We start from the raw sequence: 72089 nt of genomic DNA, 5'->3' as shown, positions 1-72089 counted from the left end.
ACATTGTATATGTGACTCACACCGCTATGAAATCCCAAGCCTTAGCAGATCATCTTGCTGAGAATCCTATTGATGAAGAGTATGAGCCATTAAAGACATATTTTACTGATGATTGGAAGACGTGAGATTTAAAGCTAATACCGTATCGGCAATTCTTAAAAGATCTATGTCAATGGTTTGTGTCTGTGAAGTTTAAACATATTCTAAGAATTCGCAATGAGATAGCTGATGCTTTGGTCACTTTGTCTTCAATGCTCCAACATCCTGATAAGGCCAACATTGATCCAGTGCATAACAGAGTCGTGATCAACACGCTTATTGTAATGTAGTTGAAGAAGAGATCGATGGCGAATCTTGGTTCTTTGATATCAAGCAGTACATCCAAATAAGAAAATACCCAAAACATGCCACCAATGATAAAAAAAAGACTATTTGGCATTTGGCTAGTGGATTTTTCTTAAACTGGGGAGTCTTATACAAGAGAACCTCGAATCTGGGATTTTTGAGATGTGTAGATGCAAAAAAAGCTTCAGCAATCATGATTGAAGTTCACTGCGTAGTATACGGGCCTCATATGAACGGTTATGTCTTGTCAAAGAAGAATCTCAGAGTAGGTTATTACTGGCTTACTATGGAGAGGGATTCTATTCTATTTGTTCAAAAGTGTCATCAATGTTAGGGACACGATGATCTGTTACATTCTCCTCCTGCTGAGTTGCATGCAACAGCTGCTCCATGGCCTTTCGTAGCCTGGGGAATGAACGTGATTGGACCGATTGAGCCAAAAACATCAAATGGGCATAGATTCATTCTGGTGGCCATTGATTACTTTACAAAGTTGGTAGAAGCAGTAACTTTCAAGTCAGTAACAAAGAAAGCGGTGGTAGATTTTGTTCATGCCAACATCATTTGTACGTTTGGAATTCCAAAGATGATCATTACAGACAATGCTACCAATCTTAATAGTCATTTGATGCAAGAAGTGTGTCAACAGTTTAAGATCACACATCAAAATTCAATTCCATATCAGCCAAAAGCTAATGGCACCGTGGAAGCCTCTAATAAGAATATCAAGAAGATACTTCGGAAAACGGTACAAGGGTCCAGACAATGGCATGAGAAGTTGCCGTTTGCATTGTTAGGTTATCGTACTACCGTTCACACATTAACAAAAGTAACTCCATATTTTTTAGTATACGGGACAGACGCAGTCATTCCAGCAAAATTTGAAATTTCCTCTCTTCAAGTTATTGTGGAAGCAGAGATTGATGATGATGAGTGGGTCAAAACCCGATTGGAACAGTTGAGCTTGATTGATGAAAAAAGACAGACGTCGGTATATCATGGCCAATTGTATCAGAAGAGAATGGCTAGAGCGTATAATAAAAAGGTACGCCCCAGGCATTTTAAAGTTGGTCAGTAAGTATTGAAGCGTATCCTTCCTCATCAGGTTGAAGCTAAAGGCAAGTTTTCCCCAAATTGGCAAGGTCCTTTTATTGTGAATATAGTGTTCCCCAATGGAGCCTTATATTTGACAAATATTGAAGGCAAAATAGTAGAAATGGCTATCAATGCTGATGTGGTCAAAAGATATTATGTAAGATATTTTATCTTTTGTTGGTTCTATTGCACGTTTAGTACTTGCATTTTTAAGATTGATATGATGAAGGCATTTCATTCTGTTATCCAAACATTGTGTCATCCTTTGTTTACCCCATTTGTTCTTAGTTCTATTTTCTTTCATATCCCTCTTTTGAAATCAAAATGGAGTAAAATAATAATAATAATAATAAAATGTCAAGAAAAGAAGAATAAAAGAAAAAAACATGAAAAAAAAGAAAAAAAAGAAAATTAGATCAAAACAAAGAACAAGCTGATGGAACTACGTGTGACCTGATTCTCCTCTCTTGGGAGTGAGATACATGGGTTGCCCTATTCAGGGCTCGATCCAACCAAATAAAGATTTTAGAGTCACCCAGTAAAAAAAAATTGGGGCATGAGTTAATGTTTTGTTTGAGTCGATTCCAAAAGTTGTAAGTCCCACCCCCACTTCAATTGTCGTTTGAGCCTCTTGCCATCCTTTTCTAACCTTATCCAAAAGCCAAGTTACAACCAAAGAAAGTCCTTCAAATCAATCTTTGATAATGTTATGGCTAAGCATGCAATGGATATGATGATACATTGTGGGGTACTACTTGTTTTCCTCAACATAAGAAATCAGGATAGAAATAAAAATGAGAGAGTCTTATTGGTGAAAACCCTTGTGGGCACAATAAGGCCATGGTGAGTCAAGAGAAATAAAAATGAGAGAGTCTTATTGGTGCAAACTCTTATGGGCACCGTAAGGCGATGGAGAGTTCGAGAGAAAAGTTAAAAGAAAAGATATTTATCGGCGAAAGTCTTTTAAGATGTCGTCAATTGAATGAGATATATGAGTTCAATGGATTTGAAGAAGCGGCTCAGCGGCAAAGGCACAAACTCAACAACAAATAGGAAGTTTGGATAGGAAGATCAGGCAGCTTAATCCAAAATGCATGTCATAGTCATTGGAGTTGGTTGTCGTATTCAGATAAGTATCTTTTTTTGAATAAGGGACATTGCCCTTTTCTTTCGTTTACATGTTCATATTTTTGAATTTTTATGTCATTTATCAAAATAAAAGTCACCATCATTTCTTTACACTTTAAGTCAAGTCTGTGTCAAAACAAGCGAGAAAAGATTTCAAAACTTGCTACAAGTCTTTCCAATTATATGAGAAAAAGCCAAGGACCAGCACATAAAGGAAATATGATCGTAATTTAACACAAACCAAAGGAATTCTATCAACCGACAAGCTACTGGATTCGTAAGAGTATTCAGATTTGGAAAAGGTGCATCTCAGAGGCATGAAAATAGAAATTCACTGTTTGAGTAAGAACTCATTTCCCTCAATCTGAATTCGGATCAATGACGTAAAAAGACAGGGCAAATGTCAACAATCTGAAACAAAGATGAAAGGAACACGTGTTGCAGCAGATGTCTGGAAAGCCAAAGTGCTGCAAAGCACCACTAAGTTTTTAACTGACAAAATTTTCTTTGATGAAACAGGGGAAAATTTCTTTTCAGCAAGTTCAGCTACCGTTGGGAAGGCATATCTGGGATTTTACTTTCTGTTCAGGTCTTATCTTGAAAAATGGGACTTCACTTTCTGTTCAAGACCCTCCTAAAAAATGGGACTTTACTTTCTGTTCGGTATCTTCCTAAAAAATGGGACTTTACTTTATGTTCAGGACCCTCCTGAAGAATGGGATTTTACTTTATGTTCAGGACCCTCCTGAAAAATGGGACTTTACTTTCTGTTCAGGACCCTCCTGAAAAATGGGACTTTACTTTCTGTTCAGGACCCTCCTGGAAAAATGAGATTTTACTTTATGTTCCGGACCCTCCTGAAAAATGGGATTTTACTTACTGTTTAGGACCCTCCTGAAAAATGGGACTTACTTTATGTTCAGGACCTTCCTGAAGAATGGGATTTTACTTTATGTTCAGGACCCTCCTGAAAAATAGGACTTTACTTTCTGTTCAGGACCCTCCTGAAAAATGAGACTTTACTTTATGTTCAGGACCCTCCTAATGAATGAGATTTTACTTTATGTTGACCCTCCTGAAAAATAGGACTTTACTTTCGGTTCAGGACCCTCTTGAAAAATGGCACTTTACTTTATGTTTAGGACCCTCCTGAAGAATAGGATTTTACTTTATGTCCAGGACCGTCCTGAAGAATTGGACTTTTCTTTCTGTTCAGGAACCTCCCAAAAAATGGGAATTAACTTTCTATTTAGGACCCTCTGAGAAAATGGGACATTACTTTCAATAAATGATGAAATCCTTTTTTATTATAATCTTTGTTTGGGATAATTGTCGTTCTAGTTTTGATTCTGGTTTTAGGAGCCCGCCTGAAGAACAGGGTGAGAAAATTGTAAGTCAGGAGTCCACCTGAAAACAGGATGACGAAATGAGAAATTGAAGAAATTGCAAGCCAGGAACCTGCGTGAAGAATAGGGTGATGAAATTCAAAGACAAAAATGGCAAGTCAGAAGCCCGCCTGAAGAGCAGGGTGATGAAATTGAAAGACAAAAATGGAAAGTCAGAAGCCCGCCTGAAGAGTAGGGCGAATAAATGAAAATCGAGCAACAAAGCGAAGCAATTGAAAGCCAAGCAACAAGGCGAAAGAAATTGCAAGTCAGGAGCCCGCCTAAAGAGTAGGGTGATAAAACTTGAGCCAAGAGTCAAGGAACGCTGCATATATAGGATTTTCTAATTTCATTTATATGTTAACTTATAATTTTCATTTTGATGTAATGAAAGAGCCGCGGACCGGAACCTCGATGGAACCTCACTCGACTCTCCAACTCGGTATAGTCCATCTCTTTTCAATCCTTTGAGATACCTGTCACTTGACTCCCTCATAAATTGGTTAGGTAGGGTGTCCTAAGTCAAGACTAGGTTGCCTTCTTTCTTCTATTGCTTTCTTCGAATAATGATCGGGACAACATTCTATCTCGTTGTCTACTTCTTTGTATGAAAACACTTGGTGTTTACATTCAAAGGGGGCATGATGTAGACACATAATTTTGTCCCGTCAAAAATATTTCTTATTCCGATATCATACATATTAACCCCATTTTATAATTTTTCCCAAGAAAATAAATATCCACCTCATCTTTTACTTATTTATGTATTTATTTTTGTTTTGTGTTATCAGAATAACAAGTCATAACAAACTTTGTCTCATTCTAATATTCCAACAACCCACCCAAGAAAAAATGGACACCTAACCTCTACCCCTCCAATTAAAAGACAACACCTCACCACCCAATCCCCTCCTACCTCACCCCACTCATGTGACTCCCCCTCCTCACATTTCTTGCCCACAAAGGAAAAAAGGGATATACATACACTTAGAAAAAAATAAAAATAAAAACAAAAAAAGAAGCACAAGGGAACTTTCCTGGAAATTTTGATATAATATACCCACATCCCCTTTGACCTCTACCCCACAGGTCCCCTTGGATTTTCTTTTTCATTTCTTTGGGAAATATATACACTCACATATCACACTCTCCCCAAAAAAAACATCACTCTCAAATACCTGCACACACATATATTCCATTGGAAAATACCATCAGAAGTTATCTTCTTCACATCTCTCGACTTCTCACATACACCACACAATCGGGGAGAGAGAGGAAGCCAAACGAAAAGAGAGAATTGAGCGAGAGAGATGACAGAAAGAAATATTGTGAGTGAAGGGAGAGATATCGTGAGGGAGAGAAGAGAAACAGAGTGAGAGATCGTGGATCGGCGAGTCCTCACCTGGAGGTCGCCGGAAAAAGGCTCATCGCCTTCGAAAACACGTCAAAACCTACCCTCATCTTTCAAACCCATCGGGAAACATTAGTTCCTTGCCGGACATAGTAAACCAGTGATCGAATCCACAAATTTTGAGCCGTTTCAGTTATTCTAGCCGACATTCAGCAAAAAACGTTAAAAATTAAAATGGGTCTGTTGGATCATTTGGGTTAGTTCAGATTTTGGGGATTTGGTCAAGTTTGCGGGTTCATACCGAGGCTAGTCCGAGATGCGGCTCCGTCGATTTGAGATTCGATTTTGAGGTTTGATTTTTGGATTTTGGTCGTGGTTCTAGTCGGAAAAGTGACTTCAATTGAAAAACAACATTAAGGTCCAATTTTCATCTCGTTCTCTATTAATTCCTAATTGTTTGATATTTTTGCTTGTTAAATTCATTAAGTGTGGATTTTGTTTTGTCATGGTGATATATCTTGGATCACCGTGAATGATTGTTGATATTGATTTGTTGATTCTTCATCAAAATTGGTTAATCATGTGGTTGAAAATGAATTTGGGTGTTGAGAGTTGAAAAATTGATAAAAGAAGAAATAAAGTTCATCTTTGGTTTATCGTTGTTTAAATCGGAATAAGCATGAATGTGATAGATTTATGATATGTTGAAATGGATAGGAAATATAGGTTCGGGTAGGCAAAATTTAGGCGTGATGTGTTGATTGAATGCATTGAATATCTAAATGTGTGTTTTGAACGTTTTTCTAGTTATCTTATTTAATTCAAATGTATTCATTTGACCGGGGAATCCCCCGAGGTATTTGTATTTATTTGCCGAGGAATGCCCCGTAGTATTTTATACCCAGAGGACGTTCGTGACCAAGACCCGAGGCTTCGGGTAAAGTTTAGTTCAGGAGTAGTTTAGGGATAGTTTAGAATAGAATAGGTTTACATTTTCGCATTTTTCATTATTCGGGACTGTATAATTGAACTGTACACTATATGTTTGACTTGTTTTGTTTTGTTTGTTTGTTTGATTGTTTTATGTATTTTTGGGTGGTTGGTGCATTTGTAGTGTCAAATTAGCCGATACGCCCTACTAAGCGACCGTGGTCAAACCACGGGATCGATGGGTGCCTAACACTTTTCCCTCGGTCAACAAAATTCCTTAGTCGGAATCTCTGTTCGCAAACCAGTCTTAAATAGTCAAATCGTTTTGAAAAGAATTTTTCAAAGGTGACTTGGCACACCGGATTTTGCCAAGTGGAGACTCTGAATAAAAAATGTAAATAATCTTTTTTCGAAACAAATTTTCATTTTGTAACTTTGATAATAAAAACTCTTTCGAACTTAAAATCAAAATCTGATCTTTTGGAGTTAAAAAAGGGGTGTGACACTAGGACTCAGTAATCATCCTACTAACAAATTAGTCAGTAAATAAATTAATTATGTGGGCCATAGAAATTTACATTCTCCCACTTGGACACACAATGCTAATTTAGTGGTTTAATATTTATGTCAATCATGTGCATAATTAACGTTAAATCCAACATCATTTGTCATCGTTAAATAAATCAACTAAAATGAGTTATGGTGGTTGTACATCACTTTATTGACCTAGTTCCTTCCATGTACTACAATATTAATCTGTTAGCTAACATAAACTTTCAAATACATAATGGGTCCAACGATAATACTTAGAATACCTTATCTAAGTCAGAACCAGTCATCATTAGTCACATATTATGTATACAAGAGAAAACAGGTAACAACAGAAATATATATAATTTGAGCTCAAAGTGTCAATTACATAAATATAATAAAATCTTTACATAAAATCATTCATTGCTATCAATAATGCACATCCTTCAAACATGTTCAACAAATGTTTTTGGCGGTAATCTTTTTGTCAAAGGATCAACAATCATAAGCTTAGTGCTAATATGTTCAATTGACACTTTATGTTTCAGGACTTCTTCTTTAACCGAAAAGTATTTCAATTCCATATGCTTAGAACCTTTTGAATACTTATCATTTTTAGAGAAGAAAACTGCGACGGTATTATCACAATAAATTTTCAGTGGCCTGGCTATATTGTCGACTAGTCCAAGTCCTGAAATAAAATTTTGCAGCCAATTAGCCTGGAATGTGGCCTCAAAGCATGCCACAAACTCGGCTTCCATAGTGAATGCAGCTATAACAGACTGCTTTGCACTCTTCCATGATTTTGCTCCTCCACCTAACAGAAACAAATATCCAAATGTGGATTTTTTTGTACCCACACAACCAGCATAATCTAAATCTAAATATCCAACCACATCTAGATGATAAGATCTTTTATAAGTGAGCATATGATCTTTCGTTCCTTGTAGTATCGCAACACTTTCTTTGCAGCCTTCTCGCAACACTTTCTTTGCAGCCTTTCAGTGATCTATTCCTGGATTACTTTGATATCGGCCTAGCATTCCAACAGCAAAACTGATGTCTGGTCTTGTACTTGTTTGGGAATAAATAAGACTCCCAACTATTGATGAATAAGGAATATCTTTCATTTGTTTTTGTTCCAAGTCATTCTTTCGACATTGATTGAGACTAAACTTATATCCTTTCTGAATTGGAACGGGACTTGATGAGCATTTTTCCATTCTAAATCTCTCTAATACTTTATTAATATAGGTTTTCTGAGACAATCCCAACAATCCTTGTGATCTATATCGAAATATTTCTATTCCAATCACATAGGATACCTTACCCATATCTTTTATTTAAAAGTTATTACAGAGATATTTCTTGGTATCATGCAACAAACCAAGATTATTAGTAGCAAGCAAGATGTCATCAACATACAAGACTAATATAATAAACTTACTCCCACTGACCTTTAGATATATACACCGATAATAGTGTTATCCTTAAATCCAAAGGTAAAATTATTTCATTAAACTGAAGATACCATTGTCGGGAAGCTTGTTTAAATCCGTATATTGATTTTTTAAGTTTACAAACTATGTGTTCCTTTTCTTTAATAGAAAACCCCTCAGGTTGATTCATATAAACTTCTTTCTCTAAATTTCCATTCAGAAAGGCTATTTTCACATCCATTTGATGTAGCTCTAAGTCATAATGAGCTACCAAGGCCATTATAACTCTGAATGAATCTTTTCTAAAGACTGGTGAAAACGTCTCTTTATAGTCAATGCCATTCTTTTAAGTGAAACTTTTAGTAATAAGTCTAACCTTGTGACGTTCGATGTTGCCAGTTTAGTCGCGTTTGGTCTTAAAGACCCATTTACATCCAACTCCTTTACAACCTTTGGGTAATTCAAAAAGGTCCCAAACTTCATTCTGTTCCATAGATTTTAACTCATCTTTCATAACACATCCATTTATAAGAATTGTTGCTTTTAATGGCATATGAAAATGAGACTGGATCATCATCAATTCCCAAGTCAGTTTTTGACTCATGTAGATATACCAAATAATCATCAGAAATAGCATATCTTCTTTGTCTTTGAGATCTTCTTGATGCTACTTATTATGGTTCATCTACTACAGGTTCATCAATTATGGCTTCATTAGTAGGAGCATTAATTTGTTGTTCTTGTTGATTATTTTGTTGTGCAACAGCTTTAGGAATAATAAATTCAAAAAATGTACAGGATAGAGGAATTCGTACCCTAACTTCTTTAATTTCCACATTACGTGGTTCTTCACGCCCACTAACTTTGTCATTTTTAATGAATCTAGCGTTTCTAGTTTCAACTATTCTCGTACTATGATTAGGACAGTAAAATCTATACCCCTTTGATTTTTCTGGATAACCAATGAAGAAACCACTGATTGTTCTTGAATCTAGTTTCTTTTCTTGTGGATTGTATACTCTAACTTCCGCCGGGCAACCCCAAACATACAGGTGCCTCAAACTAGGTTTCCTACCAGTCCACAATTCAAAAGGTGTATTTGAGACTGCTTTACTAAGAACCCTATTTAGCAAGTAAACGATAGTCCTTAAAGCATACATCCATAACGAAGGAGGTAAAGGTGAATTACTTAACATACTCCTAAACATATGCATTAATGTATGATTATGCCTTTCTACCACACCATTTTGTTGTGGTGTGCCAGGCATTGTGTATTGAGCACATATGCCATGCTTTTCGAGGAATTTAGCAAATGGAACTGGGTGTTGTCCACTTTCATCATATCTTCCATAATATTCACCACCTCTATCAGACCTGATTAATTTCACCTTTCTATCTAATTGTCTTTTAACCTCAGTAATAAATACCTCTAAGGCATTAATCGCTTGAGATTTTTCATTCAACAAATAAATATATCCATAACGTGAAAATTCATCAATAAAAGTGATAAAATATTTTTCTTTATTGAAAGATGTGATATCAAAAGGAACACATATATCAGTGTGTATAATTTCAAGAAGTTGTGTGCTTTTTGTGGCTCCTTTTTTTGTGTGTTTTGTTTGTTTTCCTTTAATACAATCTACACAAATGTTAAGATCAGTAAAATCTAAATCTAGAAGAATTTTATTCTTAACTAATCTTTCCAGCCTTTCTTTAGATATATGACTTAAATGTTTATGCCACAAGTAAGCAGATTGTTCATTCACCAAACTTCATTTGGTTCCAACATTATGATGCAGAGTTAAGAGTGTTTCGACAAATAGATTATCAAGATTCAGTTTGTATAAAGAATCCCAGTACCAATGAGATAATTATGTTTAAATAAACTAAAACATCCATTACCAAAATTAAAGGAATATCCAGTCTTATCTAACTTAGACAAAGAAACTAAATTTCTCAAAAGAGAAGGAACACAATAAGTTTCAACTAAATCTAAGTGACGCCCAGTATCGAGAATAAGACGATGAGTCCCGACAGCTTCAACTGGAGCCTTTACTCTATTCCCCATGTAAACAAATCTTTCATTCTTGTTTATGATTTGGATTGCAAGGAATCCCTACATAGTATTAGAAATATGAACAGTACAACCAGAGTCAATCCACCAAGAATTATAAGGAACTTCAGTTAAATTTAATTCGAGACAAGTAAAAGCACAAGGCTTACCTTTCTTCTCAAACCATGCCTTACGTTTCAGAAAATCTTTTTGAAAGTGTCCAGATTTTTCACAGAAATAACACTTTCCATTCTTGTTTCCTTTCATACGTACTTGAGATAAGGACTCATTAACATTAAGTTGCTTCTGTTGTCCCTTACCATGCTTCTTTCCTTTATTTTCAGCTCCTTGATGATCTACATAATTAATGGAGTGGGTTCCTTGATTCTTTAGCCTTGCTTCATCTTGAACCAACATACCATGCAATTCATACACGTTCCATTTGTCTTTCATGGTGTTGTAGTTTATTTGAAAATGACCATACTCAGACGGTAATAAGTTGATGATGAACTGCACAAGAAAATTTTGTTCCACTTCCATTCCCAAAGACTTAAGCCTTGTTGCTATGTTTGTCATTTCAATGACATGCTCATGCATAGTATGCGAACCATCAAACTTTACGGTGGTCAAAGTACTCATTAGTGTCCCAACAAGAGACTTATCAGCAGTTTGGGAAGACTCTTCCATAAATTTCAAAAGTTCTTTTGCACTTTCAATTTTGGGAAGGGTAGTCTTAATATTGCCCGTAATATTCATTCGCATGAACATTAGGCCTAATCTGTTAGACCAATCCCAATGCTTATAATAGGACTTTTCTTCATCACTGCTAGCTTCAGTAATAGCAGTTGGCTTCTCATAGTAAAGTGCAATATCAAGATCTAAAACCCCAAGATGGAATTTGATCTGTTCGCACCAATCTAAAAAGTTGAGTCAATTAAAAGTCATAACAGAGGCAGAGTACGAATAAAGGGCAAGTGCTACAAGTAGAACATGCTCATTTGTTAATACTTTGAGTTATGAGTTAAACACATTATCAAATTCAGAGATAATTTACTTAAATGTATATTGATGTTCTCCTTTGAGCGAAATATCAATATACACTTTAAACATAATGATGCTTAAAAATGTATTTAACATAAATCGATAATATTTAATGCATCAATTAATAATATTTATTGTCTTTGAATAAATAAATAAAATTCACGATACATCAAAATTATCTCCTTAATATTTATTGGTTATACGAACAAACAATCAACCTTTGGGTGATCCACAAATGTCTTATAACCAAAAATTTTAATTTACCCATAATTGTTAGATCAGTTATAAGCATCAAGATTAGTGGATAATTAATTTAAACTTAACCTTTATTTTTGAAATTAATTTTATAAAGATTCGACCATTTTGATGATTAAAGAATCTTAAATATATAATTTCAAGTCACATTAAGAAATAAATTTTAGACGTGCATATCATGAAGGGTAATGATGCAACACATGGATTGATGAATTCTCTCGACATGCACCCCTCTGAATTCTCCAATTTCATTTATTCTCACAATTAGTCATGCTAAGTCAACAAGATGAACTACAAGGGACAAATTGCAAGCCTCACTTACTGAATTCTTTGAAAAGACACCAATTCAATATGATTTATATATATATATATATATATATATATATATATATAAACATAGCAGGAAAACAAAGGCAAAAATTGGACACAGCTTCTTCGAATCAAATTTCTCCAAAACTGGCCCCTTTCTATTTATTCAAAACCCTTTTAAAATTCTTAGGTTTTCCATTATCACATGTTTATATTATCCTTTCAAATTTATTGAATAAAAAATTCTCGTCATGCATATGATGACATTAGTACGGAAACATACACAGACTCTTTCAATTCTTAATATGCAAAAGGCTATTAAACTATATTGTTCTAAATAGAATCAATTATAATAATACCAATATTTCAAATTTCGTTATTCAATAATTGTGAAATTTCTAACAAATATAATTAAAAATTCACAAATATGGAGAAACATTAATTTTAATGAAAAATCACTAGTTTCGAAAACTTGACTCTAATACCACATATAAGGATTTAATAGATTATATAACTTAAATAATTTTATATATAAAATCCTATCAATTATTTAGGAACGTACAACTTAATGATTTTCATATCCCATTCTATAACAAGTTTAAGGACCAGTCAAGAAACATACCAGAATCTATAGCTTTTCTTGACCGAGATTTAGCGGAAGCACAGAACAGAAATATTGTTTCTCTCTCTTTGCGTTACTTTATTGAATAAAATATGATGGAACTTATTCTTCTTTTGGCAGAGAGAGGACCCCTTTTATAATAGGGAATAGTTAGTTATGCTTTCACGTTCTATCAACGTGAATAGTGGATACAATAATTATCCACTAACAGTCAGTAATTATTCTACCAGGACTCAGTAATTATCCTACTAACAGATTAGTTAGTAGTTTAATCTTACGTAACTTTTACATACAGATTTAGAATTTAACTTATTCAATTATTATTAAATCAGTAAATAAATTAATTATGTGGGTCATAGAAATTTACAGCCCAAGGCTATAGCTCAATGCCTCCCCCATGCTTTAGCTCAGTGCATCCATCTTTTATACGTACACATGACACACATTCAGCTTATCTCGCTGCTATGGATCGACGTCCACCTTCAGACACTACATTGTCAAAGTCCATTCAACCAGTTAGTCCACAACTTTCTAGGTCAAATATTGGAGCGAGCAATTCTAAGATGTGCAATTCTGAAGCATCTCCTAATCCTTCTTCGACTCCGTTTTCTGTTCACGGTCCAGATCTTCCACCACCTGGAGAGTTAGATCAACTACGGAGGGTGCGCATTATAGCTGATGGGGAAGGGTAAGCTTATTTTTTATTATATTCTAATTTCTATATTATTTTGTACTTATTAAATTAACTATTTTAAAAAAATTAATTGTTAATTCAGGTTTTATCCTTCCAGACTGGCTGCAAATGCAATTTCAGCAGGAATTCGGAAGCTTTATGACGGTTTTTATCCTTCTTAGGGTAAAGTTTCCGATCGTACAAAACAAGGAGTCTTCAATGAGTTTATGGCATGTATACTTCGGAACGATATTTTCAATATTTTTCATATTACCATGTGCTGCTTCAGTTTTGCTAATTGAATTATATCTTAACGTTTTGGATTCTAAACTCACTTGCAAAGTTGCTGATCTAGTAGTACATCTACAGGGTTGTTTGTTTTAACATAATTTATCTGAGTTTGTTTAACTATCCAAACTGATGCATATTAAAAGATGGTGCAAAGCAGATTGCAGGAAGGTTTAAGTAGCAGCAGAATTCAAATTGAAGTCCTTCTTGGTTAATTTCTTATTGGTTGTTGTTAGCGAGTCTTAGTTGTTTTCTGTTCTGGTTTGTGTTATATTTTTCAATTTCCATGTTGTGGTTGTCTAGTTTTACATAACATTCCAAAAAAAGCTTTGGCAGAATGTGTTGTAGCTGCCAGACGGATGGTACTTCTGTTGGAAGGTCCTGTAATAATATCCAGGTGGCTGAAGTAACTCAATACCCATTTCAATTTTCATCATAAATGTGCCAAGTGCCAACCCCCCAACCCCAACCTCTTAGTTATGTTTCAATTCCGCTACCCTTTCTCTTCCTGTTCTTATACTCTGTGTCTTTCTATTTCTCGTCTTCTCTTGTCACTCATAAAATATTTCTGCTGTAGTTACTGGTCTTACCACTGTTTTTTTTTTTTAAATGCTCTCAAGCCATAATTATTTTGCCGGGGGTCTTTCGAAAATGACTTTTCTACTTCTCCAGAGGTAGTGGTATGGACTGCGGACATTTTACCATTCCCAGGCCCCACTATATGAGAATACACTGGGTTTGTTGTTGTTTTGTTACGTGTAAGCCTTTTAGTTTGTATATAAGTTCAGAGATGGTTTGGGGTAAAGCTAGGATTTCAGATTAAGGCAGTCCGATGAAGTGATTTTTCTTTGTCTTAAATCTTTATGTTAACCTGGAGAGTTGTGAAGGCGTGACTAAAACCATTATGTGTTTAAGACTAGGAACAATATATATCACCCCTTGCAACCTTCTATTGCATGCTTATCTCTGTTTCTTCCCTTTTTCTTTTTCTAAAAGTTACATTGAGCTATAAAGTTCTATTATCAGTGTAGTAAAAGGATACACGACCGTCATCTTTAATGTTTTTCTTGAAAATGTCTATTTTATGGTGTGATTTCATTTAAGTTACTTGTTTCAGTAAGTAAATTGCGCGTACTATCCATGTTTGGTCTTTAACCACTTCTTTGTAATTTATCTATATGAATACGTTTTCTTCCCCTCCCTCCTTAAAGTTCTAACTGTTTTGATTTAATGTATTATTAGTTTTTCAAATACCCTTTCTTGAGACTTGTGTGAATTAATATGCCTCATGATTTGCACTAATTAATACTGTTCGCTGAATTATCGTTAGTACCTAGTTAAGACGAGGTTGGTGATGTATTAAAGCTACTGTTGTGATGCTTATTTACTTAATTAATATGCAATGTCCTCTTTTTGTTGTAATGTAATGCAGATTTTATGATAATTAACTTTTCGGGATCATGTGATATTATTGCTTGAGGCAGCTAATACATCCTATGCTTGGTAACATCATGAAATTATTGGAATATAATATATATTGCACTAAAAAAACATCCTGATTAATTTAGTACTTATGATGGATTCTCCAAGAAAAGTTTAGTTTTTTTTTGTTGTTTCAAAGTGACCCACTGGAGGAGATTTCGAAAAGCAAATCTAGAATTTTACTTGAGTTTTTGTTTTGTGACATATGATGCTGAAAGTAACATAAGTATGTTTAATGTAACATATGGTGTAGTTTAATTTAGAGTCAAATGATGATAAATACATATGGTTAGATATGTACTTATCAAATGTACTACCAGAAACATATAAAGAATGAACTATTTGCAGACCTCCAGCAGGTTGACCTTACCTCACACACAATGACTTACTTTGAGGAATTTGTACATTAATTATGGTGCCCTATTATCAGTTGAGTTTCTACAAAAACAAAACACCCCTTACCCTCAAGAGAATCCTGAAAAAGAAAAGGAAGTCAACAAACATTTATTTTGTCATTAGCAAGCTTTGTTTGGTGAGGTAATCAAACTATAGTTGTTATTATCTTTTGGTTGTACCAGAGTGCTGACCTCAATTATTATGTTAGTAACTCAGTTACCAGAAACTACATTTATATAGTTACTATCTGTAAAGTACAACTGTTTGTACTGAATTTCAAAGTGCTCCAAGTGTTAAATCACATTGAGTAATGAATATACTTTTTGACATGCATATTGAATTACTCATACTCTCAAAGCTATATATTTTATTTGCAGAAAAGCTGTACATGGAGCCTTTCCGAGGATCGAATTATTCAAAGTAATTTTAAGAAGCAGGCATTTCTTTATTGTCATGCATGCTTTCTAAAGCTCGAAGTAACGGACAGCGGCTTGGATGGCTTGGGTTGGATTATTGAGATAAACTTATTGTATACTGGCAATCCTCGGAATTTCAAAAGAAGATCAACTAGACAAAGGCAGCTCGAAAGTCCAAGAGGGATGGCTCATTGCACACGTGTGTTTCGGTGTCCATGGGGACAGCTAAGAGGAAATTGGTAATTATTTATAGATTTAGATGGTAGTAAATTATTTAATACACATATGGTTCACTGTGTTTATTTCATCTGCAGGAAGCATCTCTTGGTAGATCAGCCACTCGTAAAGAGTTATGGAAGAAGACCCATATGAAAATTAGAGATGGAAAAGAAGTATGGATCGAGACACAGGCAGAGGAGACATATGTAAGTTCAAATCTTACTTTTTTTTTACATTCAATATTACTAAAATACCATAATGTCTTAACTCAAGAGACAATGTAGTAGATATTTTCTGAGATTACAATATGTTTTCATTTGAATATATGGTTGTGTAGCAGCCAAATATACTCCACCTAGAGGTGTATTCCATAATAAGATGTTTAGGCCTAGCAGAAATAAAATAATAAATTGTTGCAACCACCTGCACATCTCCAGCTGCAAATACACCTTCGACAGATGTACTTGTTGTGCCCTCCTTGACCAGTATGTAGCCTGAGCTATCAAGTTCGACTTGACATTCCAACAGTTGGCTATTTTTTCTTTCTAGGATATTAAGATCATCTTTTTCCTTTTACTTTTAGGTTCATTCTTGATTGAGAATTGTTGCAAATAGATTAATGGCTATCAAGTCCCCAACCATGAACTACTGGAACACAAGAAACAAGAAACATACCATAGCCAAAAATACATAAAATTTGGATAACTCCATTTTTATTGTTCTTTCAAACTCAAAAGTAGTTTAAATCTTATTTATAATTTGTTTTATACCATTTATTATATACTAATCTTACTTTTAATGTAGAATCGATACGTTCAAGCAATTAAAGAGCTCAAAAAGAATCGATCGATAGATGATCAAGGCAATCCAATCATGCTAACAGAGGAGGAAACTCTCTCCTGCTGGCTGGATGTAGTTGGCGGCGTGTATAAGGGAAGGGCATACGGTCTTTGCTCCGAGGAGAACTTTCATCGCCTCCAGTGTGGATTGCAAGGTATAGAGGGGTCTACCACCATGCCAGATGAGCAGCTTGAGGAGATGCAACAGGAAGTTCGGGAGCTTGCTAGGAAGTACGAGGAGGAACGAAAAAGAAGGATGGATGAGGAGCGACGTAGGACGATACTTGAGTCAGACGTCCAAGAACTCAAAGCTCAAGTAAATACATTAATCAAGCTTCCTCGTTCTCTGCCCCCTAGCTCTAATGATGATGGCGAAGAGGATGAGGATGATGGAGAGGATAAAATGGATTATTAGGTGGTGTTTTAGTTTTGGATTTATTTAATTTGGAGAGTTTGAAAGAATGTGTTTTTGCTACTTGGCTACATACTTTTTTATACTTGTTTGGATATTATTTAAGTTGGATGAATATGTACGAAGTTTGGTTATTTAATTTAATGTTTGAATTGTTTCGGAAGCATTTTCTTATTGTTTTGCTGGTTGTTATTGGTTGTACGTTGATTTTCTATTGAAATATTTAATTTTGGTGCAGTGAAATGCTAAAAATAATATCAAATTAGCAAGGAATTTAGGGAGGGATATCTCTCAAAATATTAAAATATCAAATTATTTTTTAATTTAACTTAGCAAGGGATATCCCTCAATATATATAAATTTATAATTTTTAATTAATTTTTACATACCAAGGGTAGTCCCTCACTAAATAATAAATTAATATTATATATATTTTTAATATAGCAAGGACGTCTCTCACTAAATAATAAATTAATATTATATATTTTTAATATAGCAAGGAATGTCCCTCACTACATAATAAATTAATATTCTATATATTTTAAATATAGCAAGGGACTTCCCTCACTAAATATTAGACTTCCCTCACTAAATATTAAATTAATATTATATATATTTTCAATATAGCAAGGGTCGTTACTCACTAAATTATAAATTAATATAATATATATTTTTAATATAGCAAGGGACTTCTCTCACTACATTATATTTTTTTTAAAAATTGTAAGATCAAAATAGCGATGGATGAGTGTTGAAGTCTGACAGTACTTTGTGAGGGTCTCCCTCACTAATAATTAGCGAGGCTCAAACTAGCAAGACACCTAATAGTGATGGCTGCCCTCACTAAATCTTAATTAGTGAGGACGTCCCTCACTAAACCGCATGGCTAAAACAAAACTTTTTAATAGTGATATATATGTATATTGAAAATTTTTAATGAGATAAGTTCGCATGAAATAATATGTGCCAATGCACATCATATACCAACCTAATTTGAAGTGAAGCAGTTTTCGCAATAGCTATATTCTCAATCTCTAATTCACTTGTATCTCCTTTTATTGAATTTATTGAAATAAGTCCAAAGGAGCTGGGACTCGGGGATGGGGCTTGACTAAACTCAGGAAGAGCCACTAAAAAAGAGAAGGACTTTATATCCTCGCAAAAACCTAATTGAAAATTTTCATTAGGTTTTTGTGTACAATAAAGGCGTCAGAAAAATTAATTACTCTATTTGTAGCCTTGGGAAGTAATGATTTCTATGTATTATGTACACCATAACCATAAGAATGCCAACTTTGAATAACGAACAAAAGAAACAGTATGATTGTAATACAACATTCTATGTTTTTTGTCATAAAGTATATGAGTAGTATGAATTGTTTCAACCATGTGGTGCATTAAAGGTCTCAGGTTCGTGTTTTGGGTATGAAAAAATCAGGAGCGCTTCCCCCGAATAGGGCACTACGCAGCGCGAATCCGGATTAGTCAAACACCAGATGAGAACAAAAAAAAAGTATGAATTGTTTCATATACTGCTACGTAAAAGTAAATTTAGGAAACCAGCATTTGTAATCTCAAATGGACACTTGATGCATCAATCCCTAATCTCGTAATTTTCACCTGCAAACATTAGATAACAAGAAAAGCAATATTGTTAATTTAGTTGTCAAAATTAACTAGCTAATGTACTTATTTTCCATCATCTTTCATACTACTAGAACTTACATTCCATCTATTTTATTTCGTGTAGATAAATAGTCTAATCAATGAAAAATAGAAAGTTTAGCAGTTACTAAAAAATAGAATGATGTCATTTCTCTGTGTCCTATCAAACAAAGTTTCACATAAATTGGGATTTGGGACAGAGGAAGTATAAATCACCTGAGCATGGATCGTATAATAAATTGTATCTCCAATTGTTGAATAATCAGCGGTCACAACTTGAGCTCCTTCTTCCTCTATGATTTTTATAACCTCTTGCACTGTGAAGTTCTTTTGCAAACCACAAGTTAAAATCACCTCTAGAGTTGAACCCAACTCTCTAACTTCAACCATAGGTGTTTTTACAGAAGTATAAGCTGTTGTAGGCATGAATTTCTTTGATTGATCACCTGTGCCTTGCGCTAGCTCTTCCTTCCTTCTCTTTAATACCTCTACTATTTCTTTTAATTCCTCAATGTAAGTAATTGCTTGATCAACTTGGTCTTGTTGTGTCAGCACCTCCTGAAATTGTTTCACTATAGCAAGTCAGGAAAAGTGACAACCTTTATTTGAATTAAACAACATGCATGATTTACAAAATAATGTTAATAAATTCTATATGGATTCAGTTAGCTAGGCCAAATATAAAATCTCATCGCAAAACACATGTTTTCGGTACATGTATTTACTAAAACTTTTTTTCTCTTTATTCTTCATGGTACTGGTATTCCCAGCAAGTCGTCCAAATTCTTTAAATAAAAAACTAAGGGCTCGCTTAAAATTCAAGTACTAAATGAATAGCACGTTAAAAAAAAAAAATTAAAATTGAAGGAGAATAGGACCATGGTACATCCTATATATATATATATATATATATGCGAGGAGTTTAAGTTATATATACTGTTTGTGTAAGGATCTTTTTACACTTTCAGATAAGCGTCCTTAGTTTGTATTTTGCAGTTCCTCCTTTAATTTGTTAGTTTGTTTACTACCCTAAAAGCTTTTAGACGCTGACAAATTAGGAACTTCTTTTGCTAGGGGTAATTAATAATGATGCATGTCGTCCAAGAATTAATGTCTATGGAAATCATGCAGGTTTTATTTGCACTTGTTTGGGGTGGAGGATAAAGTTCAAGTGAATTTTATAGTATGTGGCAGCAACAATTGCAAATTGAATTTGAAGAGTTGGCTCACATACTAGCTAGGGCAGAGAACCTTTTAAGGTCATTTAAAATACGAAAAATCTAAAAAGGTTCTTATATAAACTTACACAGTTTCACTTAAATACTATGAAAGATCATGAAGTTGGACGTGTGTGTGTGCGTGCGAGCGTGAGAGAGAGGGTGAGGGGTAAGGGGTAAGGGTTTATACCTTAGTAGACTGATGGTGGTGGGGAGGACTTAGGAGAGAAAAAAGCTTAGAACAAAGAAGCTTCATTTTGATTCTTCTGTTCTTTTCCAGTGTTTTCCGATCTAGCTTTTCTGCACTAGTGCTAACAACATAGCTGCTTCCCATTTCAGTTGTTGTATTTACTTTTGGAGATCGATAGTATATTATATATGATATGATAGAAGTACAAGCTAAGTGATGGATCGATCGATCGATCGATCGATCTTGTAAAAATAGAAACGTACGTGTTCATTTATATAAAGAAGATGCCTTATTAAAGGAAAGAGCGAGGAATTTGCAGGGCTCAACCAAAAAGAAAAAAGATAAAATGTCTAGGTTGACCTAATGACCTCTCCTGCGTCCCTTCGTTGGAATAATTATGCGCCGCATCCGACCGTTTTTGACATATAAACAGTTCCTACTATATATATATTTCAGCCAAATCAACACCTGCTTTCATTTTCAACGAGCCTACTAAAATATGCCATAAAATTTAAAAAGTCACCAAAATAAAAATAGATTTGGCCTTCTCTTTTTGTCCATCATATCATATTTTCCCTAACCAACAGAGTTAAAAGTGAAAGGTGCACTTTTTTTGTGCACCATTCATATTTTTATATATACTGTACTTTTTTTGTGCATTATGTGAAAAAAAAAAAAATATATGGTGCATTTTTTTTTGCACTATATGAAAAAAATATATGGTGCACAAAAAAAGTGCACCATTCATTCTAATAAAAATATATGATTCACTATTTTTGTGCACTATTCATTTATTTTTATATGATGCACATTTTTTGGGCACTATCTATTTTTTTTCAATTATGTGCACTATATGAAAAAAATATATAGTGCACTATTTTTGTGTATCATTCATTTATTTTTCACATTATGCATAAAGTTATTGCACCATATATCTTTATTTCATATATGAACATAATTAGTGTACTATCTATTATATATATATATATATATATATTGCAAAAAAATGGTGCACTATTAATTATTTTTGATATAGTGCACTTATTTTGTGCATTATCCATTCTATTTTATTTATTTATTTCATATATTGCATTATTTAAATAATTTTTTTTTAATATATAGTGATTTGAGTGTACTTTTTCTATTTTCTTTATTTATTTTATCTAACACTATTTATTGCACTTTTTCTTATTTAGTACTTATTTAATTTATTTTATGCAGTGCACTGTTTTTTTTGGTCATATATTATTCTAAAATTTAAATTTTTTTTTTTTAGTTTTGTCATATATTGCACTATTTTAGTGTACTGTCTATTATTTTCATTTAGTGCACTATCTAACATTTTGATGTTGTATGAAAAATGTAAATGCTACATCAAAATGCTAGACAATGCACTATTCGATGCACTAAATGAAAAATATTAGATAGTACATTAAAATAGTGCAATATGTGACAAAATTAAAAAAATAAATTCAAATTTTAAAACAATATATGACCAAAAAAAATAGTGCACTATATGAAATAATTAAATAAGTACTAAATAAAAAAAGTGCAATAAATAGTGTTAAATAAAATAATAAAGAAAACAGAAAAAGTACACTTAAATCACTATATATTAAAAAAAAAAGTACTTTTAAATAATGCAATATATGAAATAAATAAATAAAATAGAATGGATAATGCACAAAATAAGTGCACTATATAAAAAATAATTAATAGTGCACTATCTTTCTTGCAATATATATATTAAAAAAATAGATAGTACACTAATTATGTTCATATATGAAAAAAAGATATATGGTGCAATAATTTTATGCATAATGTGAAAAATAAATGAATGGTGCACAAAAATAGTGCATTATATTTTTTTTTTTTCATATAGTGCACATAATTGAAAAATAATAGATGATGCACAAAAAATGTGCATCATATAGAAATAAATGAATGATGAACAAAAATAGTACACCATATATCAGAATGGATGGTGCACCTTTTTTGTGCACCGTATATTTTTTCATATAGTGTACAAAAAAAGTGCACCATATAAAAAAAATGAATGATGCACAAAAAAAAGTGCACCATATATTTTTTTTCATATGATGCACAAAAAAAGTGCACCATATATATTTTTTTCATATGGTGCACAAAAAAAAGTGCACCATATATAAAAAAAATGGATGGTGCACAAAAAAAATACACCATTCACTTTTAACTCTGTTAGTTGCAGACAATGGAAAAATATGATATGGTGAACAAAAAAAGTGCACCAAACCTATTTTGGTTACTTTCTACTTTGATGGCATATTTTTGTCACTTTTTAAAATTTGTGGCATATTTTGGTCGCCTGCTCTTCATTTTTATGCATCATCTACGAAACTGAGATATGAACTCATGATCCATGTATGCTCTGTTGAAGTCACTTTTTGTAGGAAAACTATTTAGTTATTTTAAAATAATTTATATTTGAAGTGTATTGAAAAAAAAATTCATGTCTTTAAATGTATTTTAGAAGTCATTTAAAGGCTTACTTTGAAATCTATTAAGAGATATACTTGAGAAGACTTGCTTTGAAAACCATTAAGAGATATATTTGAAAAGATTTACCTTGAAATCCATTAAGAGATATACTTGAGAAGGCTTACTTTGGAACTCCCTCAATCCTTACTACAATTTTTGACTTTTAAAAACATTAAAGATTACCTCTGTAGTTTTTCTCTTTCTTATAATCCTGCTTAATGATTGGTTATTATAGTTTAACTTGCTGGTATTTGTATTAATAATTTTGTTGATTCCTGTATCCTCTAATTAATTATGAAAGTGTTTGTTTAATTCTGAGAAAACATTTCACACTGCTGAAATAGTTTCTTAGGACAGTATCTAGTATGACTCAAGTATAATTACTATATCAATTAAAATAATATCATAGTAATATTCATTAAATATTCAGTATTATTAACTGTTAAGTATTGTTCCCCAACAATGTAAGAAACTATATGGCAAATAATTCTACTTCTGGTACTTCTGCTAACGAAGTAACTCCTAATACTTCTATTTTGGTTGTTCTACCATATGCTAAGCGATTTCCTGATGTTTCAAACATTGAAATATTTGCTAATGAAAACATTAAAAAATGGCAAGAATGAATTTTTTCACTACTTGATGTTCATGGTGTTGCATATGCTTTGTCAAAAACACAACCTGGTGCTGACGTTGATAGCCAAATTTTGGAGTCATGGCAATACGCCAATAAGGTATGTTGTCATATTATTTTACAAACAATTTCTAATGAACTCTTTGATGTGTAATGCAGTTGCAAAGAAGCAAAAGTCATTTGGGAAGATTTAATCAAGAAATTTACGGTTGAAGATGCAACCAAACAAAAAATTGTGATTGAAAAATTTTACAATTGACAAATGAGTGATGTGAAAGAAATAGAAATTCCAATAAATGAATATCAAAAATTGTTAGAAGATTTGAAGGCTAAGGATATCGCTTGATCAGAAAAATTTATTGTTGGAGTGCTGATTGAAAAATTGTCCAAATCATGAAATGGCTAAAAAAATAACTTGAAACATAAGCAAACAAATTTTACTATTGAGAAAATAATAGCTTATATTCTAATTAAAGATACTAACAGAAAGGTATCATTCAAAGCTAAGCAGGCTGCGCTCAAAGAAAATTTAGTACCAGGTCAACATAACAACAACAGAAGGTATGGCAATAAGTCTCAAGGTTACAAGCCTAATAATTTCAATTTTAAGAAAAGAAAAGGCACTTGTTTTACTTGTGAAAAAACAGGTCATTATGCCACTCAATGTAGGTACAGAATAAAAGATAACAAGAAAATGAGAAATCCTCCCAGGGCTAATTAAGCTGAAAGAGATGAAATAATTTTAGCTGTTATTTCTCAAGTGAATATGGTGGCACATATAAAAGAATGGGCGGTAGACTCTGGGCTACTCAACACATTTGTACAAATTGAGAAGCATTTGCCTCTTATACATCAATAGGAGATGACAGTGAAGTAGTCTACCTTGGAGACTCAAGAACTACTAAAGTCTTTGGCAAGGGTAAAGTGCTTCTAAAACTCACTTCGGAAAAAACTTTAGCCCTCATGGATGTGATGCATGTTCCTACAATGCGAGCAAACCTGATTTTTGTGGCTTTGCTGGATAAATCTGAAATGAAAGTGTCTGTTGAATATAATAATATTATTTTGATAAAAAATAATGTGTTTGAGGGAAAAAGGCTATTGTAACCATGGACTTTATATACTTAATATTATTAATGATAATGCATCAACTTCTACTTATATGATTGAGTCTATTTCTTTATGGCATGCTAGATTAGGACATGTTAATATTAAATATATAAAGAATATGCAATCACTTAGTTCAATATCTAGTTTAGACTCAAGTAATTTCTATAAATGTGAAATATGTGCTGAAGCTAAAATTACTAAAAAGCCATGTTTTTTAGTTAATAGAGAAACTGAACTGTTGTCTTTAATTCACACTGATTTGGGTGATTTAAAATAAACTATGACTAGAGGTGGTAAAAGATATTATATGACCTTTATTGATGATTTTTCTAGATTTACTAAGTTGTATTTGCTTAGAAATAAAGATGATGCATTTGATGCTTTTGTGTCTTATAAATCTGAAGTTAAAAATCAACTTAGTAGAAAAATCAAGAGAAATAGATCTCATAGAGGTGGAGAATATGTATCTTTAAATGCTTTTTGTGAAAAAAAAGGTATTATTCATGAAGTAACTCCACCTTATTCTCCTAAGTCTAATGGTGTAGATGAAAGAAAAAATAGGACACTGAAAGAAATGATGAATTCTATGTTAATTAGCTCTAATGAACCTGATAATTTATGAAGTGAAATTATTTTATCTGCATATCATTTACAAAATAGAATTCCTCGTAAAAGAACTAGCAAAACCACTTATAAATTATGAAAAGGTTATAAGCCTAATTTAAAATATTTAAAAGTGTGGGATTTCCTTGCTAAAGTTCTTCTTCCTGAACCTAAAAAGAGAAAAATAGGTTCCAACACTGTTGATTGCATGCTTATTGAATATGCTGAACATAGTGCTGCATACAAATTTCTTGTCTTGAAAAGTGATGTACTTGATATTAATACTATAATTGAGACAAAGAATGCTGAATTCTTTGAACATATTTTTCCACTATGTGATAAAATATCTCATGCACTTGTTGAAAGTGAAAATAAATCTACCTCTAATATTGAAAAACTGAGAAGGAATAAAAGACCTAAAAAAGAATATTTTTCTTATGGAAATGATTTTCAAACTTTTCTTATTGATAATGAACCGTCAAATTATTTTGAAGTTATATCTTCTTCTGATGCTAAATTTTGAAAATAGGCAATAAAAATTGAACTTGATTCAATTATGAAAAATAATACATGGGTTTTAACTGATTTACCTCTTGGTGCAAAATCAATTGGTTGTAAATATATTTTCAAAAAGAAACTTAATCCGGATGGATCTATAGATAATATAAATCTCGGTTAGTAGCTAAAGGATTTTCTCAAAAACAAAATATTACTTACTTTGGTACATTTGCACCAGTGACAAGAATTTCTTCTATTCGAATTTTAATTGTCTTAGCATCAATTCATAAGTTATTTATCCATCAAATGGATGTAAAAACAGCTTTTTTAAATGGGAATTTAGAAGAAGAAATTTATATGGTTCAACCTGGAGGATGTGTAATATCTGAACAAGAAGATAAAGTTTGTAAATTAATTAAATCTCTTTATGGCCTTAAACAAGCTCCTAAACGGTGGCATAAAAAGTTTGATCAAATCTTAATAAAAGACGTTTTTTCTTCTGTTGAGGTGGATAAATATGTTTATACGAAAGTAGTAGACAATGGTTATGTGATAATTTGTTTATTTGTTGATGACATGCTTATATTTGGTACATATTTAAATATTGTAGAATATATCAAATTATTTTTGTCTACTAGCTTTGATATGAAAGATCTGGGTGAAGTGAATATGATATTAGAAATTAAAGTTATAAGGAGTGAAGATAGTATAATGTTGTCACGAGAATATTATGTGGAAATACTTTTTAAGAAGTTTGAATGTTGGGAGGTAACTCTTGTACTCACTCCTTATGATACTAATTCTAAATTAAAAAAGAATAATGGTGACCTAGTAGCTCAGTCTAAATATGCACAGATTATTGAAAGTCTGATGCATTTAATGAATTTTACTAGTTCTGATATAGCCTATGTTGTGTATAGACTGAGTAGATATACTCATAATTCTAATAATGGACATTGGTCTGCATTAATGCTACTGATGAAATATTTGAGAGGAACCATGAATTTTGGTATCTCGTATAGTGGATTTTCTTCAATTTTAGAAGAGTATTGTGATGCAATTTGACTCTCTAATTCAGATGAGACAAAATCCACTAATGATTATACGTTCACCATTGGTGGTGGTGAAACATCTTGGAAATCAACTAAGTAGACAATCATTACTAGATCAACCGTGAAATCAGAGTTTGTGGCTCTAGAGTTAGCTGGTACTGAGGCTAAATGGCTGAGAAATTTCTTAACAAATATCCCTTTTAAAAAGGATGATTTGTTGCCTCATAGCCCTTTGAAAAGGGATGATCTGTTGTCTAATATCCCTTCAAATAAAGATGAGTTGATGTCTCCTATATATACATTGTGATTGTCAAGCCGCAATTGCTATTCCGTAGAATAATCTTACAGTTCTAAGAGTAGACATATGAAATTGAGGCAGGATATTGTTAAGCAGCTGCTGAGAGATGAAATAATTTTCATTGATAATGTGAAGTCGGAATTGCATTTAACCGATTCACTGACTAAATTCGTGGAAAGAAAATTAATTCTTCAAACATCAAAAGAGATGTGGTTAAGGCCAATATGATTGTCAATAAAGATAGTAACCCAACCTATGTGATTGGAGATCACATGAAGTAGGTTCATATGGGTAATAACAAGTCGATATTGACTCTGTGCACTTATTGAGAGTGCTTGAACTGCTACTAAAATGGAGGGATGAGTTATTAACTCTTAATGAATTCATAGTCCTTATGGATGGTGTATTTAAAGCAATGTACACTTGATGAATTCACCTATATGAGAAGTGGAATGAAGTCATTCCTATGAGACTTTTGGCCTTAGTTTCTAGAGCTCTCATGAATACCACGCACATGCATGACCTATTGGCGCAAAACTACGTAAAACAACAAAATTACGATCAAAATGTGATTGATAAAATCTCTGACTTACAACAAGAATTATTCGGTTCATAGAAATATTATATTTCACCGATAACTCTGTAAGTTAAATTTTATTGGTCTAAGTTTGGTTCATAGTTCAGAAGACACCCAACCTACTGCATTTTTTCAATGCAAATCCAGTTAGTTAAAATTCTTTTTCTATAAATTACTTTGAAATAATGTGGGGATTGTATGAAAATTGTTTAGTTATTTCAAAATAATTTACATTTGAAGTGTATTGAAAAAAATTCTTTAAATGTATTTTAAAAGCCACTTAAAGGCTTACTTTGAAAGCTATTAAGAGATATTCTTGAAAAGACTTACTTTGGAAGGCATTAAAAGATATACTTGAGAAGGCTTACTTTGAAAGCCATTCAGATATATACTTGAGAAGACTTACTTTGAAAGTCATCAGGAGGTGTACTTGTGAAGCTAAGTCTTACCTATTAATATTCCCTCAATCCTTATTGCAATCTTTAACTTTTAAAAACATTAAAGATTTCCTTTGTAGTTTTTCTCATTCTTATAATCATGCTTAATGATTTAGTTATTATAGTTTAACTTGCTAGTAGTTGTATTAATAATTTTGTTGATTCCTGTATACTCTAATTCATTAGGAAAGTGCTTGTTTAATTCTAGGGAAACATTTCATACTGTTGAAATAGTTTTTTAGGACAGTGTCTAGCACGACTCAAATATAATTACTATATCACTTAAAATAATATCATAGTAATATTTAGTTAATATTCAGTATTATTAACTGTCATTAATTATTATTGTTCCCAACACTTTTGTCCTAGGGTATCAAATAAAACTTTTCACCCTCAGTTTAGTTAAACAATAACATATTTAACAAGTTTTAAAATAAACAATGACACACTTTAGCCGTTTTGCAAGGAAAAAAGTAGAGGACATTTTCCCAAAGTTTGCACGATACTAGTTGGATACTAGTTGAGGTGTCAAAAATGAAAAACGTCTGTCTAGTTTAGGTGTCAAAGTGAAAAATTATGCAAACTTTAGGTGTCTATCGATGGATTCTACTAGTTACAAATTTGAATAATAAGTTATATTTGTTGTGTTGTTCTCCTTGGCTTATCAATGCCATGTAAATACTTAAGATATACGCACTTAAAAAAACCAACAGAAATCTACAGGCTACATTATACCTTCTTTATACTTATATACGAGATACTATTGCTATACCTGTAGACACGTAATTTTGTCCCCCTCAAAAGTTCAATTTTATTCATTTTTACCTTATCATATCATGTACCCTCACCCACGTGATTACATCCCACAAAAATACAAAAAAAAGTAACTCTCAACAAAATCCCTAACAAACTTTTATTCTTTTAACATCCTAACAACCCTCTCCAATAAGAAAATGACAAATCACCCTCTACCTACCTACCATACCCTTACCTCCACGTGGATCCCTCATTTTCTTTGGCAAAAAGAAATAAACATTGAGAAACTTCCAGAAAAGAAGGAAGAAAAAAAACCATTCTTCTATTTTTGGAAAATACAATATATACACACATACAAACAAAAACAAGAGGGGGTAACCTCAGCATAAAAAAGGAAGGGAGATATACGAAAAGAAAGGGGCTAAATACCCTTATTCTCTCTCCCTGATCCATCCTCTCTATCGCCGCCACCCACCGGCGAACCGATCCCCCGCCGTCATCGCCGTCATCACCGTCCTCCTCCCTTCAAAACCAACGTCCCGCCCCAACAAACCAGAGAAAGTCTCCGTTTGCTGGTGAAATAGTCCGCCTCCCTCCGTTCGCCGACGAAACAGTCACCACCACAAGCGAACACCGCCGGCCGGCCAGGGATCCGGGCACGATCAAACACCGAAAAAAGGGCCGCATTAGAAGCTCTCTCTCTCGGTCTATGATCTCTCTCCTCTCTCTCCAGCGAGACGCCGCCATCGCTTCAACCACAACGACGACAGCCAGCCCACCGTCGTCGTAACCAGCTCCTCTCCCAGCCCCCGCTCTGACCAACACCACCACACCAACGCCAGCAATCCCCAAAACACCAACCGGAATCTGGTAATAGAATATAGTAAACGGTGAGAAATCCATCTTCTGTCTGATCTTTTTCGGTGCCGGTATCTGCTTTCCCGTCATTAGTGTTGGTCGAATCAGTTTCAAAATTGCCAAAAGATCCTTTCCTTTTCGCCGACATCTAGATGATATCTGGCCGGAATCCAACTGTTTAATGGGTTTTGGTTACTATGAGCTCACTGGAGTTTAATTTCCGAAGATTTCGGGTGCACCGGAGCTCCGGTGTAACAGAAAATACAACGACCAACCCTCTATTCCACCCAAATCCGCATCAAACCGTTGTTCCCGATCTTGATTTTGGTTTAATTCTCACCGGATTCTCTTTGCTTCATTGAATTTTGGTCAGATTCTGAGTTGTTTCTGTCTGTTTACGCAATCCCGAGCTAATCGTAACTCGAGCATTATTATTTCTTGTTCCAATTTTCCACGTCGAGTTTGGATTCGGGAAGATTCGTGATTGAGGTTCTCCGTTCGAGTATTTTGGTCTTTGAATTTTTTTATCATCGACAAGGATCAGTTTCATTAAGGTCCATTTCTTTTATTGATCTTTATTTATTGATGTTGTGGGTGTGGATGATTTATTGGTTGTGTGTTTGGTTTGAATCTTCGTTGTTTGTGTTTGTTTGATGATTGTGACGTGGTGATAGGTTTCGATATTATGTTGGAGAAATTGCAATTACCGTGGTTGATTTGATTGAGACTTATTTAATCATGTAGGTGGAAATAAATTTGGGGACGGAAATCAAAAATTGATAAAAGTGAATATTATGATATTTTTGATACATTGTTGATGTTGAATGCGATATGTCGTCGAGCGGGTAGGCAAACAGTAAGTTCGGGTAGGTAAATTTTAGAATTAAGTGTTTTGTTGGATGTGAACATGGAGTAAGTGTTGAATGTTTTCTACTTCATCGCATTCAATTCAAAGTGTATTTATTTAACCGGGGAATGCCCCGAGGTAATTTGTATTTACTCACCGGAAAATGCCCCGAAGAATTTTGTACGCAAAGGATGCTCGTGATCAAGGCCCGAGGCATCGGGTAAAGCATAGTTTAGGACTAGTGTAGGTTATTTCAGTATTTTTATATTTTTTGGGTTGTAATAACTAAACTGGACTTTATATTTTGTTTTGTTTTGTTTATTGTTTGATTATTTTGCGTGCTTTTGTGTGGTTTATACATTTCGTAATGCCAAAATAGTTGATAAACTCTACCAAGCGACCGTGGTTGAACCATGGGATCGAGGGGTGCCTAACACCTTCCCCTCGGTCAACAGAATTCCTTAGCCGGAATCTCTGGTCGCAAAACAGTTTAAGAGTCAAATGGTTTCGAAAAGGATTTTCCAAAGGTGACTTGGCACACCGGATTATGCCAAGTGGCGACTCTGAATAAATAATCCTTTTCCGAAACAAATTTTTATTTCTTGTCACTTAAATAATAAAACCCTTTCGGACTTAAAATATACATTTTTTGAGTATGTAAGAAAGGGGTGTGACAGCTTCTGGCGACTCTGCTGGGGAATCAATGACAATTTTTCAGAATTCGAGCTATTTTTGGAGTCGTATCGGCTTTGTTTGGCATTACGAGTGTATAAGCATTGTTTGTGGTTATTGTTTGTGTTATTTTCACTTTTATGCTTTTTCGTGCTCTTTGTTTATAGTATTTATGCTATGTGCTACCTCTTTATATCTGTCATCATGAGTCCACCCCCCGGCCTTCTTTCTGCAACAAGTCCGTAGTACACGTGTTGTACACAACCACTAGTTGAGTCACCCTTATTTTAGGGGGGGAGCCGTCGATGTTATGGAGTACGTGGAAAGCAAAGCAGCCACTATCGACCATACGCTCCCCCGAACCGCCTTGTTAGTGAACCACAACGTAGGTTAGCCTTTAGGTCATGCTTATGTGCATCATATTGAGACCTAATGGGGCCCACTTGGTCATTTGTAGGAGACTCACCTCTAAAGAATCCCTACGTGCTAAATGTTGCATCTTTGAGGTAACGTGGTCATTTGACGGACTGATTTTTGAAAAAAAATAAAAAAAATTGTTAGGAGTAAGGTGCGTAGGCAAAAACAAAAAAAATAGAAAAAGTGAGTCGAAAGAATGAAAAAAAAAAAACAAGAAAAAAAAAGAGGAATTTCATAGTTTATTTTAGAATTCTTTATGGCTTTTGTTCTTCACAATTCAAAAACTCAAAAAGATTTTTTTACGTTTTGCAAAAAAACAACAAAAAAAAAAAGAAAACTTTTGTTCGCCTTTTCTACTTATTTGTCAAAACAAAATACCAAAAAGATTTTTTTCATAGTTGGTGGTGTCAGTCTTAGTTAAAGTGTCTAGCTGAAAATCCAAAAGTTTTTTTTTCATTTGTTTTTGGTAGTGTCTCTTAAGTTAGGGTCAATTTATTAGTTGATCATTAATTGTCCAATCTGGATGAACTACGCATACCTGATTCCCTTCTCTCGGGTTGGGATACGTAGGCAACCCTCGGGGGGGGTCCGGTAATCTTTGTGTTGGTCGTTGTCTTAGTATTAGCCTAGGTCTCTCACCCCGTAATCTAGAGTTGTTTGCCAAGTAGACTGATTTCGCTCAATACTTCTGTTCGGCAAATTGGAGTCATGAATGTGGTCTGTCCCATCGACATATGTTGGCGTCAAAATTCCAAGGGCTGGGAATCTTCTACTCCTGTCGAATTTTTGAGATAACATCTTGTGTGTTATTACATGATAGATTTGTCCACCAAGTCTAGAGTTCTGATGGTTGTCAAGGTGCCCAAAAAGTTAATCAAATGGTGGGAAATGTTTAAGTATGTTGATCAGCAGAAACTGGTTAAAATATTAGGTGATCTTACGGAACTTCTACATGTTACCCCTCATCCAGATTTAATAGAGGCTTTGTTGACCTTTTGGGATCCGAGTAGTTTGGTATTCAGGTTTGGAGAATGTGAAATGACTCCTACTTTGGCAGAAATATCCGATTTGTTGTATTTTCCCTATATCGAGAAGGACATGATCCGAGCACGAAATCATACTGGCATGAGATTTTTACAGTCTTGTGGTTTAAAAAGTAAGGGTATCCGTTTGGGTTGTTTAAGTGATTCGTGGGTTTCCTTAGATTTTTTGTTCGCTAGATTCGGGCCCTCGGAAGGTTTTGATTGCTTTTGGGATGAATTTCATGTGACTAAGGAGAAGTGGGAGAGAAAGCGTCTTGAAGTCTTCATCCTCGCTTGGTTAGGTACTTTAGTGTTTCCACTAGAAGAAAGACGTATTAATACCCGTTTGCAATCTATGGTGATGGCTCTATTTCATGAGGATCAAAACGACAAGGGCATTAATCAAAAAGGCAGGTTCACTCTCATACCCATGATTTTAACAAAAATATATAAGGCTTTAACCGAAGTAAAAGGGGGAAGGAGATTTTTTGAGGGCAGTAACCTGATATTGCAGTTATGGATGATGGAGAATTTGCATGCGCCTTCTTTAGTTAGACCAGACGTGTTAGATCGTTGTGTTCCCAATCGAGTGAAAGCCATGGACTCCAGGATGCGTTTGGATAAATTCAAGCTACCCGTGGGAGTCGAGGCTTGGATTGAATTTCTTGAATCAAGAACCGAGGATAACATTTTGTGGACTTATCTGTGGCTTCGACCGAAGATAATCTTGTTGGGTTGTCAGACGTAGCTCCATTTAGTTATGTTAGGGCTCAATTGCACTAGACCATACAGCCCTTCTAGGGTAATGCGCCAGTTGGGTAGACTGCAGGACGTGCCACCAGCAGTGGATCTTCTGAAGGATGTTGAGTACTTCAAGGACCAAGCACTAGGTGAGAGCAAGTATGAGCAGTTTTGGAAGTATGCAACAAAGCTGGGTGTCGACACACTCAAAGAAATTTTGGATAATCCGGGCTACACTCAAGGATATGGGGTTTGGCTTCAATCTATCCCTCGGGGTATCAGTCAACCCTTACCAGCGCAGCTTAGAGGGAGAATACAGGAAGAATGTATAGTAGACGATCATCAGGATGAAAGTGTAGGGTCCAAAGTGGAAACACTGAGGGTTCAGCTAGCATATTTGTTCAAGAAGGTAGAAAGGTGTCAGAATAATCTTTCCAAGTGCACTCCTCATGAAGTAGGAATACGGGCCCAAAGTTTCTTCCCCGGTATTAGGGTGTCCTTACAGGATATGCTACAAAGCTTAAATGGGAGAAAGAGAACTTCGGAGGCAGGTCCATATCAGCCAGGGTCATCACGCAGAGCACCAGTCTGAAAGAGCACTTCTTATCTTTATTTAGTTTAAGTCTTTTATGTGTCTGTCATTGTAGGGTGGTGTCTGCTTTAAGTCAAAGTCAAGTTGTTTTTGGTATTAGAGTCTTTATTAGTAATTTCACCTACGTCGTCTTAGGGGTCAATAATATTGTTTCGTATTTGTTGTTTAGTTTTAAAGTGGTCCCGAACTTTTGTACGTCTTTGTTTTTTTCTTTCTTCAAAATGTTATAATGTTACGTCTTTCCTTGTTTGTTTATTTTCATTTTCGTAAAAAAAAAAATGATTGGCCCAAACTATGCAAGATCTGATTTATGTACAACATGATACGTAGGCAACCTACTTTTGGGTTCGATCTAATCATTTTTTTTGTTGTTTTTCATTATTTTTCCTCTTTTAAAGAAAAACAAAAGTCATAAAGATTGATAAAATAAAGGTAGATAACGAGAGAAAAGAAAAGAGCAGAGATGGATATGAAAAAAAATATATAATAATATAACGATAATAATAATAAGTGTGGATAAAAAAAAAAATAAGTGTAGACAAAAATCAGAATGATGTTAAAATGACCTCGCTACCCTCAAAAGTTGGTAGAAATGAACATGAAGTTAGGACAATTTTAAAAATGTGATTCTCATGCTTGTTGTATGCCCTAATTCTAACAGATGTCATCTTTGATGAGCATGTTCTTTCAGATAACAGTGGTAGATTTGCAGCACTCTGTCTAGTCACCCATACTTAACTAGATCCAAAGCAAAGCTCGTCCTGGCTAGCAGGGAGATTGCAAATTCGCTCATTGACCCGGATCAGGATCACATGGAAGAAAGTTCTGAACACAATGATGAGGTAGTAAGGCTCAGGCAACAATTGATAGATTTACACCGAGCATGGGCCAGCGGAATGCCTCCTTCTCTGCTCCCTGAAGGTCTTGGGAATATCTCTAATTGCCCAACACTCTCTCAGGTGCAATTCTCTGCTCCTACTGAGTCACCTGAGCACGCGCCAAGATTCACTCCGCGACATTATTATCCTGGTAGTTCTGGTATGCCCTTGGCAGCTCCCCAATCAAGACCAGTTGCTCAGCCAGCGCCACCAATCACATCGGTATTCGTGGCTCTACCACCACATAAAACTCCCATATATGTTGCGCGTCCCACAATGAGGCTTCCCAGGTCTGCCAGTGAGCCAGAACTGAAGGTTTCAGATAGTCAGTATTATGCCCCGGAGCCTACTTTGCAAATGAATGAATCGTATGGGTACACTCAGCCGCCTGCATATCCATTTGATACGAAGAAACCTATCGCAGCAGAGGAACAGGATATCATAGCCCAAAAATTGAAGAGTTTAGAGAAGGCTATGAGAAATCTGCAAGGGATCGGAGATTATAGGAGTGTTTCCTATAAAGATCTTTGCATGTTCCCAGACATCAATCTTCCCCCCGGTTTTAAGATGCCTAAGTTCGAGAAGTATGCAGGACACGGTGATCCCGTTGCACACTTGACACGTTATTGCAACCAGTTGAGGGCTGCAGGAGGAAAGAAAAAATTGCCCATGGCCTTCTTTGGCGAGAGTCTCTCAGATCTGGCCGCAGAATGGTTTATCAATTGAGACATCGATAAATGGAACAGCTGGGATGATTTGGCTTCTGAATTTGTTCAACATTTTCAGTACAACATCGACCTGATTTCGGATGAAAAATCCTTGGTCAACATGAAGAAGAAGAGCACCGAAGGTTTTAGGGAATACGCGATAAGGTGGCGTGAACAGGACACCAGGGTAAAGCCTCCAATGAAAGAAAGTAAGTTGGTAGAAGTTTTCATTCAGGCGCAGGATGAGACCTATTTTCAGCATTTACTTCCGGCAATGGGAAAATCTTTTATGGAAGTCCTCAAAATGGGGGAGATGATAGAGGGCGAAATTAAAACCGGACGAATAGTGAGTTTTGTCGCGTTAAAAGCTACCATACAAGCGATTCAAGGTGGATCTGGCGCATTTGGAGGTAAAAACAAGAAAGAGTATGTAGCGACTGTCGTAGCTGGAACCCATTCCTATCCCAAAAGACCACCGCCCCCTATCCCCAATCCCAAGCCCAAGTCTACGTCGAAGCTCCATATATTCCTCCCCACCATTATGACCCTTCACAAAACCCTTTATATTCCATTCCACCGCCCCCATACCCAGTATATAGCGCGCAGCCATATGCCCAAACCCCTTCTTACCTGCAATGGCGCGCGCAAGCCACCAAATTACCAAAACCCCTCCAGACCCAGTTTTCAGCCTAGGCCCGAGTATAAGAATGAGAAGGCGGTCAAAAATCAATTCACACCTCTTGGGGAGTCATATGCTATCTTATTTGATAGGTTGAGAAAGTTGAAGGTTTTAAGCCCAATTTAAGGAAGGCTTTCAAATCCACCGCCGAGGAATCTCGATTATTCTTTAAGGTGTACGTACTGTTCTGATATGCCAGGCCATGATATCGAGAAATGCTAGCATTTAAAAAGAGCTGTCTAAGATTTAATTGACACAAATCAGATGCTGGTCCAGGCCCTGGAAGGTCCAAACATTAATCAGAATTCGCTGCCAACCCATGCTAAATCCAATATGTTAGAATTGATATATGACGGGAAAGAGTCTTCGAAGGGTTATAAGCTTATTGTCAAGATACAGACCACTGAGGAGAAATCGATGAATGTAGCAGAGTCTTTGAAAGCAATGTCATTGAGCCAGGAAGGAATGAGGGAAGATAAAGCCCAAGAAAGCCCAAAGAAACCCCTGATCACAGTACAGGGCGCCGGAAGGCGTGTTGATTTAAGTCAGCATAAACCTAAGTTGACAGTGGTGGGAGCTCTGAGTCAGCCCATCTTGACGGTGGAAGGAGCACTGGCAGCACCTATTGTCCTCAAATCGGTGACCCAACCTCCGATAGTTGATACAAAAAGGATTCCCTGGAATTATGGGCGGACTGTGATGACCTATCAAGGGAAAGAAGTTGTGGAAGATGTAGATGAGGTAAGGGGTTTGACTAGGTCAGGAAGATGGTTCGTGCCTGAAAGCTTAAGAAAGTCCCAGCCAACGGTGAGTGGACCGGCATCTATCAAAAAGCCTATCACCGAAGAAAAAGCCGAAGAATTTTTGAAAAACATGAAATTTCCAGAGTATTCAATATTAGACTAGTTGAAGAAAACCCCAGCTCAAATTTCCCTTTTATCTTTGTTGTTGCACTCCAAGGAGCATCATGATGTTTTACTGAAGGTATTAAATGAAGCATATATTCCAAGGGAGATTACAATCAACCAACTTGAGAAAATGGTTGGAAAAATCTTTGAGGTCAATCGGATTAGCTTTTCTGACGATGAATTGCCTGTTGAAGGTACAGGACATAACCGGGGCCTTTACATTACAGTGAAGTATGAAGATTTCTACGTCACTCATGTTATGATTGATGGAGGTTCAGGCACAAATATTTGCCCTATTTCTACTTTGCAAAAGTAGAATATTGGTGCTGACAGGATCAGGCCCAACAATGTATGTGTTAGGGCTTTCGATGGTGCAAAATCAAATTCCATTGGCGAAATAGAACTAATGTTGACCATAGGGTCTGTTGAGTTCGCCATAGAGTTTCAAGTATTGAATGTAGACTCCTCTTACAATCTGTTATTGGGAAGGACGTGGAACCACAAGGCCAAGGCGGTTGCGTCTACACTGCACCAAATGATTAAGTTTGAGCATGACAGGCAAGAAGTAGTTATTCATGGTGAAGGAGATTTGTCAGCCTACGAAGATTCTCCCTTGTCTCTTATTGAAGCAAATAACGTAGAGGAGACATTCTTCTATCAAATTTTTGATAAAGTGTCAGTGAATCATATTCTTGAATGGCAGGCTATACCGGGATCGTAATTGTCTTCTGCTTCTATCATGATGGTGAGTGAACTTTGGAAATATGGATTTTGAGCCAGGAAAGGGTTTGGGAGCATCTCTGCACGGTATAGTTCATCCCATATGTCCCAGTGAGAACGTGGGCACGTTAGGTTTGGGATTTGAGCCTACAGTTGAAGATCTGAAGAAAGCCAAGGAAAGGAAAAAGGAAACATGGTCAATCCCTCGCCTGATACCACTACTCAGTGAATCATTTGTTAAGAGCAGTGTCAAGAAGCATGGGGAATTTGAAGTTGAATTGGTTGATGACTTCCAGAACATTTTTATTGAAGTTGCTATGGTCGAAGCAGGAGAAGGTACCAGTATGGCAGACGTACAATTCATAGGTCCAGCTGTCCGGCTCAATAATTGGGAAGTCACTCCTCTCCCCATCAGAAGGGAGTTTTGGTAGTTTATTTTGTTTTTCTGTCGGTTTATCCGAGTTATTTCAGGGTTGTAATTCGGAATTTAGTTTGTTTATATTATGTTGGCATCTATGTTTAAACCTTTCTATCTTTTATTTAATGAAATGCAATGTCCCTTTGGTTTCGTGTCTAATATTTTGTTTTTTCTTTCTTACACAATTCTTTTTATGCTGATTCTAATGACATGACATGCATGCAGAATTTTCGGCCTGATCTTAAAATCCAAACTAATCAAGATGTAATGAAGCAGGATGGGGACTATGATGAAGAAGAAGCACTAAAATAAATAAGAAAAGAGTTGGAACAGTTTGAAGACAAACCGAATTCTAATTTGAATGAAATTGAGCCAATAAATCTAGGGGATCAAGAAGATGTTAGAGAAACTAAAATCAGTGTACATGCTTTTCCACAGCTAAAAGATGGAATGATTCAAGCATTAATTGATTATAAGGATGTTTTTGCATGGTCTTATGATGATATGGCTGGCTTAAGCAGTGAATTAGTGGCTCACAAATTGCCAACTGATCCTGCGTTCCCTCCTGTTAAATAGAAGTTGAGGAAATTTAAAACAGATGTAAGTATTAAAATTAAAGAGGAAATCATGAAACAACTTGAAGTCAAAGTAATTTGAGTAGCTCGCTATCCCATGTGGTTGTCCAATGTTGTGCCCGTACCAAAGAAAGAAGGCAAAATTCGAGTGTGTGTTGATTACCGTGACTTGAACAAAACAAGTCCGAAAGATGATTTTCCATTTCCCAACATCCACATTTTGTTAGACAACTGTGCTAAACACGAGGTTGCCTCTTTTGTGGATTGCTATGCCGGATATCACCAGATCATTATGGATGATGATGACACAGAGAATATATCTTTTATCACACCATGGGGGACTTATTGTTATCGAGTGATGTCGTTCGGTTTGAAGAATGCTGGAGCAACATACATGAGAGCCATGACCACTATGTTTCATGATATGATGCATAAGGAGATTGAGGTCTACATGGATGATGTGATTATCAAGTCAAAAAGGCAGGCCGACCATGTTAAAGATTTAAGAAATTTCTTTGAAAGGCTTCGCAGGTATAATCTCAAACTCAACCCGTCAAAATATGTATTTGGACTTCCATCTGGAAAGCTGTTGGGTTTGTAGTCAGCCGTAGGGGAATTGAATTGGATCCCTCGAAAATCAAAGCCATTCAGGATTTGCCCCCTCCCAAGAATAGAACGGAGGTGATGAGTTTGCTGGGTACACTAAACTACATTAACAGGTTTATTGCTCAACTCACAACCACTTGTGAGCCTATATTCAAGTTGCTGAAAAAGAGTGATGCGGTAAAATGGACTGAAGAATGTCAGGAAGCGTTCGATCGAATCAAAAGATATCTGTCCAATCCGCCCGTGCTGGTACCCCCGGAGCCTAGTAGGCCTTTGATTTTATATTTATCAGTCATGGACAATTCTTTCGGTTGCGTCCTGGGTCAACTTGATGTAACTGGAAAAAAGGAGCAGGCTATTTATTATCTTAACAAAAAGTTTACCACTTATGAGGCCAGGTATACTCTTTTTGAAAGGACGTGTTGTGCCCTAACTTGGGTAGCACAGAAGTTGAAGCATTATCTCTCATCCTATACTACTTATCTCATCTCCCGCATGGATTCTTTAAAGTATATCTTTCAGAAGCCTATGCCGATGGGTCGATTGGAAAAGTGGCAAATATTGCTTACCGAGTTCGATATTGTATATGTGACTCGAACCGCCATGAAAGCCCAAGACTTAACATATCATCTTGCTGAGAATCCCATCGATGAAGAGTACGAGCCATTAAAGACATATTTTCCTGACGAAGAAGTGTCGTGTGTCAATGAAGTCGTTATAGATGCTGATCCTAGTTGGAGGTTATTTTTCGATGGAGCTGTCAATATGAAAGGAGTCGGAATAGGTGCGGTTCTAATCTCTGAATTGGGACAGCATTTCCCTGTGACAGCACAACTTTGATTCTACTGTACTAACAATATGGCAGAGTATGAAGCCTGCATTCTTGGTTTGAGGTTAGCTGTTAATATGGGAGTCCAAGAATTATTGGTGTTGGGAGATTCGGATTTGCTCGTCCATCAAATTCAAGGCGATTGGGAGACGCGAGATTTGAAGCTCATCCCGTTTCGACAATGCTTACAGGAGCTATGTCAACTGTTTGTGTTGGTAAAATTTAGGCATATTCCAAGGATTCGTAATGAAATTACTGATGCTTTAGCCACTTTGTCTTCAATGCTCCAACATCCTGACAAAGCCTACATCGATCCAGTGCATATACAGAGTCGTGATCAGCATGCTTACTGTAATGCAGTTGAAGAAGAGCTCGATCGAGAACCCTGGTTCTTGGATATCAAGCGGTACATTCAGTCAGGAGAATACCCAGCATATGCCACCAACGATCAAAAGAGGACTATTAGGCGTTTGGCTAATGGATTTTTCTTAAGTGGGGGAATCTTGTATAAGAGGACCCCAAATCTGGGACTTTTAAGGTGTGTAGATGTAAAAGAAGCCTCGGCAATCATGGTTGAAATACACTCTGGATTATACAGGTCGCATATGAACGGTCATGTCTTGTCAAAGAAGATTCTTCGAGCAGGTTATTACTGGCTTACTATGGAAAGAGATTCTATTCAATTTGTTCGGAAGTGTCATCAATGTCAGGTACACGGTGATCTGATACGTTCTCCCCCTGTTGAGTTGCATGCAATGGCCGCTCCATGGCCGGTCGTGGCTTGGGGAATAGAAGTGATTGGACCGATTAACCGAAGGCATCAAATGGGCATAGATTCATTTTGGTAGCCATTCACTACTTCACAAAGTGGGTAGAAACAGTAACTTTCAAGTCAGTGACAAAGAAAGTTGTGGTAGATTTTGTTCATGCCAATATCATTTGTAGATTTGGAATTCCTAAAATGATCATTACAGACAATGCTTCCAATCTCAACAGTCATTTGATGCAAGAAGTATGTCAACAGTTTAAGATCGCGCATCGAAATTCTACTCCATATCGCCCAAAGGCCAATGGTACTGTAGAAGTCGCCAATAAGAATATAAAAAGACACTGCAAAAAATGGTACAAGGGTCTAGACAGTGGCATGAAAAGATGTCGTTTGCATTTCTAGGTTATCGCACCACTGTTCGTACTTCAACAGGGGCAACTCCATATTTATTGGTGTATGGGACAAAAGCAGTCATCCCTGCAGAAGTTGAAATTCCCTCTCTTCGAGTCATTGTAGAAGCAGAGATTGATGATGACGAATGGGTAAAAATCCAATTGGAACATTTGAGTTTGATTGAAGAAAAAAGGCTAACGTCTGTGTGTCATGGCCAGTTGTATCAGAGGAGGATGGCTCGAGCGTATAACAAAAAGGTCCGTCCCAGGAATTTTGAAGTTGGTCAGTTGGTATTGAGACGTATCCTTCCTCACCAGGTTGAAGCGAAAGGCAAGTTCTCCCCTAACTGGCAAGGTCCCTTTGTTGTGAATAAAGTGTTGCCCAATGGAGTCTTATATTTGACAGATATTGAAGGCAAAATGGCAGAAATGGCTATCAATGCTGATGCGATCAAAATATACTATGTATGATATTTGATCCTTTGTTGATATTATTGCATGTTTAGTACTTGCATTCTTGAAGATTGAGATGATGAAGACACTTTATTCTTCTATCCAAACATTGTGTCATCCCTTGTTTACCCGTTTGAGCTTCGTTTTATTTTTCTTTCATATCCCTCCTTTGGAATCAAAATAGAGTCAAAGATAAATATCAAGAAAATAAGAATAAAAGAAAGAGTTCGAAAATAAAAAAAAATAATAATAATAAAAAAAAAAATCAAAATCAAATCAAAACAAAGAACAAGCTGATGGAACTACGTCCGACCTGATTCTCCTCTCTCGAGAGTGAGATACGTAGGTTGCCCTATTTCGGGCTCGGTCCAACCAAATAAAGACTTAAGATTCACCCAGTCAACAAAACTGGGGCATGAGTTAATGTGTTGCTTAAGTCGATTCCAAAAGTTGTAAGTCCCACCCCTACTTCAAGTATCGTTTGAGCCTCTTACCATCTTTTCTAACCTTAACCAAAAGCCAAGTTACAACTAAAGAAAGTCCTTCAGATCAATTTTTGATAATGTTAAGGCTAAGCATGCAATGGATATGATGATACATTGTGAAGTACCACTTCTCTCTCTCAGCATAAGAAATCAGGAAAGAAATACAAAAATGAGAAAGTCTTATTGGTGAAAACCCCCGTGGGCATCATAAGGCGATGGTGAGTTGAGAGAAAATGAAAATGAGAGAGTCTTATTGGTGAAAACCTTTGCAGGCACCATAAGGCGATGGTGAGTGAAGAAAAATAAAAATAAAAGAGTCTTATTAGTGAAAACCCTCACGGGCACCGTAAGGCGATGGCGAGTTCAAGAGAAAAGTGAAAAGCGAAAAGAAAGAGATTTGTTGGCAAAAGTCTTTTAAGATGTCGTCAATCGAATGTGATGTATGAGTCCAATGGATTTGAAGAAGCGGCTCAGCGGCAAAAGGTACGAACTCAACGACAAATGGGGAGTTTGGATAGGAAGATCAGGCAGCTCAATCCAAAATGCATGTCATACTCATTGGAGTTGGTTGTCGTATTCAGATAAAAAAAAATTTGAATATGGGACATTGCCCTTTTCTTTCATTTACATATTCATGTTTTTTGTCTTTTTTATGTCATTTATCAAAATAAGAGTCACCATTATTTCTTTACATTTTAAGTCAAGTCTGTGTCAAAACAAGCGAGAAAGGATTTCAAATTCGCGTCAAACCGTTGTTCCCGATCTTGATTTTGGTTTAATTCTCACCGGAATCTCTTTGCTTCATTGAATTTCGGTCAGATTCTGAGTTGTTTCTGTCTGTTTACGCAATCCCGAGCTAATCGTAACTCGAGCATTATTATTTCTTGTTCCAATTTTCCACGCCTAGTTCGGATTCGGGAAGATTCGTGATTGAGGTTCTCCGTTCGAGTATTTTGGTCTTCGGATTTTTTTATTATCGACAAGGATCAGTTTCATTAAGGTCCATTTCTTTTACCGATCTTTATTTATTGATGTTGTGGGTGTGGATGATTTATTGGTAGTGTGTTTGGTTTGAATCTTCGTTGTTTGTGTTTGTTTGATGATTGTGACGTGGTGATAGGTTTCGATATTATGTTGGAGAAATCGCAATTACCGTGGTTGATTTGATTGAGACTTATTTAATCATGTTGGTCGAAATAAATTTGGGGACGGGAATCAAAAATTGATAAAAGTGAATATTATGATATTTTTGATACATTGTTGATGTTGAATGCGATATGTCGTCGAGCGGGTAGGCAAACAGTAAGTTCGGGTAGGCAAATTTTAGAATTAAGTGCTTTGTTGGATGTGAACGTGGAGTAAGTGTTGAATGTTTTCTACTTTATCACATTCAATTCAAAGTGTATTTATTTAACCGGGGAATGCCCCGAGGTAATTTGTATTTACTCACCGGGGAATGCCCCGAAGAATTTTGTACGCAAAGGATGCTCGTGATCAAGGCCCGAGGCATCGGGTAAAGCATAGTTTAGGACTAGTGTAGGTTATTTCAGTATTTTTATATTTTTCGGGTTGTAATAATTGAACTGGACTTTACATTTTGTTTTGTTTTGTTTATTGTTTAATTATTTTGCGTGCTTTTGTGTGGTTTATACATTTCGTAATGCCAAAATAGTTGATACACTCTACCAAGCGACCGTGGTTGAACCACGGGATCAAGGGGTGCCTAACACCTTCCCCTCGGTCAACAGAATTCCTTAGCCGGAATCTCTGGTCGCAAACCAGTTTAAGAGTCAAATAGTTTCGAAAAGGATTTTTCAAAGGTGACTTGGCACACCGGATTATGCCAAGTGGCGACTCTGAATAAATAATCCTTTTTCGAAATAAATTTTCATTTCTTGTCACTTAAATAATAAAATCCTTTCGGACTTAAAATATACATTTTTGGAGTACGTAAGAAAGGGGTGTGACAATACCAAGTATATACTTAGCTATACACGTTTTAAACCTAAAATCTTTTCTTAATATAAAGTGTATACAATCAATTACACGCAATATATAAACAAACACTAATATACGATACACCATTAATATGTCATGTATATAATTAACTATACATATTCATTTAACAAACATACACTTGTAATATAGCCTTAATACGAATTCTCTTCATTGAATGTTCAAGGAAATATCTTAGCTTGAGTGACCTTGGATTATTTTTTTTTTCCTTCTTTTGTTTTTTCACTATGTTTGATTGAGAAATAAATATCTTGTATGGAAGGAAATAGCCGGGAAGCTTAATCGGGAGAGAAATTAGAGAGATTTCTTGGGATTTTGATTTGACCTTAAGAAAGGAAATGGTTTGGGGAGGAGGGGAAAGGATGGGGAGTTTAGTTAAGACTAGAAAATTAGTTGATAGGGGTATGCTATACCACGGTATTTAAAATTTCGATATCTAAAAATATTATATTATATATCATAATATTATAAACATAATATAAGAAAAAATTAATTTTATACTGATAATTCGATATTTATTGTACCATCTCGATCCCAAATTTGGAGCAGATGGACCACATGAATGTGACCAGTGGGTTTGTATGCAATGGATCTGCAAATACCCCAACAATTAAACAGTATGAGATTCAAATAACATTTGTGTGTGTGGTCTTATCAATTTCGAAAATGAAAGGTCACAAGTTTTGTTAATTTCGGCTACAGTATGGAAAGCCCAGGATCTTTTATTAATTTCGGCTTTTCTGCAAGTGCACTTGTGTTTTCACATGTCAAATCCTCATGACCAAAAATGGCTTATATTCTCAAACTCGAAATTAAAATGAGTCACGAAATTAAAGAAATAATCAAAATAGGATAAACGTAATAATTTATTATGTTTTTCACTTTTTTCTTAACGATCAACTATCGAAGTTAATTTTTATAAAAACGTAAGAATTTCTTACGTTTTACACAATAATCGAGGGAAAAAATACAATAAATTGTCAAATCAATTAAAAGTTATTTTTTAGAAAAAATTTCCTTCCACGTAATAAAATGTTACGTGTTTCACTTTTTTCAAAAAGTTAATGTGGTCCCCACAATTAAAAAATTGTCCACTTTTTCTAAAAAAATTGGGTGTTTCTTGAATATTGGCATTCTTAAGCAATTGTGAAAGGCTACAGGTAGCTTTCTCGCTCTAGATTTTTTATAAACTTAAAATGATTTTGTTTATTATATAAATTTTAGAACGTTACTAAGTGCAATAGTCTTTTTAATGGTAGCCCAAAGAAAATTACATTATGTTCTACTCATCTACCATACCAAATTGATAATCTAACTTCATCGATACAATATTTAGAGAAACAGATCTTCTTAATATATTGGTATTATTGAGTTGAGTAAATGTATGTATAAATAATTAGGGACCACAGTGTAAAAACGTAGTTTGCCGAGAAAATATCAAATAAATAAAAAATAGAATTATAGAGGAAGTAATAGCTGTTATCTTTTCAAACAAATCAAGTTCTTATGTATAATGGAAAAGAAAAAGTGGACAATTTTTAATTGTGGGGGACCACATTAAGTTTTTGAAAAAGGTGAAACACGTAACATTTTATCATGTGAAAGGATATATTTTTAAAAGTGACTTTTAATTGATTTGATAATTCATTGTATGTTTTTTTCTCGATCATCGTATAAAACGTAAAAAATTCTTATGTTTTACATTTTTTTTATAAAACGTAAGAATTTCTTACATTTTACAAAAAACACTGTAAAATGTAAGAAATTCTTACGTTTTTATAAAAGTCAACTTCGTTAGTTGACCGTTAAAAAAAAAGTGAAAAACGTAATAAATTATTACGTTTAACCTATTTTGATAACCTTTTAAATAGATGGCCTATCTTTATCACTTTTTTAATTCTGTAGCTCATTTTGATTTCGAGTTTTATATTCTCTTTAAAGTTGACCTTTTTAGAAACCTAAATTGTACTAGTATGTGTTACCCATGCTCATTTTTCTCTGAGTTTACACTCTCATTGACCCCAACTTAGACTCCGTTTGAAATTGTTGTTAGAAACAGCTTACTCTTTGAGAAGTATTTTCATAAAATAATTTTTCAGAAAAGTGTGTTTAAAACAATAATAATTTATGTTTGGTAAATTTATTTGAAAAATATTTCTAATAGAAATAATTTATTTAAGATATTCATTATAATGTTTTTAATTAAATTTTTTATTTTTATTTGATTAAAAAGTACGTACTATGAAAATTTAATCAATATTTATAGTCGTAGATACATTAAAAAATATTAAATAATAATATAATATTACTTAAAAACATCATGCAAAAGTGAATTTAAAAACTATTTAATAAATTAAATCACTACATATGCTAATTAACTAGTAAGGAATTTTTTATGTATATGTGTGTGCAGTGTGAGCGAGCACTTCCGCTTCTGTTTTTTTCTTTTTTAAGCAGAAAAGTTGTTTCAACTTTTTTTAAAAGCATTTTTATAAATTTCTCAAGTACTTTTATTTTTCAAAAAAAACTGTTTTTTTCTCACAGAAGAGCAATTCCAACAAGGCACTTAAACGACTTTAGATTTGCAACTTCCTTTTTTTCATTTTAAAAACGGAAAATGTTCAAAAATACCTCTGAACTATCTGAAATACCTTTAAAATGCCCTTCATTAGATTTTTGGCTCAAAAATATCCCTCCGTTAAATGATTGACTCAAAAATATCTCTCCCTCTAACGGGATTCGGAAAAGGATCAAAAATACCCCTGAACTATCTGAAAATGGCTCAAAAATATCCCTCCCCTTAACGAAATTCCACCAAGCATGCCACGTAAATTAAAAAAAAAAAAAAAAAACTACGTGACTATGCCACATTACCATCCACATGTAAAATATTAGTGTTTTTTTAATTATATGACATTCTTTTCTTCTTTATTTTTATTTTTATATAAAAACGTCAGTGAAACGGATAAAATATACACCGCTTTTAAATTTTTAATCAAAATAGATAAACGGTGGTTACATAATATTTTTTTAAAAAAAATTATTAAATGTAATATCGCTATTATCAAATTCCTTTGATCATTTAAAAAACAAGTTTTTTCCTGTTAATAGGTTTAAAAGTGTGAAACCCAACAAAAGAGTCTTATTAAACTGATATTAAACTGATAAACCCATTAATTATTAGGTCAGTATAAAAGTTAAAATTAAGATTTACTCGTAAAAGTAACAAATTTCAAACTAAACTTCAAATTAGTTACTCAAAAGATGTGTTTGGCTTTGCTAGCTTTTACTCAAAATGTTTATGTTAAAATAATTTAATAAATACCTTCTCTAATCTAAAATTAGTGAATCTTTGAATATGACACACATCTTCAAAAAGTTAATGAATGACATAATTAAAGAATAATTTATCAATATTAAGTATTATTTTACTTCTTTTCAAACTTGTTCTAAAAATAATATGATTATTCATCAAAACTGATTTTAGAAAAATGAATTCATTTCGAATGATTAAACAATGTTACGAGGAATTCATTTATTTTGAAAAAGAATTTGCATGTAGTAAATTCAAAGCAGTTAGTACATTAACATTTGCTAGCTTAAAAGTTAAAATTCTAGCTCCTCCTTCGAGTCAACATCAGATAAAGATTAAGCTATCCCTCATCTCAAACGATAATAACAAGATGAAATTTAGAAACTTTAAAACACTAATGAAAAAATGAAATCTAGAACTTTTAAAACACTAATGAAGTAATTAACAAAATATTGTTTTTTTTTGTTTTTTCATTTCACTGCTTTGCAAAAAAATAAAAATAAAAATAAAAATAAAGAAAGTAATGTCATATAATTAAAAAATACTAACATTTTACATGTGGATGGTAATGTGACATAGTCCCGTATTTTTTTTTTTATCTAGGTGGCATGCTTGGTAGAATTTCGTTAAAGGAAGGGATATTTTTAAGCCAAATATTTAACAGAGGGATATTTTTGAGTCATTTCAAATAGTTCAGGGGTATTTTTGATCTTTTTTCGAATTTCGTTAGAGGGATGGGTATTTTTGAGTCAAATATTTAATGAAGGGGTATTTTTGAGCCAAAAATTTAATGAGGGGCATTTTTGAGCTATTTCAGATAGTTCAGGAGTACTTTTGAGTCTTTTTCATTTTAAAAAACAAATGGATATATTGACTGACATGCAACCTCTCACGTGTTAATGGTAAAAAATTACACGATACATCAAATTAATATTTTTTATCATGATTAAGTGATTAAATTAAGTAAAATACTTGTTAATCAATCATAGTTAAGTAATATGAATTTTAAATTCAACCACATGTCATGCATATATTGGCGTGGTGTATACACCAAATGTGTGATGTTAATTAGTTGCTAGAGGGGGAACGACATGATACTACATGTTAAGGTAAACAATCAAACAACAAAAAAACATAATACTTTAGTTGTATTGATATTGGCCATGTATCTCTGATCAGCCTAGATTAGAATTGTGAGTGGTCAGCCTCACTAAAATACATATTGCAATATACAGTAATTATATACAGCTGACAAAGAAAAGAATTGTGTCGCAGTCTTTAGTTAAATTCGAAGTATTTGGTTGTTAAGTCTGTTATTCCTTATTGCTATATGAGTATAAGTTTTTGGTGTGAGAATAAAAGTCTCACATTTGATAGCAAGAAGAATTGGGAATATCGCTTCATATTATGATATTTTTTTGTGGAAAACTATACGAAAATGGTCCAAAACGAGCAATATCATGCCGTATAAAATTATATTTGCGGTGCCTGAGCCGAACAATAAGTGATACGGTAAAGAATTTATAGTTTTTAGTCAGATTCTAACCATATGGTTGTACAGTTTGCCAACAAAAAGGATTTGTTTTTTCAAATATGTCCAGTACACTTGCAATTTATTAATTTGCAAATCAAAGAATCTTTCCGATAAATCAAAATACTTTCGAACCTTAATACACGGGGCCCTTAGAGGTGAAGTACGATCCAACTCATCTATATCTTATTTTTACCCCTATTTTATTCCATTGTTTCTTAGGTTCTTAATTTCAGTTTGATAAATATATAGCAAACTATGAACTCCCTTAAAATGCTTTAAAAATTGTGAAGTACTCCTTTTGCCCTTAGTTTTTAGTTGCAGTCATTGCACAATATATTTCTCAAAACATTAAATTAATTATATTCAAAATGTGATAAGATAAAATTACCTTATCAGCTACTATTTCTTCATCTTTGTACCAAGTCAATAGTTGACAACTATTGATGGACGAAGAGAGTATTATGTTTCAAATACAATTATACAATGGAATTTTTTTTTAATGGGTTTATATATGACAGACAAGACTCAAATGGTGTAAGGCCCAAAACAAAGAATCCATCATTCAGTGGATTTAGGGCCCGAGATATATAGCCTATTAGGAAAAATTAACTATATAAACTTATTAAATCAGTTATTACAAGTTATAGTAAAACTTTTAAGTTTTTAAGTTATAGCAACTTTCATTTTAAAAAATATATAAAAAATATTTTTTTTGTTGAAAGTACAAAAAAATAATTAATGAAAAAGGAAAAGTAAGATTTAATACAATTAATATATAATTTACCTTCCTTAAAAATAGTTGACCGTAAGTACTGATATTTATCCACCCCAAATTCCTCTAACCATTTAGTTTTGTTCTTATTTTAATGCTTGCATTAAGAGTCCCATCTTCATACACTACCTTCCTCTTTTACACGATTTCTCTCTGCCAATACACAAAAAAATAAGCGATGTTGACTATAATTTGAAAGAAAAGAAAAAATAAGTATTTCTTTAGATAACAAATGTGAATTTTGTTAATTTGCATTCAATCGTGATACGTCATGGAAGGAATTGGAATTTGTCAGGTTTGTTAATTTTTTTTACGCCTTCTAAACAAATCTAAATATTTTTTTTGTGTGTTTCTTCAATTATTTGTTTGTTAAATTATTGAATTTTGGATGTTTATCAATTGCATGAATACTAAAATTATTGTATAAACAGGAATACCGAGGGACTTTGAAATTGATGGTATAATGTATGATGCAATAACAAAGTACAAAGGATTAGTAGAAGCAATCGCAACACAACTGATGATAGACACGTCTGCAAAAAAACTTGAAATACGATACATAATAAGTGATAGATGTCCAACTATGGTTATACACAATGATACAAGTGTGCAGGTGTATCTGGACAGAAGAAAATGGTTGTTGATTTCTTCTTAAAACATCCATTGTACATTACAACTTTAGATAAATCGGACGGTTTAATTAACCAAACTGAAGGAGCAATTGTTTGTGTTGGGAAACAGTGTTCTAACAAAAAGAATGAACAAAGGAGAAAATTATTTTCAAAAGATTGTGTTCGTTTGATCGGGATAAGTCCAGATTTTGAAGAATTTGGAGAAGAACGTGTGGATATAATTTGTGATGTAACGAATATCAACATAGTTGTAATACAGACTTACAAGGATAAACAAACACTGGCTAATGTTATGGAGTTGCACGTATTTATGAAACAGTTCTCTTATCGAACTGAAAGGTAAGTGGAAGCAGGTAAAAACATTTTTTTTTAGTGTATTAAATTAGATATTTTAACCGTATGTTAATCAGATATATTTTTTTTTTGTAATAATTTTTTTTTAATTGAACAACTACTATTTGGTTTGTGTGGTGGAGGACTGTACTTGGTTTCTTTCTTCTTCCAGGATTAACAAATCAAAGACTTTTAAGATAAGAAAATATTGTGACATTCATACATGCTCAATAAAGGATCAAGTTTATACAAGGCGTCAAGGGATGACAAAAGTGATAGCCGGACTGATCTTAGGTAATTATGTGGACACCAAAAGAATTTACACTCCTAACGATATTGTTTCTGACATGATGAGGGAGCATGGGATTTCACTAGATTATCATCAGGCATGGCATGCAAAAATTAAAGCAGTTAAAATGTTGCGCGGTTATCCTCCCGAGTCATATCAAAAGATATCAGGTTATTTATATATGTTGGAAAATCATTATCCTGAATCTGTTGTTAGCTGGGAGAAAACCAAAGAAAATAGATTCTTGTATGCGTTTGTTGCATTGGACGCTTCAATTCATGGATGAAAATATTGCAGGTCGATTGTTGTAGTCGATGGAATAGCTCTAAAATCTCTTTACGGTGGAACTATGCTGACTGCAAGCATGTTGGACCCAGGAGGTAAAGCTTATTTTTAATTTTTATTTTTTTTTGCAATGAAAATTATATCAAAATGTTAAGGTGTTGTATAATATTGGTATGTCATATGTATGTATTTTGATTGTCTTGCTAAAAAATAAACAACCAGTAAATTATATGAAGTATGTTATGATTGTAAGTCATATACTACCCCTTGCTTATGCTGTGGTTGATTCAGAAAATATTGCATCTTGAATTTATTTTTTTGATAAATTTAAGATTGCATTTGGGGAAAGGGAAGGTATGTGTATAATGTCCAATAGAAACGAGAGTATTTGGAAGGCAACATCCATAGTATATCCAAATCTGTCACATCATGCTTGTATTTGACATTTGTGGTGCAACATAAAGGTAAACTTTCGTAAGAATCTTGAAGAATTGCATAAACTTTTTTTTGCAATGGCAAAGACATATACTCTACAACAATTTGAATAGTTAATGGAAAGGGTGGACCAAATAGATAAGAGAGTTAGGGGGTATCTATTCAAAATTGGCTACCACAAATGGGCAAGGGTTCATTCTACTGTCAAACGTACTTGGACGATGACATCAAATATAGCGGAATACATAAACAACACCAACAGAATAGCTAGAAGATTACCCGTCGTTTCAACAATGGATTTTATGAGTTTAATGATTGAATCATGGAATACAAAACAGCATAAGGAAGCAACAAACATGTTAACAGAGTTGACAGTAAAATACAATGATATTTTGACAAATAATCATTTGTTTTCTCAAAAAATGATAGTAAGTACTTTATCCATTACTTTTTACATGACTTAAATTTTTTGTTAATTGGTTTGTGTATTAAAGTTGCTTTTGAATGCAGGTAAAAACATCAAATGAATTTCTTCATACTATAAGTAACGGAGCAAAAAGATTCATTGTTTGTTTGCGAAGTCGAAAGTGCAGCTGTGGAGTAGTTGCAAACTAGGAGTCCTACCCATGTAAGATAGTGAGAGATATTTACCATCCTATTTTTCCTAGTAGATTACAATTTGTAGAATCATATTTGGATACATGTAAAGTGCAAAGATAGAGATAAGGAGAAATAAGCAGGTAGGTCACTTATACATTGTATATAAATCATGTTGGAGCAGACGTTTAATACATGAGAAAAGAATCAAGAAAAAATCTAATAAACTGCTTTTTGTTTTTTTTTATTTGAATCATAAATTTTTACTTCTTTTTATCTTATCTAAGTTTGTCTTTGATTAATATTTGTGGGGTTGTCAAATTTTGATTGTCATTAACACAAAGTTTTTTATTTCTCCTACACCTAATGACCTAAAAAATGAATGCTTCTTTTTGACATATACAAATAAAAAATTACAGAAATTTTATAAATTAATTAAAAACGAATATTCAGAGCATGATTATGTGTTCCATCCTTTTTTAAAATATTCATCTACTTAAGAAAGAGGACTGCTAAAGGATGTTGAATCATAATCAACATCAAGAAATGCAAAACTTAAATGGGAATCTCCACTTGAATGGGACTCTGCACGTCAAAAAATACTATATAACAGCTGAATGCAACAAAAGCAAGTATCAAATTGGGTTGAAAATGTATATCCACAAGAACTAGTACAAGCGCAGGAACTTCCCCAATTAAAAACAATGTTGCTTTTTATTTTTTGATTTCCCATCCAGTGTTCGGTGCCTGAATTGGAGCCTCGACTAATTCGGATCGCGCATTGCAGGGTCCATTAAGGTGGCAGCACTCCCAACATAGTTTTCTCCATACCCAGGGTCGAACCCTCGACTTCTGGTTAAGGGTGGAGCAGCCCCATCCACTGCACCACAATCCATGTTGGTAACAATGTTGCTTTACTTCATCACATCAATAAAGTTTAACCAAAAGAAACCAAAATTAATATAGAGTAACAAAAAAAATGGGTATCCTTGTAACTATTAGAAAAGATACTACTACTTTCGAATATCAAAACATCTGTAGAAAAAATAAGAACTAAATAAGAACAACTACTATTGTAATATTTTGTGACTGGTGTTATAGTGTCCTTGAACTTCCAAACTGCTCCCTAGATCTTTTGAAACCACCATACTTGCTAGTAACATTTTCAGTTGCCTCACTTTCACTGCTTGCTCCATCATTATGCTTCCGTCTGGCATAATTCCATAGTAATGCATCATATCTGAGTCGATGGTTGACAGCACCAAAAAGTCTACTGGAGATATCAAACATGCCATGACTAACATACTCAGCGAAGGCACATACAAACATACCACAGTCACTGTAAAAAAGAAAATCAGAAAAATCACTTATAAAGCAACATATGTATTAATATAAATACATAAAAACATAATTTAAATGTAACTTACTCAGATTGAGGTCCTTCCTGTGGTGTATCCTTCAAAATGACATACTTCAAAGGTTCACTCAGTGATTTATCAATGTATGCAGCTTTCCGATATCAGTCAATATCCGATTATTTTTCGTAAAAATTATTGGCAACCAAAAACATAGGTATCATGGTACAAAGAGATCGAACATGATCTAAAACATTCTTTGAATGGACAACACCTCCCATCATTGAATCATAAACATATAGACACCTATGTCTAATTCAGAAAACAACCAATATCCAATGAAATGACTCACTAACATTCAGAGAAATGATGCTATTATCAACTGAATCCTAGGGAACATTGGCAAGCAGTTTGTAACCCCTAATGTACTGGCTAACACGATGTTCAGGAGTGATACAGCTCATTTCTTCATGCAAACTCAACCATTGTTGATAAATTGAACGTATCCGTTTAACAAAGAAGACATTTGTAGTGATGTATGTAATAGGCTTCACGACACTGTACTTTGATTTTGTCTTGAAAAAAAAAGACATAAACAATTCAGAACATTTTTACCATGATCTAAAAACATATACTTTATTATGGCAACATATCTCTATTTTTTTCATACTTAAAAAAAATAATTCACAAAACTTTTTCCATGAATGTAAAAAAAATATAATGCACCAACTTGTTTCACAATTACAAGTTATATTTCAACTAACAATCATTAACAACAACAAAAGTGGCATTTCAACTTTCTACCATAATAACAACAAAATTGAAATTTTCAACTTTCAACCACTAACAACAACAAAAGAAATATTTTAACATAATCCGAATAGTAACAAAATCAAGAATTATATTTCAACTTTAAACCACAAAAACTCAAAAATTAATAAAGGCTAATTTACATGCATGCCATTAAAAAAATTAAAATTAATTCAGTATCAATTTAACCAATTTAATACGAAAAAAAAAATCAGATTACACTAACCTTGCACAAATTTCTTGATTTCTTTTTGTCAGACTTCTTATCATCCACTTTGCCAACACTCACATTGACCTTAGACCTTGTAACTCTAGCATTTTCACGAATCACCTTCAACTACTTTTTTATTGTTCTTTAATTTTGGAGATGGGGTAAAGCACCCCAAATCAAACGATGGTCTTAAAAGATTAATAGGACTATTTTGTGGTATAATTCTAGGGCTTTTCCTACTAGAAGTAGAATCAAACTTGATTTTTTCTAACATTGTCTCAAGAAAAGAAGAAAAAGTTTAAGATATTAATGCAACCTCAATGGTGAATGGACATTGGGAAACCAAAGATCATACTGAAAAGAAAAGAAAATAAATTGAAAAGAGTAATGAGTTGAAGATGCCGTAAAAAAAGGGAAAACTTTTAATGATATTCGCTAAAAGTTAAAATATATATTGCGTATGAATAGAAGTTTAAAAAGGTAAAGAAATAGACTTCTATTGGTAATTAAATACAGTAAAATATAAAAAAAGTGTATAATCTAGTTAATTGTTCAAGTTAATAAAAATTATGAAATCAGTTCTTAAATTTATAAAATATATTTACCATATATAACTCCTTAAATTGTGAACAAACTTTGATATTTAATTATTAAAAGAAAATATTGATACCTTAACTTGCCATAGTTATCCAAAATCATTAATTAGGAGTGATACATGTTAAATGCTAAATATGAGAAAATAATACAAATAATAAATATTTGAAAATTATTTTTCAGAAATTTAATTAAAATATATTTTTCTCAAAAGTTGCTATAGCTTGTAATTATTTCTTAAGTCTTTTAATTAATGAAAAGTTATGCTAAAACTTGTAATTAACAATCTAAAAAGTATATTTGAGATAATTTTCACTTTAATTAGACTAGGGAAAAGGACATGGGCTGACCATTTTTTTAAAAAATGGCGACAATTTGAAAAGGTGGACATGCTGTAGTCAGTCGGCTAAATTAATTCCTTTTTTAGCCATTTGGCCCAATTGGGCACATGCAGTCTTTATACTCAATTGATACACTTTTATTCCAAATTGATACACTTTTATACTATATTGATACACTTTTTAAAAAAGAGAAAAGAAATTCTATGCAAGCACATGCAGTCCCTATACCCAATTGATATTCTTTTATACCATATTAATACATTTTTATACTATATTGATACATTTGCAGTGTCCATATACTCAATTGATACTCTCTTATATTAGATTGATACATTTTTAGAATGCATGTAGAAATTATATAGAATCGTATAAAATATGTATCTAAATAATAATTGTAGTTAAAAATTGTATAGAATGTGTATAAAAATGCTATAATTATTATATACAATATATTTATATATATAGAAATTGTATCATTATTATATATAAATATATATTTTTCATAATTGTATTATATTAAAAGTATAAATAATAGGAATAAAAAATATAATTTACTGATTTTTTTCTGTTCTAGCTATAAATTATTGAGAAAAAAAACTCCATAAAATTATATTTAATTGTTAAAATAAAAAAAAAAAGTTACTTTTTAAAATTTAAAAAAGAATAGAGAGAGAGTGAGAAGAGCAGCCAACAAAAGTAAAAAGAAAAAGAGAAAATAATGAATTGGTACATTAAAAAGGAGCCGAAATGGCTAATTGATGGAATTACAATTCTTAAACTACTTTGGGTGGAATTTGTTTGGCCGACAGGCCATTTTCGTCCTTTCCCCATTAGACTATTTGATTCAGACATTACTAGTTTTCGTACATGAGATCATAGTCCATGATTTGGAAAATTGGAGATTGTGTATAGTTATAGCATCACAGTGTAATAATGAGTCTCGAAATTATGTTTCATCATGAGTTAATGCAGTATCCCAAGCATATCGAGAGCTTTAGTACACTAGACTGTCCCATGTATTAATGTAGTTCTTTGACGGAAAAAATAGTTGCATGTATGTTGCGATTAAAACTGGCCATACCACCTAATGTTTTCACTGCGATGACTGGGTTTATGATTAGACAGACTCAAGTAATCAAGTGTATAAGGCCCAAAATGACGAAGAATCCATCAATGAATAAGGGCCTGAGATATATGGTCCATTTATTTTGAGTACTAATTTGAAAAAGTTACGTGACACAACAAACATAACTCCAATATTTATCGGTAGTGGTGACACTTAAATACGCAATATATATATAGTGAGACTTTTGAGTTTAGTAGCAAATACATCCAGTATATGTATCAACTTATTTCAAACTTGAAATGCACGTGTATATCATACCGTACAGTGACATAAAAGTTATTTTTAGTGGAGAGGCGTGGTTCTTGATAATGATGCAAGTATATTTCATAAAATAAGGTGTCACAGTGAACATGCAATGGCATGGATACAGTGTATTTCGCTTGCTCACGAATATTGCATATTCCGCTACATTTTGAAGCAAACTGTTGTTATAATTTTTTTTGAATACATAAACTATTGCTATGTTTCGTAATTAGGGGTGAAACTATCGGTAAATACAAAAATTCCTCGATTAGTTTTCATACATGAGAGCATGGTCTATGATTTCTCACTATGGCGTAGGGCTAGGAGAAGTCATTTATGGAACGAAGTCGCCATTATTTGGGAACGCTTTATCCCTCCCCCTCCCCCTCCCCCAATGTGGGTCCTTTCGGTGGGAATTTGGATTTATTCAGATTTCAATGTGGAATGTTGGACATCGAATGGGGAAAAGAAAAGGAAAGTATCTAGAAGTTAAGTTTCATCGTGCATAGTGTACATACTGCTGTTTCTTTCGTTATAAAAAGAACATTACATCACATTATGACACATTCCTTTGAGGGTACTCAAAGCTGCAAAATTCACTTGTGTGTGTTTTCAACTTTTTACTGCTAGAAACAACATTTGCCCAAAGGCGTGCCTATATATTCGATCATCAAAGTTATGGCTACACCATCATTTTCTTTTTTAGCTAAAGGACGATTCCAAAATGATGAAAATAGAAGCAAGAAGGACAGGTAAAGTGTTCTGGTGCACAACAGCCTTTGTTACTTAAAGCCATATGCCATGCCCGACAATCAATTATCTTTGTGGAAAAAAAAATAAAAATTCTATTGCTGTACATTATTTTTATCTTTTTAATTTGTTCCAAGGAAAAAAATAAATTACGGTATAAGGAAGGCTATAAGCTATGGTTATTGGCTATTGCTCTACTGTTTAAGGCCTCCGCTCCATCCCGAATGCATGTTTTTTTTTTCGGGTTCATTCCCAATTGATATTTTCTGAACCGACCGAATATCGTGCACAAAATTTAACTTACATTTACAAATATTTAAACTTTAAGCTGTTCCTCATACGCTAATGGAGTAGCTTATTATCATATAGCTACAGTAATGTCATGGCAAAGTGTAATATCACAAATATAATTGTCTTTCGTTCATTATTTTAAAATTTCACTTCAAGTCAAACATCGAGGTATGAACTGAGTAATAGTCACCCCTTTGAGATTGCCTTGGTCTGGATTACCGATATATCTCTGTTAACTAATATTCCACTAATTGAAATAGAATAAGAGTAATTCTACTTACAATAATATCTGAGATGAGTAATATTTGAGATGTAAGATAACAACACAATAATAATATACTCAATATTAGGTGTGGAATAGCACTCTTTTAAACCAATTCAACCTCACTCTTTATATGATAAAAAAAGAGAAAAGCACATTTGTAGGAGAAATTCAATCATTAAATGCTTTCAATACGAAACCTAGTCACAAGGAGTGGGACTACAAAATGTGATTTGGAGTTGTGGCAACATATAAATCAACACAAAAATAAAATAAATACTGGAGTAGTAAAGAGCCATGTCATTGCAATCAACTGCCTAGTCAGCCATGGCCCAAGTCATATCATTCTCAAATATCCAATGGCACACTTCAATAAGACCCGGACCCGACCCTAATGCCGCGAAGGCACCGTGACCTGGACTCCACGATGACGTGTCGACATGACAAATGGCAACACCATGATTGATCTTAGTCTTTGCCACAACGTTAAGAATGTCTGCTTGGTAGACCCTCACTTTTGGGACAGAGTGGCAGTAATACAGTAGGTAAGGGTAAAGGCTCTGGTGGCATGACACTGATTGTGTCACTCTTCCGCCGTTGATTCCCTTGACCTTTCCGATCATTATATCTCCTTTTGACCCGACTACGTTATCAGTAGTCCTCACTACCACATTGTGCCCTAAAATCGAGACTGCAAAGTCGATCATGTCCTCGATAGACCCCACGCACCGCTTTGTCTCACCTGGGCTTGGGGCGCGCTCACACTCAGCAAGCGCATTGAGGATCACATGCTCCATGGTGGAATTATCCTGAGCGTGGAAAATCGCCTTGAGCTCGGTTAACTCCTTGGTAGAAAACGGTAATTTAGACGAAATTGTTCGGGGCAAAAATGACCTTCCAGGCATTTTATCACGAATGTCGGGCATTTTCATCACCGTCCCTTCCTTCAACATGGATTCGCGAAAAAATTTACCCTCTTCTACCCATCTATTCACTCTTTTGCCACTGGTCTTCAAAGAACCACCCGTCGGGGCAGTTTTTTTAGTGTATCCAGCAAAATTGACACCCTTTGGAGAGTACTCTTTAAACGAATTGTTGACACCATAAACCTTAAACCCAACAGTAGGAAATTTAGCTCCTTGAGTGCCATATCCTTTGAAAGTGTCCTTTCCTTCGTTAAATGACTTCCCATAATTCAAGAAATTCACTTTGCTTGAACTAGAACCTCTTGCATAAGATGTAAATGTGTCTGTGCCTGCATTTGCTGAATCCCTGTAACTCTCGAAACTATCAATTCCACTGTTGCCACCAGACCCATAATTCTTGAAATTATTATTCGGATTGTTAGAATTCGACGAATAAGACTTAAAAGAATCATTTGCAGCATTGCCCGATTCGCCATATCCATTGAACGATGATCCAATAACATTCGAAGTATCACCATACGTAGCAAATTCAGCTGGAACCCCATTTCCATTTTTCGCGTAACTAATGAAAAATTCCCTTCCGGAATTCGTATCATCCACGTAGCTCTTGAACGTAAGTTTATGATTGTTACCATCTGAATCATATGAAGCGAACCTAAGATCCGGAACATTGACACGTGGCATGTAGTTCTGGAAAGTTCCTGCGCCGCCAGTAGCTCCAGCGGCGTAGGATGTGAAGTTTCCAGTAGCTACATTGCCATCCGCTGCATAACTCGCGAAGTCCTCGCGGTGGCCTGTGGAGCTCCTGCTGTATTTAGTGAATTCACCTGAAGCGAAGTTAATCCCGTCTGAGTAATTCTTGAAATTGTCTCCTCCGCCAAGGCGCGCTGATCCATAGTTGGCGAACTTTTTGTTGCTGTAAACGGCAAAATCTGCATCTTTGTTCGGGGTTTTGTCAATGTCCGCCTTCGAGTTTGAAAAACAGAGCAATTTGGCGGAGGAGCACAAGGAGGAAACGTGGTCGGAGAGTGATTTTTGGGTGGCGAGATTGGTGAAAAAGGCTGCTTCCACGGCGGAGAGCGGAGAGGCTTTTGAGAAAAGGAAATCTGGTTTAGGTAGTTTGTTGGATATTTCTTTGTTCCAGTATCGAACAAGTGAAGCTTTTACCGTAAATGGATTTTCTTTTGGTACTAATGAACTCTTCTTAATTTGTGCATTTGTTTGAGCCAATGAATAAGCCTACAAAAAAAATGTAATGTCATAGCAAGTGACAAATTAGAAAATTAAATGAAGATAATTTTAAAATATCGACAAATTAAAAGCTGGGTACAGAAGAATCTATGCTAAAAAGTAGCATAAGTTATCGAAAATGCCCAACTTATTAGTACTAAATTTGAAGTGAGAATATATTAAAAAAGAGAAAAGAGCAAGTACACAAGATAGTTAGTTATACTTACAGTGGAGGAAGAAGACAAGAAGAAGAAGAACAAGAGAAGAGAAATGTTGAGCTTGACACTTCTTCTGTCCATTTTCTCCTGCTTGGCTATTGGCCTGTTCTACTTCTAGTTTACGAGTCATAAACTTATGGAGGATAACGACATAAATAGAGTGTCTTTCTGTACTTTCTTATTTTACTGACAGTATTTTTTTAACCCATGTTCTTTCTTTTCTTTCTTTTTTTAACTTTCGGCGTATAATGTTAATTTGAGTTACTTGTTAAACGAAGAGACAGAGATTCTCATTGTCCATATTCTTTTAACAAAAGAAAAATTAACAGAGTTCTGACTCAGACAGTCGATTACAAGGACCTATTATAAACAGTTGATCCTTTATTTTATGCAAGAAATTATTTGCACAACTCAAATCACATTGCACCAACTTTACAAATTACTTCAAGACTCCTTTCTAAATTAAACCACATATATAGCCAAATTATGAACAAAAAGGGGGCTGCTTAAATTTTTGTAGAAGTCCCTTCTCTCTTAATTTGGTTAAACTAAACCACAGCTACAGCCAAATTATGAGAGAAAGGACTTTACAAAAATTAAAGCAGCTCCCTTTTTTTGTTCATAATCCCAGCAAATCTAAAATCTTTAAAGGATTTTAGGACCTTCAGTACTCCTCCTAAGCAAATCATTAAAGTTAATTAAGTATCGATCATTTTCTTAAAAGAATGGTTCAATTATTGTAACACAATGGTAGACATAAACAAAGCAAAGATCGATAGTTTGTGAGTTCGGAATAAGTGTAATTTCATTAATCATGTGCATACATTTTGAATTCCTTTGGCATAAATATACATAGTTCAAGGCTTCAAGCTAAAAGTAATTGAGTCAATTGAATCACACAATCCGTCCAAAATTATCTACTAGTAGTAGTTTACTCCTCAACAAAGAGTCAAAAGACATGCAATTTTTAAGCTTTAAATTCATTTGAGCTCAATATTTTCAATACGATTAATAGTAAGTATCTGAAAGGTCGAACAAAACAAGTTAATTTGGGCATCTATCTTTGCTATACCAATCGAGACAGAAAAGAATTACTCGTACACATAACTTATGTTGTATCCAAATGCAAAGAATATATACCATATTGGAAAGAAGAAACAAACTCTGTTGATAAAAGCATATTATACTCCCACATCTGCTCAATCCAGCCACTGACAATTCACAATTGTGGACCTGAGAGGGGTTAATTGGGGGACCGTTCACAGCATGCTTTCAATATTTACATTGAACATTTATCTCAGCCATAACTAAACTTAGCAAGTAGCTAGGCAAGTTGGAGATATATTGGTGGACCACGTGTTATCAAAGCCTTTGTGTCGTGCGCAGAAAACAAGACGGAGCAGGCATAGCAGTGCACCACTACTAACTGACCACTGAGCAGATTCCGATAGGACGCGAACATCTAGGCTTTTAACAAAGAGATGCTGTACTCTTCAACTAACCGGTAAATGGTTAAGGTAAGAGTTGTTGTTATCTGACCAGGAGGTTATAAACTTAAGCTATGGAAATAGAATCCGAGAGAAATCTTGTGGTCCGGCTATTTCCCGAATGCCGCGAAATGTATTTCTACCTTTCCACAAAAATACATTTATTCAAGGAGGAGTTTAGAAGATGTTGATAGTAAATGAGAAGATTAGTTCCATAGAAAGATAAAAGTAGAAACACATAGACATGAATATTGAGTCTGGTCAAGCCGTATAAAGAGAATAAGAGGCTACACATCCCATAATTGACCGATTTTGAGACTTCGTAACGCATGCATACTTCAATTGGTTTGATATAGACACCAAATGAGAGTAAATTTTTTACCTTTAATTTAGCCTGAATTCATCAAGTAAGAATCTCTAATGAGCAACTTAGTCTGCATTATAGTGGATCAGAATAGAGCTAGTTAATAAGTAAATTGGTCATCAACCCATTCAAAACTTGAACATGTATTGAAATGATCAACTTCTAATGAGCTGATATCATCACCTCTAATTCTAAGGAAAAATTCCTTGAGTCATTACATATTAGATGGTACTCTTAATTAACTTCTTAATTCATGTAGGTGGATCATAAAATAGGATTAATGATCTACAAAAAGAAAATATAGCCAGTCACTTACAATGATACGTTAGAATACACAAACAATGTGATAGCTCTTTATAATATAAATTGAAATGAAAATTTTTACATAACAAGAGTACAAGGAACAATCTCAGACATGCTTCATTTTTGACCAATTGTGGAATAGTTTTATTTTTATAATGGGTGTCAGTGAGACCACACTGAAACTTGGGAATCTTTGCTGTTGTCGTCGTTTGATGCAGCTATTACTAGAACCTATTCCATCTTACCATATGCTATATCTATCCACTATGGGGGAGCACTATCATTTTTATTTTATTTTTTAAAATTTAATTTCCCTATAACAACAGTGGGTGCCAGTAAATACGACTTCTTTAATCCAGGATCGTTCTTTAAGACCAATCATCGACAAATTATTTTGTCGTCAAGTCAATGTAAAAGAAAAATTACTTAATTTTGTTTTTTCCTAAATATTCTAGCCAGTTTGTATTTAATAATATAATTAAAATAATTGAACATGGTATTCTAGATTCAATCTCACTGTCAGTCTTGGTGAAGCTGATGGCCAAATAATGGTGTTTCCTAATTCATGGATCCATTAGGACAATGCAAAAAATTTGAATATTATGAGCTTTTAAAATTTGTATTCAACATTAGATATTAGTAATGGGGTTTAAAATTAATTTTTATAGATGCCTTGTGAATTTTTCAGACAAATATTAATTTAAACTAAAATTATTGAGTATGCATTGCATTGATACTAGCTTCGCCCTAGATCCTCGACGACTTCTGATTACTTGACTAATTTAGTAATGGTTAATCATCTTGATTATGGTGTTTATTTTAATCCGCAAAGCTGGTCAGTTAATGACAACTTGCTCTTTTCATTTACATCATCACACATACAATATAATATAAACACAGACAGGAACACATTCACTGACATATAAATATCTTATTGCTTGCAATTATTTTCAGTTGTGTTTAAAGTATTTCTTTTCACAGGGATTAGTCATGACATGTTTGACCACATTTGAAAAGGAAAAACTTTGGGCCCAAAATAATGTAACGTCTGAACCAACCTTTTAACATTTTGGCCCATTGCAAATAGATAGCTTAGTGAAAAGCCCACGCACTTTTCTCATAAGGTTGTTCTCTTGCAATTTATGAAACTTCTACAGCAAACTGAAAAACTTATTAGAAAATATTACAACAAACATTAGACGTCAATTCAATGTTTTGTCAGTCTGAAGGGCTATAGTACTTGGAGCAGATGATGTTAATGTTTCAACAAAATTGAAGCTATTGTGCTTGAAATGATTATGGATTTTTCATGAGACAATGACGAAAGTAGTTAAAGTCCTTTTTAAATCTCTTTAAACGTGTTAGCATACTTGAAATTTTTTTACAATGGTTGGGACACAACCAACAATAGTTGTGGGAGGGCACCATATAATACTACCTATCCATCACACATTAGAAAGGACAAGTTTCAAGATATATAAATAATAAAAGGGGGGGACAAATTATCAAATTGGACAATGCAAATGAAATGCATAAAAATGATATTAAACAGTTGTTTCCTCAAACAAATATCCACAGTATCCTTCAAAAATAAACAGTTGTTTCCTGCGAAAAAAAATTATTTGAAGTTGAAACTAAAATGGAGGATGGGAAATTTTAGTAATTCGGTCTGTTGGTTATAAACTGTCACCTTATAGGTGGGTTCAGTTCTCTATTTTGAATTTCCCTTGCCCTACCCCCCCCCCCCCCCCCGCCCCTTTTTTTTTTGTTAAAAAAAGAAGTAATTCAAAGTTTGTGTCCAAATCAGTAGTATTTGTTGAAGTATTGAACTTCAGTATTTATATAATATAGATATGGATAAATGGGGCCAAAAAGAAGTAGAGAAACAGATGGAGGAATTTGAAGAGTATAGTAGAGATATTTTTGTTGTGTGGGGTATTAGCAATTAGCATCATAAAAATTTGATCTTTCCATCACCCTCAGTGTCCCATTTACACATTTTCTATTGCTCTTTCTTTCCCAACTTTGTGTTATGAAATCATAAATGACCAACCAATAAACACACAACAAAAATGTCAAAAGTTTTTGCCTCCAACACTACTAGTCTTCCGCCATGGAATCCCTCTGAACCACCACCAATCCCCTCTCATTCCCAATTCCACTTGAAACCCATCACTCGTCGTCACCTTCTCACCTCTCTCTCCATCCTAATTGCTCCATTTTTATCTTCTCCGAACCTCAATGATACACTTAGTCCCTTTTCTTTACCAGTATCAAATGCTCGTGGCCTCTTTCAAATGCCACCTTTTCGCCTCGCTAACCGGTAATTCTTTGATGTTTTTCCTTACTCTTTCTTTACGTCTAGTTGTATCCACCTTACTATAAAAGTTGTCTCGAATTACTTTCTCAATTTATAAAACCAAGATTTTCGCATTTCACCCTTACAATTAAGGTATTTGTTGAGTTCCAAAAATGTTCCTATCATAGTGGAGAACTAATGTGGGGCGGAGGGAGGGAGTTTTTTTCCTTCTTCTTGATGTGCACGAAAGTTGTGATTTTTGTGATGAGCGATTGCGTAATTGTTTGTTGAGGTGAGGTGATTGGCAGGTACTTTTTGGTGAGAGCAGGGGAATCAGAATATGAGAGTCTAGGGGTGATTAATACTAATCCAGTTACAAAAACATCAGTGGATAATGGTCTGTCTGAGAAAGGGAAGAAACAGACTGTGAGGGCGGCGTTTGATTTGAAGGAAATGGGTGCTTGTGAAGGGAATTGCTGGATTTGGCCTTCCATTACTCAGAGAGCTTATCAGGCTGCTGAGATTATCGCTGCCGTTAATGGTGTTAATCGAAGGTATTCAACTCCCCCTAGTAGTAGTTGATTCAATTGGGACACTAACTTGGTTTATTTTCTTGAAATTCAGTGCTTTTTCTAGGACATAATCTTGATTTTTGCATATGATTTTGAGCGCTAGTATCCTTCACAAGGTAGCGGTAAGGTTGCATATACAGTACCCTTCCCAGACCCCACTGCGGGACTACACTGATTATGTTGTTGTATTTTGAGCTCTGATATTACATGGAAATGGAATATACAGTTTATTATAATTCAAGTCTTTTTTCTACCAGTTATAATAGTTTGCTTGATGCAACTACTTCAGCAGTTGATAGTCCATTTGATTATGTCTGACTGCAGCCATATAGTCCCTGAATATAGCTTTTTGGATGCTCGTGGATTGGGAGCATATGAAGGGAAAAGTTTGGATACTTTATCTGAAGTAAGATACTTTTTTGTACTCTCATTCATGTGTTAAATTAACCAGATAAAAATATATGTGCATGCAATGTATTATGTGGCTCTATGGAAGGATTAATTATCTGCAACCGATGTGAATTACTACTAATCCTACTAAGAATCATATGAGGGGACAACTGACAAGTAGAAATTTTTAAATATTCGGAGATCCATGTTCTTCTATTTCCTCTCAAGGAACAATGGTCGTTTCTCTTGCCTCGGAGTTCTTGAACCATTGCAACGCTCCCAACTTCCCTTCGTGCTGCCAACATTTGGACATGAAAAGTAAAAGGAAAGAGGGAGCGAATAATACATGACCTGTTGAATAAGTTCCTGATATAATGCTGCAGGTTTATGAATCAGATAGCCTTTCTCCGAACATAAAGCCGCCCCCTATTGATGATGGAACACCTAATGAGAGTGTTTCGGATGTCTTTGTTCGTGTTACACAACTTATGTCGATTCTTGAAACTCAATACTCAGAGGACACAGTCATCATAGTCTCGCCAGATTCTGACAACTTGACAGTTCTGCAAGCTGGTTTAACAGGCCTCGATCTTCGGAGGAAAGTGGTTTTGACAGCACTACTCTTGCTTGCAGTTTAGATCACTCCAACATTTAAGTGGCTTTGCTTTCTTATAAAATTTTCGTTGACATGTCTGTCCGATTTATTTTACAGGCACAGGGATCTTTCTTTTGGGCCCGGTGAAGTTAGATTTGTTGACGCTAGCAGCATACCTACCTATAAGCAACCTGCATCCACAGTCTATAAATGCTTAAACCCCCCTAGCTGTACATGACACTATACTCCTAAGCTTGGATTTCACCAACAAGAGTGCAGGTGAGATGCATGAACTTTATCAACTATATGCTATTGGATTCAGACTCAAGTTAATTTATATCATTGCTTCACAAAGTCTTTGACATTCGTCTTCTGACATTTTCATGCTCTGAACTCTAACTGGATCTTTAGTTGAAAAGTTCCTCACAGAGCTGCTGCTATAGTAGAATTTTCCAATGAAACGTTTATTAAGTGCTTCATGTAAACGTGAGTCGATGATTTACTTCTTTATAAATCATTGTCATGTTCAATCACAAATGCTTAATACGTGACATTCAGCAGGATCATTTCTTATACATTGTTGGTGAAGATGGGCTCAGGCAGCTGTATAGCTTTTCTTCATTCTCAAAGTATGCAGAGGATTCGGTCAGCACATCTAATCCATCGCCTGTTTCCTGAATATCAGTTCTGTCACAAATTCCAATCCTTTGCTGTTTATGTATAATCAAGAAAAGGAAAAAATAAGACAGAAGTGTTTACCTTATTGGAAATTAACTAAACTCTTTTATCTATTGTCACTCACGCTTGTTGGAAACTACATATGTTGGGAAAAATGCCACTTGACCTTCTGTTTCAAGTTATGAGAGATGTATCTGTAGCTCCTATCAGAGGATTGCTTTTTAGTAATTTAAGAGTCACACAGATGAAAAGGAAGGATTAGAAAGTAGTTTAATTCCTTTCTACTATGCTTTTCAGATCAAGAAAGTCAAAATATTTGTAATGTTATCTAGTTTTTATGATTCATGTTCTATGATAAAACCAAATTTTATAATACGAGCTTTTGTGACAGCAAAAGTTATTCAGTCTCAATGAATTAACAATGGTAGCTACTGGGCACTGGCTAGTGAATATTATTGCCTATCGTGACTCTGAATTATGAAAATTTCCTCAGCAACCATATAAGCAAGGTTTCGGGATCTTAAGTATGAGTGTTGTTATTTGTTAAAGTCCTCAACACTTCACTCACCAAGCTTAAAAGCTTTGTGGGATCATAATTTTTTTCTGGGCTCAACATGATCATAATATATAACTTAAAACTATTTGAAATTCCTAACAGTTCGTTTAAATGTTCACTGGGCACAAAAAATCACTTAACATGCTCGACCCTGAGTATATTGACAAAACTAATGCTTTTACATAAGTCATAACATAACAAGTAGAGTAACAAAGCAAAGACAAGTACAAGCAAAAGGTTCCAAGTTGGAAGAGGAAAGCAAAAGGGGAAACCTGGAAGGTTTTGGATTTGGTGCATCTAAACCAAAACCTAGTAGACTTGGGGCTTTGGATTTCGGCTATAAATAATGGTTTGGTTTTCTCTTGCCTTCCCTACCCAGTTATTTCGATGGCAACTGATTGTATATCATCTAGAAGATCTCCTTGGTTGATGCTGCCGCCGGAGAGCAGTGATTCTACAGACTGGCAGAAGGCAATGTCATAGAGGTTGAGTGCACAGAAGCAACCGGAGGAAGAGCCTGACAAGCAAGACTCCCTTTGTTTGGGATCATTATTTCAGGGGTGGCTTGTTTATATACAGCAAAAAGACTGTCCAAGTTTTTCTATTGACCCCAATCTCTGGTAAACACACCTACCTTCCATCTGTTGAAACTATTCCTTCTGTTAAGGGCCACTAAATCTGGTTCCATCCCAAGCTTTCTTAACTACCAATCCCTTCCCTTTACCCCACAACAGCTTTCTAAATACATCATCGAAAAGATGGTTCTTTCCTCCCCCTCTCCTATGGACGATGACTGCATAGCTATGCCATGGTCATTTGCGGCCACTTTCAACAACTCGCCTTCTGCAGGAGGCCTGGAGTCGGAGTCGGACATGATGATGATGATCCCAATCTCTGGATTCCCCTGGATGCACCCTGAAAACATATTACTCAAATTGTTTTCCACAGTCAAAAGAAACTATTTTTCGGTCTCACGACTTTAGGGACCTTGAAGCTTGGGATCTCCGTAACTATCCAATTAAGAGGTTTCTCATTCACAATGATGAATTGAGCCCCTCTAATGATTGGTCTCTTTCTTAGGTTGATGATGATACCGATTACTTGGTGTACGACCATCAAAGCCACGAGCTTTTTATTGTTACACGTTACACTGCTGCTGGCATTGACCCTGAAGATGGGACTCTTGTATTGTCCGAGGACAATGTGGATCATCAATTTCCTTACAAGACTCTAACTTTTGATGTTTTCAGGGTTGATTTCACAAACGATGATCATATTGAGCTGCAATACAGACGGTACCCTTGGCAATCGTGCATTCTTCATCGGCTCCAACACCGGTTTTGCTCTCTCAACTACCCAATTCCCTGAATTGAGGCCGAATTCTATTTACTTTACAGACAACCAGACCCCACTTTACAGGTATAGGAAGACACTGAATTGTGGAGGTCATGATTAAGGCATCTGTAACTATAAAGAAAGAAGCATTTTATCGTTTACAGACAACCAGACCCCACTTTACAGGTATAGGAAGACACTGAATTGTGGAGGTCATGATTAAGGCATCTGTAACTATAAAGAAAGAAGCATTTTATCGTGTTACTATCCCACTGATCTCGACAAGATACAGAGGATTCTACCAACTCCTCTTTGGTTCACCCCGATGTTGATGTGGAGAATGTTTAGCCTAGTGGTTTCTGTTTACAGTAGAAGTTTAGTTCCTTTCTACTATGCTGTTGTCACAGCCAAAGTTATGATATTCAGTCTCAATGAATTAACAGTGATGGTTAGTGCTTACAGTGGAGAAATATCACCATATATAATAAAAGTGAAACTCAAAAGAAAAAGTACAAGCAAAGGGGCTAGTGCTTAGCTGCATAGCGAATATTATATCGCCAAATTGACTGTGAACTATGAAAATTTCCTCAGCAATCATATGAGCAAGCTTTCTGGACCTTAAGTATTGAGTGTGGTTAGTATTTGTTAAAAGTCCTCAACACTTCATCCACCAAAAGCTTAAAAGCTTCATGGGATCATAATATTTTTTGTTCTTAAGGTTGATCTGATGTACAGTTTATTTTTTACACCGATCGTATATATAACTTAAAACTATTTGAAATACCTGTTTAACTGTTAACTAGGCACAAAAAATCACTTAAAATCCATCGACCCTGAGTTGATTGATGATAAAACTGATGCTTTAATGCATCTGAATAATTCTGATGTAATATCACTTAAAATATGTTGACACTCAACACCTTAATAATTATATTGGGGTGTGAGTTAGGTCTTGCCGAATGACTTTCGCATGACCTGATGCTCTCGACAAACCATATATACTAGAACAAATATAGTATTTGCCAATTTTCAGTTGAGAACATTTCATGATTAGAAATTAATTTAGCTGCATAGTCTATTTAAATATTAAGTTAAATCGCCTTTTGGGGCCCTCTTAAGTGTTGTTATAATTAGATATCTGTCTAAGATTGTGATTAATCATACACATGGCATGGCACTACAGCTAAGTTTGGCAAAAGCTTACATAAGGAAAACTCAAAGTATGATTATGTCTTATGATTATGTCTCCAGCAGTTCCTTCTGGAACTATAAACCTTTTTCTTATTTGTATTTCAACTTTGTAGATAATGACCTTTTATAATCATGTATTATTATGGGTGATTAATTCTTTCTTTGATTTGATCAACTATATAATAGATGTCTTTAAAGTTAGGCTAACCACACATTTAACTCAAACTGGTAATTCGTAAGTAGATAAAACAACTTGTCAAATTGAAATAACCAATTATCAGAATAAAACAAAATTAAAACAAAAACATTAAACCATTCTCTATTCTTTTTCATAGCAATAATAAATAAATAAGTATACCAAAATTGGATCAGCAAAGTAGGTGAAAAATGAAAGCGATGAGAGAACTAATTAGGATCTCAATTTTAAACTTTAGCTACATAATTTCATTTCCCATTGAAAGAGTGTAATATTCAACCACACATATTTTTATTATTGTTTTATGATTTGTGAAGGTAGAAATATTACTGTCGATAAATTTTCAACTCGTAACTGACTAAATATAATACTCAACTCTAGCACGTCCTTTTCTTGAACATCATTTGTTTCTTTTTTATGTTTTTCATTTCGATATTAAAAAAATCTTCAATTTTGATATTCTTTTAATGACAGTCGTATAAAATAAAATAGCATGGAACGAGTCTGTTTTTTCCTAAAATATAAAAAGAGTTGTGCAGAAAGGAAAATGGGGATTATATTTAACTAGCATAATTTTATTATTCGTTGAGTATAATACTTTTCCGAATAAATTTATTTAAGAGACCTCGGAATTGGCGATCCAAATTGAAACACGCCATCACATAAGATTCCTACGTGGCAGCCACTTGCATCGGCCCCTCCCATCCCCACCCCTTTTGAAAGACTCTTTATAGACATCGAAAAATAATTTAAAAAATAACTAATCAATATTAAGAAAAAATATGAAAAATTATTTGATTCGTAAAAACAAGAATTAAATTAAGGAAAACGACAAGGAGTGAAACACATAGACTTGGTAGTTTTAGAGGTCGTTTGGTGTGGGCATACATTATCGTAATAGTTTTCAAATAAAATGTAGCACTATGTTATTTTATGTTTGACTGAAGGTATTTTTTTCGTTTCGAAATAAATAAATTATTAAATTTTGATACATAAATTAAGAAGAAAACATCAAAAATATAAATTTCTATTTTTACCCTTGAAATTTCTTTTATCTAAAAAAAAAAAATTGCAGTCTCTTTTGCTTATCAAATCATAAAAATAATTTGGGGGAAAAATTCAACGATTCACTTATTTTGAAACACTAATAAATATCCCAACAATTCATTTATTCCGAAACAGAGGGAGTATTAGTTAGTCAAAGGATTATTTATCTCATTATTTATATC

The 72089-nt window shown here is 34.3% G+C and overlaps 5 protein-coding genes and 1 pseudogene across 8 annotated transcripts; 4 read left to right on the top strand and 2 right to left on the bottom strand.

Moving 5' to 3' along the window:
* The first annotated feature begins 12925 nt into the window (after nucleotides 1–12925).
* On the top strand, nucleotides 12926–13386 carry LOC124897178. Its single transcript, XM_047409788.1, has 2 exons — nucleotides 12926–13172; nucleotides 13261–13386. The coding sequence occupies exons 1-2, from the start codon at nucleotides 12949–12951 to the stop codon at nucleotides 13337–13339; spliced, it is 303 nt and encodes a 100-aa protein (XP_047265744.1). The 5' UTR covers nucleotides 12926–12948; the 3' UTR covers nucleotides 13340–13386.
* A 2672-nt stretch (nucleotides 13387–16058) lies between these two features.
* On the top strand, nucleotides 16059–17372 carry LOC107845308. The gene is made up of 2 exons (XM_047409787.1): nucleotides 16059–16164; nucleotides 16763–17372. Exons 1-2 carry the CDS (start codon nucleotides 16108–16110, stop codon nucleotides 17210–17212), a joined length of 507 nt encoding a protein of 168 aa, XP_047265743.1. The 5' UTR covers nucleotides 16059–16107; the 3' UTR covers nucleotides 17213–17372.
* A 1118-nt stretch (nucleotides 17373–18490) lies between these two features.
* Nucleotides 18491–20538, bottom strand: LOC107865939 (transcription factor bHLH162-like). The gene is made up of 3 exons (XM_016712123.2): nucleotides 20282–20538; nucleotides 19091–19432; nucleotides 18491–18829 (listed from the first exon to the last, which is right to left on the bottom strand). Exons 1-3 carry the CDS (start codon nucleotides 20423–20425, stop codon nucleotides 18761–18763), a joined length of 555 nt encoding a protein of 184 aa, XP_016567609.1. The 5' UTR covers nucleotides 20426–20538; the 3' UTR covers nucleotides 18491–18760.
* A 16295-nt stretch (nucleotides 20539–36833) lies between these two features.
* Nucleotides 36834–41864, top strand: LOC124897177 (annotated as a pseudogene).
* A 16754-nt stretch (nucleotides 41865–58618) lies between these two features.
* Nucleotides 58619–61114, bottom strand: LOC107862398 (polygalacturonase 1 beta-like protein 3). Its single transcript, XM_016707975.2, has 2 exons — nucleotides 60904–61114; nucleotides 58619–60685 (listed from the first exon to the last, which is right to left on the bottom strand). Exons 1-2 carry the CDS (start codon nucleotides 60973–60975, stop codon nucleotides 58838–58840), a joined length of 1920 nt encoding a protein of 639 aa, XP_016563461.2. The 5' UTR covers nucleotides 60976–61114; the 3' UTR covers nucleotides 58619–58837.
* Nucleotides 61115–64988: 3874 nt separating this feature from the next.
* Nucleotides 64989–67993, top strand: LOC107862397. 4 transcript variants are annotated; one of them, XR_007053851.1, is made up of 7 exons: nucleotides 64989–65371; nucleotides 65656–65901; nucleotides 66244–66325; nucleotides 66693–66907; nucleotides 67022–67183; nucleotides 67316–67390; nucleotides 67466–67993. XR_007053851.1 is itself a non-coding variant. In XM_047409785.1 (6 exons), exons 1-5 carry the CDS (start codon nucleotides 65121–65123, stop codon nucleotides 67140–67142), a joined length of 915 nt encoding a protein of 304 aa, XP_047265741.1. In that variant the 5' UTR covers nucleotides 64990–65120; the 3' UTR covers nucleotides 67143–67183; nucleotides 67463–67993. The 4 variants fall into 4 exon arrangements, 2 of the variants coding, with proteins under 2 accessions (XP_047265741.1, XP_047265740.1); XR_007053852.1 differs by having other exon boundaries at nucleotides 67463–67993; XM_047409785.1 differs by lacking the exon at nucleotides 67316–67390 and having other exon boundaries at nucleotides 64990–65371; nucleotides 67463–67993.
* Nucleotides 67994–72089: the final 4096 nt, after the last annotated feature.

This window comes from Capsicum annuum, chromosome 3 (genome assembly GCF_002878395.1).
Source record: "Capsicum annuum cultivar UCD-10X-F1 chromosome 3, UCD10Xv1.1, whole genome shotgun sequence".
Taxonomy (NCBI): Eukaryota; Viridiplantae; Streptophyta; class Magnoliopsida; order Solanales; family Solanaceae; genus Capsicum; species Capsicum annuum.
Note: the sequence above shows the minus strand (reverse complement) of the source record. Positions and strands in the feature narration are given on the sequence as shown.

Coding starts and splice junctions, on each gene's coding strand:
- LOC107862398 (XM_016707975.2), bottom strand. CDS start 60,975: ATGGACAGAAGAAGTGTCAAGCTCAACATTTCTCTTCTCTTGTTCTTC. Junction 60,686..60,903: donor TCTTGTCTTCTTCCTCCACT/GTAAGTATAACT, acceptor TTTTTTTTGTAG/GCTTATTCATTGGCTCAAAC.
- LOC124897178 (XM_047409788.1), top strand. CDS start 12,949: ATGGATCGACGTCCACCTTCAGACACTACATTGTCAAAGTCCATTCAA. Junction 13,173..13,260: donor ATTATAGCTGATGGGGAAGG/GTAAGCTTATTT, acceptor TTGTTAATTCAG/GTTTTATCCTTCCAGACTGG.
- LOC107845308 (XM_047409787.1), top strand. CDS start 16,108: ATGAAAATTAGAGATGGAAAAGAAGTATGGATCGAGACACAGGCAGAG. Junction 16,165..16,762: donor CACAGGCAGAGGAGACATAT/GTAAGTTCAAAT, acceptor CTTTTAATGTAG/AATCGATACGTTCAAGCAAT.
- LOC107862397 (XM_047409785.1), top strand. CDS start 65,121: ATGTCAAAAGTTTTTGCCTCCAACACTACTAGTCTTCCGCCATGGAAT. Junction 65,372..65,655: donor CCTTTTCGCCTCGCTAACCG/GTAATTCTTTGA, acceptor GGTGATTGGCAG/GTACTTTTTGGTGAGAGCAG. Junction 65,902..66,243: donor GTTAATGGTGTTAATCGAAG/GTATTCAACTCC, acceptor GTCTGACTGCAG/CCATATAGTCCCTGAATATA.
- LOC107865939 (XM_016712123.2), bottom strand. CDS start 20,425: ATGGGAAGCAGCTATGTTGTTAGCACTAGTGCAGAAAAGCTAGATCGG. Junction 19,433..20,281: donor ACCACCATCAGTCTACTAAG/GTATAAACCCTT, acceptor AAACAATTTCAG/GAGGTGCTGACACAACAAGA. Junction 18,830..19,090: donor ATTATACGATCCATGCTCAG/GTGATTTATACT, acceptor TAATGTTTGCAG/GTGAAAATTACGAGATTAGG.